The sequence below is a fragment of the Marmota monax genome, unplaced genomic scaffold, assembly GCF_021218885.2.
Source record: "Marmota monax isolate L192 unplaced genomic scaffold, Marmota_monax_Labrador192_F-V1.1 WCK01_AAM20220418_F8-fsc00017, whole genome shotgun sequence".
NCBI classification, from domain to species: Eukaryota; Metazoa; Chordata; class Mammalia; order Rodentia; family Sciuridae; genus Marmota; species Marmota monax.
The window spans coordinates 1,803,725-1,875,293 of NW_026695241.1; the positions used below are offsets into that span (position 1 = coordinate 1,803,725).

Sequence of the window (71,569 nt, forward strand, 5' to 3'; positions counted from 1 at the left end):
TGTAGGGAGGCACAAGAACATGAATGGGAAGATTCTCATTCCAGAAGAGGTGGTCTCGAGCCCAAAGGACAAGTGAGTGGACAGGTGTGGCGATGGCGTTCCTGGCAGGAGCACAGAGCACAGACACAGAGAGGCCTGGAAATGCATGTTCATCTCGCAGAGCTGGGTGCAGTCCTAGTGAAGAGGCTTCATGCAGGGGCTAGGCAACCAAGGCCTGTGTGCCAAGAGACAGGTGCCACTTTATCCTGATGCAAGAAGGAGCTTTGGAAGGATTTTCCAGCCGAGGTATAACAAGGTCAGACTGAGTTGGAAGAGAGCACTCTGCAGACCACACAGAACATGGGTGAGGGCGGAGGGTAAGGCTGCACTGGGAGACCTCTCTGAGCTTCAGTTTTCTCACCTGAAGTGTCTGAGAGTGGAAGAAGGTGGCCTTTGGTCCCTTTGGGCTCCAAACCCTATTTTCATACACATAGACTTTAGTCCTTCAGAGTAAATAGAGGTCATCAGAAATACAACAGTACAAAGGTACCAGCAAGCTGGAATCTAAAAATACAGGATGTAACTGGATGCCTGTCATCCTCTTCCTCAGGGTGTCTGATGGGGTGTCAGGAAGCTGGTGTTTGTGACAGTTATCAGCTCCAGTTCAAAAGCAGCTGCTGGAGGTAGTCAAGAAAGGAGAGTGTCATTATCCTGCTTGATGGGTGTCCTACTAGGACAACTCTACTCTTACAAGGTGTCTGGAGATGGGACAACTTGGAGTCAGACACCTTCCAAGGGCTGGCGTCGATTCTCCTGGGAGGCAGTGGCCTTGGCTCTTTGGTGACCCTGCCTTGTGCTTGTGGTATTGAGGAGAGGACTCCAGCAGAATGCTCTATGCTCCTGGGTCCTGCTCTTGGAGACCTGGCACCTGAGCTCTGCACCAGGAATGCCTTGGACTATGGCAGATGCAAACCAGTGGGCCACAGGCTGAATCAGCCTGCATGTGCTCATTTGTTTGCATGCAGTTAGGAAGTGTCTTGGTCAGCTAGTGCTGCCATAGCGAGCTATCACAGACTGGGTGTCTTAAACAACAGAGATCTATTCCTTCTCTGTTCTGAGATCAGGATACAAGAATGGTGGTTTTCTGGTGAGGCTGTCTGTCTGGTTGCAGACATTCACCCTCTTGCTTTTTCTCTGTGTGCATTGGGAGATGGGGGAGCAGAATCAGAGAGAGAGAGAATGAAATGTCTAGTGTCTCTTCTTATAAAGGCACTAATCCTATTGGATCTGGGCCCCACCCCTACAACCTCATCTAACCTTAACTTCCACAGAGGTTCCATATCCAAATATAGACACCCTGGAGGGTAAAACTTCAAACAGTTCATTTCAGTGCATGGTGGAACGCAAGTACATTACACACACCTCTCCTTTGCTACAGGCCTCACTCTGCCTGTTTCTCTCTCCCTTTCTGCTGTGGTCTCTTGCTCGCCTACCCTTCTGAATGATCTCACCCTTCTCTAGCTCACCGCCCAGTCCAGCAACATCCTGAGCCAGGTTGACACTCTGAACCCTTGAGCCCCTGAAGCCAGTCCACACTTTTCTGTTCACAGCCTCTTAACTTCCTGTCTTGCTGAACTGGGTGGATCAAAGCTCAAAATTATACTTCTGAGTCCCAGCTTTGGGGAAACCTTCCTCATTAGAGCCCCCACCATATGAGAGACCAACAAATCCAGCTTGCAGCACTGAAGAGAGCACTGGCATTGGAGTAGGAAACCAACCGGTGCTGCCAGCAGCAAATATGCTAGCTTGCCTGAACCCCAATATCCCCATCTGAAAATGTGGGGTGCCAGTTGCCCCTTTCTGGTTTATGGGGAGGGATCAAACTAGATGCCCAGAGGAGCACTTTAGAAAGAACAAGCACTGAGCAAAGAGCCGATTGTCTCCTGGGAAGCACGTGTTCCCCTGATGAATACTGAGAGACACCACCTTTATATGCAGATGCATTAGTCCTGTGTGTATGTTATAAGAATGTGGCCAGGCACAGTGGCACATGCCTGTCATCCCAGTGGTTCAGAAGGCTAGGGCAGAAGGATTGCAAGTTTAAAGCCAGCCTTAGTAACTGAGCAAGTCCCTAAGTAACTTAGCAAAACCCTTCCTCAAAATAAAATAAAATGAAAAGGGCTGAGATGTGGCTCAGTGATTAAGCACCCAGGGTTCAGTCTCTGGTCCCCACTCCCCAGTCTCACGTGATTACGGAAGCTGAGAGGTCCCAAGGTCTGCAGTTGGCAAGCAGATGGTGAGACCAAGAAGAGCTCATGTCTCAGGTCAAGTCAGAAGACCAGATAAGACCAACGTCCCAGTGCAGTGTCAGGCAGGAGGGGGCTCCCTCTTACTCAGCCTTTCTGTTCTATTCAGGTCTGCAGTTATTTTGGACAAAGCCCAACAACATTAGGGAGGGCCATCTGGTAAACTCCGTATCCTGATTCAAAAGCTAATCTCATCCAGAAACACCTCACAGGTGCACTCAAGATAATGTTTGACCAAATGTCTGGGAACCCTGTGGCCTAATCCAGTCGATACAAAATTGACTATCACAACAGAGGACATGGAATTTTCAAGGTCAGTAATTCCTTTTGTACATACAGATGAGAATTCTGATGATTTAAACAGCCCTGCAGGAGTTTTTGTCAATAGCCTTGAACTTCATCTATGCTCAAAAATGACAGAATTAATGGAGCCAAGACAGTGAAGTGACAGCATCTGAGAAGTGGAAATTTCCATAGATGTGTTTACTGGTGTTGGTGTTGTGGTCCAGACTGACTCATATCAAGCATTATTTTTAGGGAATCAACTATAGTCAAGATCATGACCTGTCCCACTAGAAGCCTAGCTGGAGCAAGACGAAGGTCTCAGGAACCCTGGCGCAGTCCAATTCCGTATGCAATATGAGACAGACACAGAGCATGGGACAATGTGACCTTGGGCCTTTTCCTGGACCTCAGTGTCCTCCTCTGAACAAGAAGTCCCCACGTAAGGTCAGGATGCACTGAATCGTTGTAAAGTGAAGCTCTAAGAAACTGAGTTCCCTGAGCCTCAGTTTCCAGGAGGGTCAATGGAGTGATAGTCATCAACCCCTTAATCGGCGTTGTGATCATTTATGAAACAGGGTCAGGTGCTCAGCACACATGACAGGTGCCCAATGGGACTTTACAGGTGCCACTTATTCAATAATTTTTTTCATTCATTAAATATGCACCAGCAGCACCCCAAGTAGCTAATAATGTGGCAGGTAAGTCAGGGGCCATGCGCCTGGAGGAGAGGGTGCTGATCCCAGGCTGCAGCTGGGTGACCAAAAGACCTCCAAGAGAAATGGCTCTGGATTCGTGAGTGGGCAGAGTTTAGGACCTTGTGTTCAGGGCACTGTGTTAACAACTCCTCGTCTCATTTCTTCTTCCTCTTGTACTGACGTCATGAAGACTTCCTTTTCTGGGATCTAATGTTAGACAACATTACTGAAGACTCCCAGGACCCTGTGCAGTGTTTGCCTGTTCTGGGAGGGTCTCTCGGTCACAGGGAGGATGAGGAGGTCTGGAGCCAAGATCAGAGCTGCTCACTCCACACAACCAACACATCCCAAATGGATCACGGTGGGGAAAGTAAGTGCCAGGTTATCAATACACACAACACTGGGAGAGCTAGACATGAAGATTGATCATACGTGGGGGGATTACTAAGTATAGCAATAACAGGAGAAAGCTCAAGGGAGAACAGTGGACAGGGAGATACCAGCCATATTTAAAGTTTCCACACCTGGGATGGGGCCGCGGGGGGGTTGGTCGTCGTGGGGGGGTCACGGGGGGGGGAACAAATACAAAAAATACTTGCAGCTGGTGCTGTGGTGCACATCTGTAATCCCAACACTCTGGAGCCTGAGGCAGGAGGATGGCTGGAGCCCAGGAGTCTGAGGCCAGCCTGGATAATAGAGCAAGATCCCATTCAAAAACAACATGATAGAAGATAAAGCAAAAAGACTTGCAGCAAAGAGGAAATATCTTTATTCTGTGAAGAATTCACACAGATAAGAAAAGCATGGAGCTTTCTGTAGCTAAATGAGGAAAGACAATTTCCAAAACAGTGGTGGGCAGGGCAGCTGGGTGGGGGGCATCTGTGGAATTGACCCCCTCCTCTAGAGGAACAGGAAGTGGAGGCTGAAATAAAGAGTGATGACCATTTATACCTAGCAAACCTGTTACAGTAGGACGGTCTGGGGCTGGCCTGGGATGAAGCAAAACACTCTACAAATTTTCCTGTGTGAGTGGGGGGGGGGGCATCGTCTTTATTTAAAGGCTTTTGATAAACACATAACATCTTGAGGGTTTACATTATAGGCACGAAGCACAACTAATTGTCTGGAGATCTAAGGGTGGGGCGTTAGTAAGACCTTGTCAGGGTTACTTGTGGATTCTTTCGCCATTCCAGTTATGTGTTGAGTGCCTACTGCATGCAAGATTCAGGACCACTGATGGAGCGTGAAAAACAGGAGTGGTGTCCCAGCCAGCTGGCCCTCTCTTCAACTAGAATGTTCTACAGAACATCAGTTGCTTGGTAGGGTATTAGTGTCTTCCCACCAACATCTCACAGAGGCAGAGGCTTCTGATCTCACAGAGATTGCAGCCTCTGGTGAGTAGAGTGGAATCTCTCAATAATTTGGGGGTCTCACAAACACCTTGGAGATGGTCACTTGAATAGGACACAGGCACCCTGGCAGCCCTGGGAGGTCCATGAGTTGAATCCTAGGCTTCATTTGACTGCCTTCTGGCCAGGACCTTTTAAGCATGTCACCGAACCTGTGGCTCTGACCCTGAGGCCTACCCACAGGGGTGAGCATCAGAGGGTTAAGGTGCCTGGTGTGGACACACTTGGCAAATAGTGACACGTCAGACATCTAAGAGGGGCACGTGTTTCTCAGGATACTGGGTTCCTGAGGAAGTGAGTTGTTTTGGTTGGCGTCCAGTGTGGGCCAGGCCAGAGCTGGGTGGCTCTCCCTGTCTCATGCTTAGAAGCAGACCATTCCACGTGGCCCCGACTGCACTCCCTCCAGCAGTCACAGATCCCTAAGGACTCAATGGCTGAGTTTGTTCTGATTGACATATTGCCTCATTAGGAATTTTACCCCTAAACAGATGGCTGTCTTCATTAAACCATGATCCATTCACTGTGACTGGAAGCAGCTGGTTTGGGGGGTAGATGGCAATTTATTTCATGGGTGTCGAAATAAGCCACGAGGAAAGGAAGTCAGATGGAAATAATGTAATTTGTTCCATTTAGTTTTATCTGTAAAATTAGGGCTTTGGGGGATATGGTTTGGGTTTCCTCGAGGTTTAGTGGTCCACTCGGATTCTCACAAACCTTAACAATTGGGCTGAGGGGCTCAGGGTCAGCTCCTGGGAACCCAGGCAGGGCCAGGGATGCAGCTTCTGCCAGGGCTTCTAGCGGCTGGGCCTGCGGCTGTGGCAGACAGACCTCGTGAGTGGACCGGCTGTTTCATGTTAAGACGCAAAGCCATTGGTCCTGGAGAGGAAATGGCTCATGTTTCAACTTCTCATTTCTCTGTTTTGCTTTGTTTTGCAAATGGGAGGGAGGGTCACTGGCCCCCAGCCCATGAGGTAGTTTTGGTCAGGGTCAACTCCACAGCCCAGATCCCCATGCCTCATCCTGCAGACCTGTACAGCAGCCTCCCTGTCACCTGGGCACTTGGGAGAGATGGAAAGTCCACCTCTGATCCCCAGCCTGGGAACCTGACTGACTTAGATGAAGATCCTCAGTGTTGTGATCGGCAAAGTTGCGACTTACGCAGTCGAGGGGGAGAAATAAAGAATGTCTATGCGCTTCTGCCTTTTCAATGTTTATTCACTCAAATCACTCAATACAATTTCCCTCTATAGGTTCTGAATCAAGAAAATGACCATCCTTATGCTAGGCACTGCAATAGACATAATCAACTGACAGCAAACAATTCTAGGTTAATTCTAAGCACTGCAAACGCTCTTAATCATGACAGGCTAATGACAGACATTCCCTCCGCATGCTAGGCTCAAATGACAGATCTAAAGTCTCAGCCTCAGGCCTTAAGTCCAGCAGATGCACACTCACTCAGACCGCGGTGACCAGGTCAGGGACTGAGGCAGGCTTCTCCTGGAGTGGAGCTGATGGCTGGCTGAGGAGAGGGTCTTAAGGAGAAGTTGCTGTTCTCATCAGGGTCAAGATGTGGCTGTAAAGTTTTGAGAGCGGTGAGGAAGATGCAGAGGATCAGGTAAACGATGAGGAGAGATGGGATGTCAGTCTAGGTCCTCATCAGGCTCTCCGGCATGTGGGCATCGGTGTCAGCTGGCTGAATGTCTGTTCATTTGCTCCATCATTTATACTAAATTTGGGGGCTTCCAACCGCCCTTTGAATCCCTATCAGCGGTTGCTGGGTTTCTCAGTGACCTCATCTGTCCTGAGGTTAAGGCATCTGGTCTGGTGGTTTCCGCCCTGATCTCTCGCCTCTTGCCTTCATCAGGGTGAGGGCAAGATGGCAGAGACTTCACTCTGAGTTCTATCAGGGTTGTGAAAGTGACTTGCTTTTATCAGGCTGTGCCTGATGACCATACTGGAGTGCCTGGTGGGGACTGCAGTTTTGTTTCAAAATGGAGTTACTTGGGCTAAGGCCTCTCTTTAAGGCCATCCTTACACTCAGGTGACCTATGCACTTCTGAAGGCTTAAGTAGCCAGGACAACTCCAATCATAGCCAAGCAGATGGTGGGGGTGGCTTGAACGCGCCTTGCTTGTCGTCACTTGTGATGTTCGTGTCAGGGTCCAGGAGCTTCTCAATATCTGCAAAGTGCTTTCTGTGTTTTACCCCATTTCCTTCTCACAAAAGTCTTAAGTGTGAGGCAGACACTTGGCTCCCATTTTTCCAAGGGAGAAATCAAGGTCCTGAGGGTTGGCTGTGTCATTGTACAAAGCTGCACAGCTGGTAGGTGAACTTTGAACCCAGGTCTGTCTATCAGCCCAGCCTGACTTTCAATACTATAGTCAAAAGCCTGGCTTGAATGTTGGTGTCACGTGGCTCCAGAATTCATGCTGGAACTTAACTCCCAGAGCAGTGTTGTCCAGGCAGGGCCTCTAGGAGATGATTAGGTCATGAGGGCTCTTCCCCTGTGAATGGGATTGGTGCCTTTGCAAAAGGAACCCCTCCCCCCCATGGGCTCCAGGAAATAAATACCTTTCCACCCCTCCTGCCAGGTGAGGGTGCAGCAAGGGGTGCTATTGGTCCACTTCCCATTGCTATAACAAAATACCGGACACCCAGCTACTTATCACGTAAAGAGAAGTCTGTTGTGGCTCATGGTCATGGAGGTTCAGGTCCAAGATTGGGCAGCTCCATTGGTTTGGGCCTGCGGCAAGGTAAGCGCATCATGGCAGGAGGAGTATAACTCACATCTCAAACCAGGAAGCAGAGAGAGGGTATGTGTGGGGTCTAGCATCCCTTTTGATGGCATGCCTTCAGTGACCTAAGGATCTCCCAAAGGGCCCCACTTCCTACAGTTTTATCACCTCCCAATCCTGCCACACTGGGGACCAAGACTTTTAAGTATGGGCCTTTAAGGGACACTTGTCCAAACCACAGCAGGCTCCATCTGGGAGGTCTCACCAAACACAAATCACCAATGCCCTGATCTTGAACTTCCAGCCTCCAGAACTGTGCAAGGTGAATTTCCGTTCCATATCAATTACCTAGCCTAAGGTGTTTTGTTATAGCAGCAGGAACTGACTGAGACACCAACATTAGCTCTAAGTGTCAATAAATTTTAACCAATGTGAGATCTAAAGATGACTCCAGTATCTTTCTAAATGTGCCACGTTCATCCCTATCCTCTGAAAGTAGCTAAAAAAATAATGTCACTTTTTCAAAATTAGATACTTCATAATGACTATTACTTTTGGAAACAAGGAAATCTATATTCTAAAAAGCATGCAGAGCTATTATTTTCCTCCACTGAATGAACTCAGTCAGCTGAACTTTTTAAATAAACTTTTAATTTTAGAATAGCTTTATAGTTACAGAAAACAAATGAAGATACTATGGGATCCCTCCCCACCCGCCCCCATTCCATGTCCCCTCTTATCAGTGTCTTACATAGTAGTCTGGGACCTTTGTCACAAATAATGAGCCTACAGTGAACACTTATTATTTATCAAAGTCCACACTTCATTCAGGTTCCCGTAGTTCTTAACATGACTTTCCTTTCCAGTCCCAGGATCCCATCTGAGACGTCACGTTACATTTAGTTGTTAGGTCTTCTGGGGCTCTTGTCTGTGATGGTTTCTCAGACTTTCTTTGCTCTGAGTGACCTTGACAGTGTTGAGGAGACTGGCCAGGTGTTTCGTAGAATGTTCCTCATTGTCTGATGTTTTTCTCAGGGTCGGATGGAGATTGTGGGTCTGGGGAGGGGGACCACAGGGCTGGCCACAGCCTAGCAGGGGAGGTACATCCTGCCATCAGGACTCCCCACTGTGCGTCTGGACCTTGATCATCTGGCAGGGGAAGGGCTCAAGGGCTTCCCACCCCTTTCCATGCCATCCTCTCTGGAGAGAAGTCACAGCACTGTCCACCCTTGTGGGGGGATTTACATTCCGCTCTCACCTCCTTGAGGGCAGAAGACATACTTATTTGGAATTCTGCATGTGAGCTTTGTCTGTTCTATCCCACTTATTTATTTATTCAGCCTTTCATTCCTATCAATATGCATGCATGGAGATTTACTTTACAATTTGGGTTACGCTATGATATCACTGTATTTACCACGGTGCCCAGGTTGCTGCAGCTCTGACTACCGGCCACTCTTTCAGTTACCCCTGTGTCCCCCTGACGTGACCCCCTAGTCATGGGGTTTCTTTTGGGCACCTGCTGACTTCCTGATGCTTCAAGATGCTTTGGGCTTGTCTCCTGCACACCTTCCCAGCCTAGAACCAGCCTCCCCACCAGTCTGCTTTCGGCTTTGTGTTTGTGGCGCCTGATTTGGTTCATCAGTTTTTACCCCTGAGGTCCGCCTGAGCCCCGCTACTGCCTGCTGTTGGGCCGATTCTACTTCTCTTCTCTCCCAGTTGGGTGCTTCTAGTCAGTTTCTGCTGGACACCTGAGGCCCATCCTCCTGAAACCACCCCTTGGTGCCTGCCTCTCTGCCTTGGCGCCCACCCCTCCGCACTCACCGCACTCCGGGCAGCCCTGGGCTGGCTCTTCCCACTGGCCAGACCTCCTGCAAGGCACCCCTCTCCTTCCTCAGGTTTCCCCACCCCCAGAATTCCCTCCCCACCCAGTCTTTCCTTGCCTATTGTATCCAAAATAGTTCCTGTCTCCCTCACAGCTGTCAATGATTTTATGGGCTCATTAATTTTTCGTCTTTCTCCACTGCTGGCCTGTGAGTTCAGGTAGAACCTCATCTCCTTCATCAAGGCTAATCACTGCAGGGGTCACCACAGTGGACTCTGCAACCAGATGCCCGGGTTCGAAGCCCAACTCTGACACTCACTGGCAGTGGCATTAGAGGCAACACAATCTCTCCAAGCCACAGTTTCCTCATCTGTAAAATGGATGTGATAATAGAAAAAAACATATCGAGCACTCAGAACAATGCCTGAACCTTGGAAGATAACTCTGAATGTCACCTATTATCATTTACTTTCTTAGAAGCATTCCGGATAGGTGATTTCCTGAGCTCTGGTGTCTTCCAGACTGAGATTCCTTGGTGCAAGATAAACCTGACAGTGAACAAGAAGCACTTGCTACAACGATGCCAAATGGCATCTTCCACCCAACTGCTGAATGCTGGGCCCTTGTAGTGCCCCTGAAGTAGTGCACACATGGGAGAGTCTGCCTCTTAACATGATAAGATACCTTGGGAACTTGGGACATCCAGATTCCTCCAGGCTATGGAGCTCCCAGGTCCCTAAAACATGGACCGAGTGTTCCTGCCTGCACCCCTCAACCATGCTGAGATGGTGCTGTGCCCATCCCTCCCTCCCTCTCTCCCTCCCTCACTCACAATCTGCCTGGGAAGCCCCTGTGCCTGGGCTGCAGGAACGCACACTAGCTGGACCTCGAAAGGCGTGGCCACCATGAGTCCTGCTGGTGCCTGTCCCTCCCTGTCTCTCTGGCCTCTCCTGCCCCAGTTACCATTTGATAGAGCTGGCTTTGCACATCAGCAAGTAATGAATTTACCAGCAGTGACAGCAGCCTTGCTAGGAACTCCTGGAATCCCACCAGGTGCCCCCCAGACCCCAGGACCCCAGCACCGCTTGTCAACCCTTGAGACACGGGGAGCTGGGGTCCCATGTTCTCTTTACTTAACCTTTGGGGTTGCTCAGGACCACCCCAGCCCCAGCCAGTGCTCCACAAACACCCACACAGGGAACACTGGCAGGGGCTTCCTTCCCACCGCTGGTGAGTGTGGGTCTGGGGCGCAACTCCCGGGCTTCTCGCCCTGCGCCTGTTCTTGGCAGGGAGACAGGGAGGAATCACTTCCAAGAGACACAGTCAAGGTACATTTCTAATGCTGCTCCTGGCAGCTCCTAAGGACCAGAATGGGGGAGGTTGGGGACAGTGTCAGTGTCTCTGATTCCCTGGCTACTAAAATGCTAGTATTATTTAATAGTAGCTGTCATTCATTATACATCATCCAATTTCACCCTTCCAACAGCTCTGGGGCATAGGTTGCCTTATCTCTCTTGCAGACACAGATCAGAAAAGAAAACTACACTGGGAAGGTGAGGGCCGGGGCTGGTATTGGAATCAATGTCTCATACGACCCACTGCAGCAATCCCTTGGGGGCTTCAATTTGAAGGCCCCAAGAGGGTCCTAGGGGAGGAAGCCCAAGGTGGGGGGAGTGATGGAGAGAGGCATGGAGACCTTGGTGGGGGCGCTGGTTTGCTGAGATTCCCATGACTTCAGAGCACTTACAGAGAGCCCCTCCTCCTCGGCACTCAAGTTACTGGAGCTGCTCTCCCATATCTCCTCCTCTTAGCAGCCCTCCCACACAGTCCTACAATGTCATTTCTAGAGACAGTCATAAATCAACAACTGGCCTCCTTTTACAAGTGATATCATTGAAGATCAGAGAAGGCAATAGGCTTATTCAAGAGCAAACAGCAACTTGATGCCACAGTTACCACAGGATCTAGGTTCTACGATTGCTAAGCCATCGCCCCAAGTGGCTTTGATAGAGCGTGGTAATGTAGTTTCACAGGGTAATGGGTTCACCCCCTGAAGAGAGGGGAGGAGGTCGCCCCCCACCCTTTACTCACCTGAGGACTCTCCCCCTACTCCACAATTAGGCTTTAGAAAAAGAAAGCAAAGACCTTCTTGGGATGCATTCTGGATTCTTCTGCCACATCACTTCTTCACACTCTGCCAGTCCCAGGCAGAGCAGCAGGCACGCGGCCGCGGAGCCCAGAATTCCAAGTTACTGTTGGACCCGACTCTGCAGTTCACCCTGTGCCCAGCGCAGGAGGCGCTATCCACAAACATGATGGATAGTCACTGAGTAATCTCCAGGCCGATGGCAGAGGAGCTGTCCTCCGTGGCCCGTGCTTGGCGAGGGAGAGGCCGGCAGGGAGGAACAGCTTTATGATCCAACTGTACACAAATTCACTGGGGGGCCTGCTCAGCCCCAGGCCAGCAGGGAGGGACTAAGCAAGCTAACGGATGCGCAGCACTTTCTAAGCTGTAAAATGCTCGAGAAAGCACTTTCTAACTAAAGTGCTGCGTCAATGGGAGCTCGGTGGGTGTGTGAGCCACCGGAGCGTGGCTCTGGTGTTTCCGGCTACTTTAGGAATCTGAGTTTATGCTTTTGCTATCTGGTGACGGGTTTTCCTCTCCCTTGAGGATTCTCCTTGGTCGAAGGGCGATTCTCAAGCACACCTTTCCTTAATCAAAAGTATGATTCCACAAGCAATCAGTTACATGCAGTAAGGCCTAGAAAGACAATATTCTGGAAGTTTTATTGAAGTCCTGCCTTGCCTGGCGTTCCTCCTCCGTGGTCCTGCTGGTGCTCTGAGGTCATGCCTGGTGTTCCTCCTCTGAGGTCCAGGGTCCCAGACCTCTGATCCTCCTCTAACATTCTGCAGGTATTTGCTGGCAGGTGTGTGGAGGGGAGGGTAAGGCATAAGCAGCTATATGAAGATTTGGATATTTTTCTAACCAATAGTTCTTACTGGTGAGTTCATGACTACATACATTTGTCAAAAGTCAAAACTACATGCTTAAAAATAGTAAATTTTAAGGGCTGAGGTTGTAGCTCAGCGGTAGAGCACTCGCCTAGCACGGGTGAGGCCCTGGGTTCGATCCTCAGCACCACATAAAAATAAAGAAATAAAATAAAGGTATTGTGTCCGACCACAACTAAAAAATAAATAAATAAAATTTAAAAAATTTCAAAAAATAGTAAATTTTATTGTATGTAAACTATATTTCAGCAAATCTGATTTTCTAAAAAAGGCATAAATGCCTTCCCTGGTATTTTGATGTTTTCCAAATAATAATTATCATTTTAATTGAACTTAATTTATTCCTGGGTATTGCAAGGTGGGAAAAATATCTTTTACTCACTCATCACTAAGATCATAACTGAGGTCACTCTAACAAAAGGCAGATTAACAAGAGAGAAGCATATAAACTCACTTGCTGTAAGTTTAGTGTGACATGGGAACCTTCAAAAGGAAAATAAAGACCTAAGGAAACAGGTGAGCTTGTGTGTTTTTCTGCTAAGTGTGATAAAGAGTGTGTAGTTGTGAAGAGATACAACACGTCAAAGAGGGTATGGTCAAGAGGCGATCCGCTGGGGACTTAGCAAGTCTAGATCTTTCTCTGTGACCCTGGGTCTTCAGGGATAGGATGCTTCTTTCCTTGGTGCACAAGGAGGACAACTCTCACACGAGAGTCTGGTGACCTGCTTTAGAGCAGAAGTAGAGGAAGCTGACAGTGACATTCCTGTTTCTGGCACTTTCCCAGATGCCAAAGGGCCAGGTCCTATCAGCATAGCCTATGTGACAATTCCTACATTACTTCAAATTGAGTTTTCAGGACATGCACCTCAGCTCAAAATAGATTTCTGAGCCATCAGGCAAACTTTACATTACAAAACCTTTTTCAGAATGATCTCCTATTTTGTGGCTTGGCATCTCTCATTAAGAAGCCATTCTTTTCCATGATAGCTTCCTGCTCAGTAAAGGAAAGCCCTTGTCTTAACTTTCTAACACACTTAATCAACTAGAAAATTCTGCCTGACTCTCCTCTGCCAAAGTCTGCCCAGAAAGGAAAAGGAATTCATTTCCCACAGGCCTGAAGGGAACATATTGGCCATGTTCCAGCTGAAGTTCCTGTGGATGCAGAATTGTGGTTAGGAATTTTCAGGACTTCTTATAGTTATGTGGGAACTCTTGTTCCCAACTCTTGATATTTCCCCCTAAAGGAAGGAATGTGATCAATGTAACTCTGATATCACCTCTTTCCTTCCTGTGGAGGCAATTTCATTACTGGCCTCCCTCTGTCACCTTTACTCGGTGTCTCTGGGGGCTGACGTGACTTATCTGATTGTCCAATATGGAAAAATACATCAGGAAGGCTCAGATGAGCTCCTGTGGTCTCCATCTGAAGAGGGAGACTGCCTGCTCTGTTCCTCCCTGTCCTGAGGCTAACCTGGGCACACCCTCCACACGGGGACCCAGTGTCCTGTCCCACTCCAGCTGCTGCGACTGCATGGTTAAATGAGTCCAATTCTAGAGTTTAATTTTAATAAGCCCATTCACCCAAAGATGTAAGTCAAGTCCTCCAACCTGGCCTTCGTGACCCTTAGATGTTCCAACCATCTCTTCTGCACAGGGAAGGGGGTTGTCAGTATTGAACTTAGCTCAGACCTCCCAGCACTGGTAAGACAAGGAAATGGACATGCATTGGATTCTTAGTCCTACCACTTAACCAGAGAGTGACAATAAAGTGACCTGAGCTCATCCATAAATAATGATACCAGCATCGTTAGGCAGGTGTGAGCATCAAACAGGACAGTGAATGGAAAAGAGCTTGGTACGCTGACAAGTTCTGCGCACAGCAACCATGCCTAAAACGTGGTGACAAGGTCTTTATTAAACCTATACCCAACACACACGCCTGCAGAGATCTGAGCTCTTTACCAGGCACCTGTTCATTTCATGCCTTGCAGGTCCCTTTCCACTTTATAGTCTTGGCTCTGGGACTAGCCTCAGCAAGACTCTGGCAGATGAAGCCATCATTCTGTTGAATGTCATGTGAATAGAGCGAGATACCTGAGGGATAGAGTGCAGCACCAAACAGCTGGGTTTCCTCCCTGCTCCTCCACGCCATAGCTGGTGTCTATGAGTGAACTGCCTCTCTTAATCTTAGAGTCCTTGTCTGCAAAATAAGGATAATAATACATGAAGGTGATGACGGAAGTTACTTTTTTACAGGAATATCATGTGGACCAGGTGAACCCAATACGAGTTTGGCACATAACAGGCATTCATTACATGTTAACAGGCGTGATAATTTCTACCTGCCATCTCCACCATGGCACCCATGATATTCATGGTCCCAGGCTGGCCAGGATTCCCACTAAAGCTCCCTGTCAAACCCAGCCTCCTCCCCAGGCTTCATAGCCCATTCATCTCAGCGCCCCACATGCTCCCCAGTCAACCACCCACACCACACGTACTTCAGCCCCAGCTCCCAGAGGTGAGCAGAGAGCTGGGCTCAGTTGATCAGCCAACCATCAAGGGCATCCAGAGCGTCTCCTCCACACCAAGTCCAGGGCTAGGAGTTGGGGTCTCAGAGGCCTGTCAGTCTCACCCTCCCACCCTCCAGGACCACACTTGTGATGGTAGCAGACAGGGATGGTAACAGACCAGCTCCAGTGCTTTGGGAACCCAGAACCTGATTCCTTCCGAGGAGGTCATGCTTAGCTAGAACCAAAGACTGTCGCTGCTGAGGAAGAACTTTCCAGAAAAGGGAAGGGCAAGAAAAAACTCAGTAAAGTAAGGCATGGAGGGGAAACCACTAGGGTCATAGGAGGAAAGGGAAGCGAGACCCGGAGCCCAAGGAGTGGAGAGGAACCTCCAGAAGGAACTCGGTGATCAGAGGTAGGGCCGGAGAGGTGTCCACGTCTGCTTCTACTCCAAGGACCTCTGTGGGCTCTGGAGTCCACTCCAGGGATCCGAACCAGGGCATGCAGAAATGAGAGCGGCTCCGACACAGTGACAACAGCAGTTGGGAGGACAGACTGTGGCAGGCTGGGAAGGTCTAGATGCTTCTGAAGACCAGAGCGAGTGAGCTTCCGTCCCTGTTCACTCATTCATCCTAGAAATGGGTCCTGAATTCCCCAGCTCAGGCAGCAGCTGTATCTTTGAATGAGATGTGTGGGGAGCCATCCATGAAAACACACGAGGATCTTCTCTCGGCTTGAAGCCGGTGATTAAGTTTAACCTTGGGAACTATCTGTGGCTCTCCGTGCAATAGATTGCCCAAGGCACGTGAGCTTTGCCTTAGCTCTGCTAGGAAGAGCTCTCGTGGTCGCTCCAGAAATGAGCATAACCCGTTGGGAACTGGGCAGTCCACCTTTAACCTTTCTTGGAGAAGAACATTCTATGGAAGGCCTTTGATGTCATCCAATATAAATGAAGCAGGTGTGGGCTCCATTTTGCCATTAGTATAGAAGCTCGGCTAGCCCACCCCACCCCCACTTTTGAAATATGTTTTGTGTTCTCTGATTTTTTTCATCGTTCTTTTTTTTTCCTAGATTTTATTTCTCAGCCAGCCCTTTCCACGGAAGGGAATCCCAGTTCAGGGAGACAGATGCTCCCTGAACTCCCTGGGCCTCTCTTTTCTCACCTGTGAAAGAAGGGTGTCAATACTCAGGGGCCAAGGCTGAGTCAGGTCTTGGGCAGGGGATGCTCCTGCTGCTTTCTGGAGTGTTCTGCAGCCTTTGGCAAGTGCTCCCTAGGACCCTGCTCTGCCTCAACAATCCTCCTGGACTGAAGGATTTTAAATATCCCCTCAGCCTTTTTCAAGATCCACGAGACTATCCTCTCTGGGGAACAGGGGCACACATTTCCGTGTCATCTGGCCATGCCTAGTAGGTACTTGCTCAGAAATTAGATGCCACATGGGTGTCGGTTGGATGTCAGCATCCTCTAACAAGCATACTCCCCAGACCTGTGAGGAACACGGTGAAAAGGCAGGGGGCGGGGGGCCCTCGTGAACCTTTACTGCATGCGCAGATTCAGAGGCTAGGGGCTTTAATGACTTCAGTTAACCTTGCAGAACACCGGGAAATAGGAGTTGCATTCCTGTACTCCCGAGAACCAAGCTGGGTGCCAGAAAGACAAAGCAAGGCATTCCCCACAGTCACAAAGCAAGGACACAGCAGAGCCAGGACCAGAGGGGAAAGCACCTGGCCTTCCTTCTTCTGCACCTGCCCTGGTTCGGCATCCCTCAACCTCTAGGGACCTGGAGTGGCCTCTGCATTTCCCAGGTCCTTGGCCTGAGGCTCCCCACCTCAGGGAGAGCAGAGCTGCTACTGTGATGAGACCCGAGGAGACCCTACTTTAATTTGTCCCGCCCATCACCCCCTCCAGCAGAAGAGACAAATGGTTGAACACGGCCTGCGTGCCCTTGCAAACCCTGCTGGAAAACAGCAATTAAAGCTTTTCCTCCAAGGAGTTGTCCTGGAGATGAAAGAAAGGAAATGGGATGTGGAAATGGAGGGGCATTTCTGTGGGGCATCGGGGATCCTCGGGACTATTCAGAGAGAGGACAGCAGGCTTAGTTAGCAGTCTTTGGGTGGAAATGCTCGAGAGTGGTCAGCTCTTCTCAATATGAATGAGTGTGCGTGTGACACACCTAAATGTTCATCGGCACGTGTGTGTATGCACAGTCATTTGCTTATAAAAATGCTTTCTAACTTAAAAAATACAAGATGTTCATTAAAGAAAATCTTCAAAGTAAAAAAAGCTGGGGGCTGGGGTTGTGGCTCAGTGGTAGAGCACTTGCCTAGCCTGTGTGAGGCACTGGGTTTGATCCTCAGCACGACTTATAAATAAGTAAAGCTCCATTGACCACTAAAAATATTATTTTTAAGTTGGGGGGGTGCAGGAAGAGAGAAGAAGTCTCCTTTGGTCCTTGTTTCCCTCCCCTGCCCAGGAAACAGGCACTCCTGGAAACCGTTGTGAGTAGCGTCTGATTCATTCCATTCCGTTTCTCTTTCCACATATTCGAAACTCTGATTTGGAAGGGACAGGAGGTATTCATTTAGGCCCTTCCCTGTGCCAGGTGAGAGCCCACTGCTTGCCTCTGCCACACTCCAAGTGGTGCTGGGAAATCAGTATCGTCGTCCTTCTTTACAGATGAGGAACCTGAAGCTCAGAGTGGTTCAGAAATGAACCCAAGGCACACAGCTTCCAAGTGGTGCAGCCTGGAATCCCACTGGTCCCTAACAGGTTCCAAAGCTCCTCTTCTGCCCAGGTACCTCGGGGGCACGGAGGGAACAGACTAGCACCTGCCTCTTACTCTCAGCTGCTCAGGGTGTAACAGGGGTAATCAGGATGGCATGGCGCTGGTCAGAGCTGAGACAATACTGCAACAGTGTGGGGTTTGCTTAAAGTCCTTCGGGAATTCCCAGGGGGGGCAGCCTGTTTTCTACTGGAGAAAAGCAAATGGAGGCTGGGCCAATGGAAGGGTGCTATCCGAGCTGGTCCTAGAGATGGGGCAGAGTTAAAAGGGCGTCTCTGGGGGGTCTTCCAGGCTGAGGTCACAGCCTCAGGAAAGAGAAAACAGTGGAACTCTCAGGAACAGGAGACTCATGTGGCACTTGGGGACAATAGTGGAAACATAGAAAGGGATGCTGGAGATGAAGTTAGAGATGAGACTAAAGGGCCTGGAGGGCTCGGCTGGGGGGAAAAGCTGTCACTGAGCAGAGGAATGACATGCTCTGAGTGTCAGTCTCAGGCTTCCTGGAGGAGCACCTCAAAGGCTGAAATGAGGGTGGGGGACAGCTTTTCAGGGTAGGAAAGCCAGGGAGGCTGCAGCCATTGTCACAGATCAACAGGCTGAGAGGTGGGGGTGATGCGGAGACAGGAGAGTCCTGGAGTAGGAGTTAGGCCAAGACGAAGCAATGGGACTCAGACTGGAGAGGTTCAGGCACAGTCCCTGCACAGGGGACAGGGACATCCGCTGGGAGAAGCCACCCAGGAAGAGCAGCAGGTGCAGAACACACAGTGGAGTCAGTCTTGTGCAGATGAGTCTGGGGCGACCATCAGGCATCACGTGGGACACGCTGTAGGGGAGTGGAAATGTCGCCAGGCGCCAAAGAGGCCGGCCTAGCACCTTCCAGCACAACCCAGGAGAGACCCAGGAGGCCTCGGAGATCAGCCCCCAGCCCCATCCTCCCAGAGCAACACCCCAGCCTCTGATTAGCCGACCTTCCGACACCACCCCAGGGCGCTCCCTCCCACCAGCCTCTCTCTGAAGACGTCACTTCCAGCCTCCTCCACTCATCCAACCCCGCATCTTCTCACACCTTCCTTCCAGGGAGGGCTCCTGGGCCCTCCTCCCTGCTCAGCCCCCTGCTTTCTGCCAGCCCCCGGGATCCCTTATGCAGTCCCCATCCTGACCCAGCTTTCACCCCGTGACAGACTGGCAAGGCCACCTTTCACAGCACCCTTGATGTCCTTGCCCTCGCCCTGCACTGCACCTGCTGACAAAGCTCCAATCAGCTCCTCTATGAGGTGGACCCAGTGGAAGGCCTTCAGGTCATTGGGGACATGCCCCTGAGGGGTTAGCAGGACCCTAGTCCCTTGTTCCCCTGTCTTTTCTGCTCCTGGCCTTGAGGAGAGGTTTGCTCCCCCTCACATTCCCTTCCATGAGGGGCTGCCTCGCCACAGGCCCCAAAGCAAAGGGCCCCAGTGATCATGGGACTGGAATCTCCGATGCTGTGAGCCAAAATAACCCTTTTCTCTTTATAAGCTGATGGTCTCAGGTATTTGTTATAGTGACAGGAAGCTGACGAACACAGACATCCACCAAACTGAGGAGGCCTCGGAGATCAGCCCCCAGCCCCATCCTCCCACAGCAACACCTGATCTCACACCTCCGGCTCCCTGCCTGCCACAGAGTGGAAATAGCAGGCTCGTTGCCCACTGTTCTTCCAATCCATCTTCACCTGACTGATCCCTTAATAATTGATTCCTAATAATAGATCATATGGCAGCACAGTGGGCACCTCCTCCAGGAAGCCTAGAAATCCCAGACTTCACACAATGGAGGCATCAAGTCCGCAGAGCAAAGGCCTACCTGAGTAGCTAGACAAAGGCTGGGACCAATTCACACACTGTCCGTCAAGAGAGGCTCCGTCCAATGAGTCACCAAGACCAGCCGGACTCCACCTTGCAGCTTCCCCCTGAGGACAGAAACAGGAGGGAAGCACTTTCCCTTAGACCAGCTACGGAAAGGAGAGAGAGAGAGAGAGAGAGAGAGAGAGCGAGAGAGCGCGCGCTGGCCCAGGAGGCCCAGCTCGGTCAAGCTCCCTTCCTCCAGCTCAGTCCTCCTCCCCGTCTCCAAGAGGAGTGAGTTGACAGGGGCAGAGTAAAGGGCGCTTCTTTGCAGCACTCCAGAAGGTCAGAAATCCCTATGTCACGGGCCAAGGTGGGAAACATGATCAGGAAAGGCAGTGACTTCAGCGCGTCTGAAGCAGTGCTCAGCCTTCTGTGTCAAAGAAACAAGCCGTTTCAATTTGTCACAGGGTGAAACAGGAGCTGTGGTCTGCAGGTCTGTTTAAGTCACTCAGAGCCTTTTGAAGTTCTCCTTGTGACCCCGAAAGGAGACATGAAGGAGCCTAGGGACAGAAGGCAAATAGGGAGCCTATTGGTCTCCCTCCCTGGGGCTTCAAAAGCCCATCTCAATGACCCTTATCATGGTTGGAGTTACAGAAGCCCTGGCGCTCCCCATTTCCCCTGAAATCCCTCCAATTATTCTAATTAGAAGGTGCTCAGACCCCTCTTCAGCTTCTCTTTCTCCTCCTGAACAGGCATCCTGCATTCCCTCCATGCCACTCAGCTCACAGGATCCTTGCTCCTTCCTCCCACGGTTTCCTTCCCCATCTCACCTCTACTCACTTCTGTTTCCCACCTTTCCGTCTCCCTAACTTTGGGTCATCCACAACCAAACGCAAAGTGTTATGAAGGTATGTCTTCCTTGAATGCCTCAGCCACCATCTCCCAACACAGTGCTGCTATCTCTGTCCTGACCTGTCAGGGTTTTTAGCCGCCCCCTTCCCTCCGGACCTGTGGGAGAGATTGGGGGAGCACGCCCCGGCCAGGACAGGCCAAGAAAGGTAAAGGTCGACTGGCCACCCACACCCAGCCCTCCCTCCCCAAGGACAATCCGGCAGGCCAGGGAGAACAGTCAAAGCAGGATGTTGTTTAATGAGAAAACACACAGCTAATATAATGTACAGGAGCCAATCAGGGTAAAGGTCAGCAGGGTGGAGAAAATTTACATCTACACCCAACCTACAGGCAGTAATGTCCCTGAGTGCAGAAGGGTTCTGAGCCTATCTTAGAGGTGGTCCGATTCTTCATCACCACCCACCGCAATGCCCTCTGGCTAATCGCTAGGTGCTCTCTCAGCCACTAGTGGCCCCAGGACTGGGAAGCGGGTAGCAGCCAGCAAGTTAAGTTTCCTCTTTTCTGATGCAACATGTCTCACGTTACATCATGCCTTACACTGACCCCAACCCAGTTTCTGGGTGTCCATCTCTTTAGGATCAAGGTTGACGCATGGCATGGTGGCTGCAAGAGGCAGACCTGGGTCTCCATCAACTCTGCCGGTTAACTGCTGCTGTATTTAGATTTAAGACCTATCATTTGCCTGGACCTCCATTTTCCCATGTCGAATGGAGATGATAATACACAAGGCACAGAATTTGGGGCAATCAAATGAAAAGACTTTAAAAACCTGGGCCTTGTCAGGCTCTGCAGGAGAGACTCCTCATTATTATCTTGATGAGAGACTCAAGCAAGGGAGTGAATAGTGGCCACAGCCCAGTCCCAGGCCACTGGGAGCCCCCCAACCCCACTATCCCTGAACTTCCCGGACCATCTGAAGGATGCGGGTGGCCCTTCAGCCTCTGTGAGTTGGAGCCCCACCTGCTACACCCTCCCCCGACTTTGTTTCACTGCCAGTTTCCTGAACTCTGGTTACCTATCCCCTTAAAAGTGGCGCAACTAACAAACACTAATTACTCTGGACAAAGGAGGAGGCTCCCTGGCAGCACAGCATTCAAGGGCAGCCAAGGTAACAGGCCGGGGATGAGCCGCAGAGCGGGAGCTTACCCACTCTCTGGAACTGGCGAACTCTTTCCAGATTTTAATTACATTTCTCAAAAACAAAAACAAGACCTGCTCCCCTGTGAGAGCTTCAGCCCCATGTTACGGAGAGCAGAGCCAGCTGTGTTGGATAGCAGGTGACAAAACACACAGGGACAACAGTGGCTCACATGTCGGGGCATGAGCAGTTGTCAGGAACCCCCTGCTGTCCCCACGTGTAGAGTGACAAGAGTCCCCCAAGCCCCCCAGGCTCCTTCTTCTTCCCCAGGTTACCCTGCCTGAGGGAGGAAGAGAGAGAGACATGTCCCATGAAACCCTATGTCCCCTGGAGCTCCCCAGGACGGACGACTGTGGGATCTAACAGCTTCAAATCTGCACCTGACTTCACGATTTCAACAGCAGCTTTTAAGAGTGGAAAGAACACCTAGGCTCTCTGGACTCAGTGGGTCTCAACATGAACAACTGGAGACTTGAGTCCTCAGGAAAGTCACTCCACCTAATTCAAGTTACAGTTTCCTCGTCTGTAAAAATGGGGCCACTGCCTTCCGATCTATCAGCCTTCCCAGGTCGCTGTTGACCTGAACCTGACATAAAGAGTCATAGCTCTGAAACCCTTTGGCAAACTTGGGAGGTGACATGGCTTTGTCCCTCTGAGTTAGGGTGCTGGGTGACAGAAGCCCAAGGATGCTCCAGCCGCTGTGCAGACCAGGGAGGAACGCCAGCGGTTCTGCCTGTTAGCCTGGTGGGTTCTCTCCATCAATACTCCCTGCTGGCCAAGGCCCACTGGGAGAGACTCTTTTTGAAATTCCTTCAGCATCCAGTGTCATGGAGGCCACCTGCTGTACTAACGATCCTGTTTGGACTTTTAGCCGCCTGAATGGCCCACCCTACCCCTCCAACCTGACCTTTTCCCCCGGGGCTTGCAATGGGGCATTGGTGACAGCAGAGACAGAATTCACAGCCACGATTTCCTTAAACATCACTGGGGTGCATGCAGATGCGTCCTCAGAAACATCAGTGCCTGGCAAGCCAGATACTCCTCATGGAGGGTGTATGTGAGAGAGCGCTGGGGAGTGATCTGCACCTCTAAACTCTTCACCAGGGACTTTCTAGATCAGTTGTTCCCAGCTTGGAGTGGTTTTGCTCCCCAAGGGCATTTGACAATGTCTGGAGAGATTTGAGAGTCACAACTGAGGGTGCTACTGGCATCTAGTGGCATCTAAGGACACAGCTAAACATCCTAAATAGATAGGGAAGCTCTCTACAAGGAGAGATCTGGCCCCAGGTGTCAGTAGTGCTGAGGTCAAGCAGCCTGGTCTAGACGATAATCTGGGGCTTCCTGAAATAGTTGACAGCTGCTGTTACCCCCACTAGCCTTGGCCAGGGGGTTTCCTGACCAACTATCATGCCACAGAGAACCCAGCACCCGCCGTCATTGCCAAAGTAAAGGGCTTTTCTTCTGAATGTTTGCCATCCCTTTTTAGGTCAGGGTTCACGAGGCTCTTGCTGAATAGACACAGAGGTGAGTATAATTCCTCTCTGTCATCCCAGGAAGGACAGCACCTAAGACTTGCTTTGATTATCTGACAGGCACGTTTCCCAAGGATGAAGGTCATTCCCTTTCAAAGGATTTCTTCCTTTCCGAATTAGAACTCCTCATGTACACAGCTAAGCATTACATTTGCAAATCCTGATGCTAGCTCAAAATTATATTAAATTTGAGTAAGAGCCAAGTCAGCTCATCACTATGCACTCGTCAATCTGTCCACAGAAACGTGCTCAGCACCTTTTATGCCCAAGCCCTGCTGCTCCAGCATGGAATTCCAAATGAGCTCCAGGAGTGCACGCTGGTGGTGGCAGACACCTGCAGAGAAGCGGTGGCCAGGAGTGAGATGGATTTGGTGTGGACCAAAGCTGCTCCCGTTCTTGCACACACAGCTGGACTGTCTTTCCCAGCCCCTCTGAAGCCTGAGTCTCTGCATTCTGGATATTGAACAGGGAGCCAAAAGACTCGCCCAGATTCTGGCCAATAATGGCCTCCTGTGGTTGGCTGCTACCCTTTGCTGGTTGCCGCAGTCCGGCTGCAGCAAAATAACCGGGGGTGACGAACAACTTGTGTAGATTGATACAGCAGGAGTGGGAGCCCTTTATTGTAGGACAGGAGTGGTACTTATACATTCCACACAGCTTATCTAATTAACATAAACTAGATACACCCAGTCAACCAATAAGAAATCTCCACACTTAATGGCTCACTGGCGCCACCTCACAAACCACTCCCCCTGGCAAAATGCCAGGCGCCATCCAGACTTGTTTACAGACCCTAACATTTCTCTGGTAAAATGCCAGGCGCCATCCTGACTTGTTTACAGACTCTAAGAGCTGGTCTCTTACTAAGACACAAAGGATCCAGCAAATGATTCTGATGCCCTACAGGGTCACACAGCCACAATATGGACATGGGTACCCAGATGGCCTTGGGGAAGATCATCCCCAACAAGAATACTGAGAGTCAAGGTGGGAACCAGAGTCCATAGGATGGACGGATGTGGCTGGATAAATTAGAGGTTGAGAAGTCCCACGATCTGCTGCCTGAAAGCTGAGATCCAGAGAAATTGATGTGTGATTCAGTCCCAGCCAGGAGCCTTGAGAACCAGGGAGACCAACAGCATAAGTCACAGTCCAGGGGCAAAGGCCCAGAACTAGGGGCTGCTGGTGCAAGTCCTGGTCTGAATCTGAGAGCCTGATGCCAGGGGTGCTGATGTCCCTGGGCAAAAGAAATGGATGCTGCAGCCCAAACCAAGAAAGAAAACTCGCACTTCCTCTACTTGTTTGTGCAATTCTGGCTTTGATAGATTGGAACTGATTTTCTTTGTTTGGTGGACAGATTCAAATGCCGATCTCTCTGGAAACACCCTCACAGACACACCCAGAAATGATGTCTTACAGCTGAGGACCACTTAGCCCAGTCAAGTTAATGCATAAAATTAAACATCACACCTACATCAGAGTGAGAGATCACTTTGTGTTGTTAAGCAACTGAAATGTGCGTTTTTTGGTTTGGGGGTTTTTGTAGCATGAGCTATACCTGGCCCAGGCCATCTCTCAGGTAGAGCTGATTCTCCTTCATGTCCCCAGTAGACCTTACAAAGGCCTTGATCACAGCACACAGCAAGGTTTGCTGCACTAGAACATCATCTGTTCGCAGGCCACAGTGGTGGCTGACTTTCTAGACAGGCCAAGATTTGGACTGACAATCTGTGTGGAGGGGACCTAAGAGGCTTGTCCTGGTGCTAACACTGACCAGCAGAAGTGCTGTGGTCTCCCAACCTCAAAATAAAAGAGTCAGGTTCAGGCACAGTTATAAGGATAAGAAAATAGCTATTGCTTCATTTCAAGGAACACATAAGGAGTTCCCCTGCCAGACTATCGAATAAACAACTGGGGTTGAATCTAGGCTCTGCCACATAATATTTGTGATACTAAACAAGTTACTTAATCATGTTCAGACTGCTTCTTCATTTATGGAATGGGGATAACAAGAGTCTCGACTTATTAGAATTAGGATGATAATAAGATGATACATGAAGAATGCTTATCCTAGGTCCTGGGACTTAATATCAGGCATCATGATTATTATTATTTCCAAATACACAGAAAAGCATAGTATTTGTTGAGCAAATGAATAATTAATTTAAAAATTAATCCAAGTCTGAGAAACACCAGGAGAAAGCTATTGCTCAGCCAATGCTAGTTCAGCTATCATAATTAATTTTGGAGCTATATTCTGCCGACTTCTTTTCAGTAAGGATCCTCCTCTAGATTTAATTAGGAAGGCAAAGTCAACATCCTATCAGGTATAAGAGTGGGGATGTTAAAATATTTTGTTAAAGTCCACAATGCTATTTTTGCCTAGCTCAGCAAAAGACACTACCCTGAGTCCTTGCTGTGGCAATTCAGGTTGCAGTGAAGAATCGGGCGGAGGTGAGGTCACAGACTACTATCTGTTTTGACAAGAGACCAGACACAGCTATAAAGAGCTGAGAGCCAGTGAAGACCTGTGCTAAAGACAACCGTAGGCCTCAGAGGCAACCTTAGGAATCATCTCAAACTTGAAATGGGAAGTTAGAGGGGGAAACTGAGGCCCTGCAAGGGCTCAAATTGCCCAAGGTCACCAGCTAGGAAGCAAAGGTGTGACTCCAAAGGCTTCACTCTCAGCAGCCCCTGAGTGTTCATCCAGCTAAATAGATGCACCTGGGCTCTTCCTGAGCACCCATCCATCTTTCTCCCCAGGATCAAGTGCAAACAGAATAATTCATTCTAGCTCCTCCAGAGCTGGGTATTGGTGTCAGAAGACCTTGGCCGCAGTCCACATGTCACACAAAAGATGACTGAACCCACCAGTGGAGTAAGACTCACAGCAAACGCTCCCCGCTTCCTTGGTCACCTCCAATCGCAGAGTGTGGCAAATCAACACTACTCTTTGGGGTCAGATGTTTGGAATCACAGTATCCTTTGGGATCAAATTATTGGCAAAATAACTGAGGGGTGGTATGGGGACAAAATCCTACTTCATGACCTACAGCTGGGCACCTTGTCCAGTGCAATCCAACTCCAAACCAAGGTCCAGCCCCATCTGCATTCATCCCCGGGGGCCACATGGGCTAGAGGGGAAAGGCTCAACTCCGCAGTTGGACGGCCTGGGCTGGAATCCCTGCTCTGCTGCCCACCTGTGAGACTGACCTCTGTGTATCATTTAACCTATGCAGGCTCAGGTTCCTCCCCTTTGAAGGGGGCATTCACAGTACCTATTCCTAAGGCTTTGGAGAGGAGGGGCCCACGAGCAGCCTGCTGTGAATCGTTACTCCTAGGCCAGCTCTGCTGGCTGTGGCACTGACCTCAGGCCTGGGCAGCACAATAATGAATGGCGCTCTGTCTTGGCTCTCGGGGAGCTCCCACTGAGTTAAGAGCCTAGGAGAGCCATCAAAGGACTCTGATGTAAGGCCCCAGGGGACTCGCGCTGTGCATTTTGGTCAGAGGAGGTGGTTTCTCGGGTGTGAGCACCAGGACAAAAGCTCATAGTGGTGGGTTCTGTGCACAGCTGGCCTGGGCAGAGGGCACTCAGGAGAAGAGTGGGTGGTGGTTAGTGTGGGGGTCACGGGAAGGGATCTAAGATCCTGACTGCAAGGGGTGTGGCTTCCAAGAGTGGTTCCTGAGCTTCAGTGGTGGGCGTGTGTTTTGGAGGGGAGGGTGAGTGTGGGTCCCCGTGCAGCACAGCACAGCACAGCCTTGCCTGCCTGCAGTTTACAGAGCGTCCACCTGACCTCACAACAGCTTCAGGTGACCACCTCCTAGTTCAGTCATGGCTACCGCATGCCAGTGCACTCCTTTGGACTTGGCCTTCAGTGACTCATCCAAATGTCCCGACCATCATTCTTAAAATCTCCTATTTACAAATGGGGAAACCAAGCAAGGAGAGGTTAGGCGACTTGTCCCTGGTCATATCGGGGTCCAGAACACAGACCCACACAGCTGGTCACACAGCCCACAGCCTTAGCCATTAAGCCAGCAAGAGAACTGGGGCTCAGACCTGGGAAGTGAGTCCTCCAGGACCCCGTGACTAAGTGAAAAACACAGAGTACAAACCCAGGTCCTCAGAGGCCTGGCCAGTGGCCTCCCCGCACACAGCCTTGTCCACCCACCCAGGCTCTCTTGATAATACAGTGGGCTTGTCCATTTCATGCCCAGGCCTGGCCCCTGCTCTGAGAAGCCAGGTTCTCCATTTATCAGGAGCCCCCCACCCCATCCCATTTTGGATGCAAACATCTTCGGATAGTTTCTGCTCTGTAGTGTGGCTGCTGTCACCAGCTTGGTGTCCCATGGCCCCACAATGGCCTAGCTGAGAGAAAGGCCCAGGAGAATGAATACTTCCCTTCATATCCTGAGTCAGGGTGAAGGTGACTGAGGGCATTGTTAGAAGTTAAGCTTTGAGAAACCCCTCCTCCCTCCCTCCCTCCCTCCCACGGTACTTACTTACTACTTTTCTTTTTCATTTTTTTAATCTTCTTTTTCTTTCCTTAATCTTCAGCCTAAATAAATGTTTGCAGAGAGGAAATCACTGCTGATAAAGCTGAGTGTGTCCCGCGGTGCCAGCTCAGGAGATGTGCTGGATGGCACTGGTCCCAGGGCCTGCTGCTCTTCCCTCCCCCAGAGCTGGCCACCACTGATGGTGCAGAGGTGGGGAGATACGCAGCCCTGACCATCAGCTTGCCTGGGTGCTGTGACAGCTCTGCCACTAGCCCTGGGTGACCTGGAGAAAGATGCTTCACTTTTCTGTGCTGTTTGCAGTAAAATGAAGGTGGGGACCATCCCTCCCGTCTGTGTTAGCATCATGTATGAAACCGTGTTTGTAAACCTCTGGCCAGATGGTCCTGGACACACGCAGAGTTATCAGAACCAACTCGTGGCTGCCCTGCCCCTCCACCCGTCACATCCACATCCTGTGCAAATCGGCAATGTTGCCACTAACCAGCTTAGCACTTTGGACTTTGAGATACCTTTTCTTCCTCCTTGGAAGGAGGGGGATAATATGTCCTCACATTACTTTTGTGAGCGTTAAGCTACTGATTTCCCAGTAAAGTTGGTCAGAAAGTTAACAGACACTCCAGCGGGCCCAGCACACTCCTCACCTTGATGTGTAATTTGTCTGATTATTTGCCCTCCCATGAGGACTGCAGGCTCCTCTTGGGTAGAGTTTGTGTTTTGGGGTTTTTCCTTTTTGGTGCTGAACGGGGCCTCTTGCATTCTAGGCAACCCCTCTACCACCGAGCTAAATCCCCACCCCAAATCAAGTCTTTCCTGTTTTAACACATTCTTCTTTGAAATGCATACGGGGTGCCTCTTGCACATCTCTCCAAAACAGAGTGCCAGGTCTCACCCTCAGCCTCACCTCTCCTCATCCAGCCACCACTGTGATGGCCATTCCCCAAGCTTCCACGGGTTTTACCCAGATGTCGTTTGGCAGGGCCCTGACTCAGAGCGAGGATATGCATCTCCTGGGCCCTATCCCATGGTGCCACACCCCTGGGCACTGAGGGGAATGGTCCTGAGATGCATTTCATAAAGTGACTCGGAAGTCCACAGGGTCCAGCAACAGGTCACGCTCAGTGGTAATCAGCTTACCAACGCTTCCTTGGGCTGGCTTCTCTCCTTCCAACGTCACTTCCCTGAGTTCTTATTCCTCACTTCCGGCATTGTATCTTCAAAATCAGAAACTTCATTGTGAGCCTTCCTCTCAGGTTCTGTTGCTGGGGGGCCCAGGAAGAGAAAACCCGCTCTCTTCCTATACTCCCCACTGAGTGGATGGCACCCCGTCCACACCAATTCCAGGAAAGCATTTGGGGAAACGCTGTGCTCCTACCTTGCCATTCTCCACCTAGTCAGATGGTTACCTTCCTGCAGATTCTACTATTTCTTGAGGTTTTACTTTACTTCCCGTGGATTCTACTTTCTTACAGCTTTTTCAGTAGTTCATTTCCCACCATCTCAGCTCCCTTGCTCTGTGGGCCACCATCATCCTCCCTGTGGGCAGAATCATCTCAACGACTCCCTGTTTCAGGCCTTTGCAAGGCCAGATCTCTGAGAATCCCACATGGCTGCTGTCAAGATTGCAATTTATCCGGAGGGCAGTGACCTGCTCAGATTCACAGACTAGAACAACTCTTTGTGGTATCAGGGGTGAAAAGCAGAATCTAGAGCCAGGAGGATAATTTACCCTAAATAATTCAGTGGAGCCCAGTTTTAGGCTACTGTAGAAGACGAAGCAAGAAGTGGAAAATCCCAAGCAGCAGCAGATTTGGCAATCAGGTTTGACTTCACCTTTCATCCCTTGTTTCCTGGGAATCCTGCAACTCATGCCATTGCACCTCCAGGGTTTCAGTGGGAGGGAGCAACCTTGCAGAGTCTGACAAACCAAGCACTTTTAGCATCGGGGGACCCATGATCCCACTGTGAGCTGGCTTGTCCTCAAATAAAAGTGCTGCTTCATCTCTAGACAGAGTTTGGAGCAACCAGAGGGAATTAAATTAATAAGCTGCACAAGGAGCGCAGACCCGCTCGGGACCTCTCTGAATCATCCCGGCACTGAAACCTCAGCCTTTGTGCTGAAGTACAGCAGTTCCATCCTGGGGACAGGAAGCCCAGAGTCTGCTGTTTACGCATTTATCATTGTCCCCCCACAGGCATTTGGGGAGGAGGTCCAAAACAGGCTTGTTTATAGCTAAGCCTAAATTATAATACGACATTTACTTGGGGACTAATAAAACCCATCTGGGGCACCTTTTAAATAAACTAACATCAACGCCAACCATCGTATTTAGTTCTCAGAAGGGGAATTGTTTTATTTAACAGACAGAGACACTGAGGCTCAGAAAATAAGTACGTCTACTGGAATCAAACAGGAAGTTCTCCGTCTCTCCACGACTGTGACACCTTCTTGAGATTCCTTTTTAAACTTTTCCTTCAGGAATTATACCAAGGTCCGATTTCTCTAGGTGGAAAGAATCTGTTACATCATTGGCCTATTTTTCAAAGGGTATCTTTTATTTAGAGCCCTGTCATCCAAAGCCCAGACGCTCTGGGCAGAGCTGTTCAAGTGCCTCTCCACTCAGGAAGCCCCTGGACCACCCCAGGGCCTGCGGACTACTCCAGCCTCCAATCTGCATAGCATCCAAGCCCCGCCAGACCTACAGCTCTTCATTGTTGGCATCCCATAAACCTTCTCTTTTCCTTACTGAATGTTTAATGGCCATTTAATTTCAACAACCAAACCTTTCAACTGTAGCATAATAGAGAGCAAAGGGTAAGTTTTGTAAGTATGTTCCTGTTGTTTTTCCACACACTGGATTTGGTTGGCATCAGGAACAATGTTCCATGAATGTTTGCATACTAACCTTTACCTAAATACCTATTTTCAGATCTCTTGGGTAAATACCTATAAGACGTGTGTAGTGGTATCTCCTTATGGTTTTAATTTACATTTTCCCAATTATTGCTGGACTATTTTTTTTCAGGTGATTATTAGCCAATCACATTTTACGCTGCACAACATCTATTCAAAGTGAGTGCTCATTTAAAAAAAAAATTGATTATGTCCAGGCATGGTGGCATATGCTGTTCCAGAGGCTGAGGCAGGAGGATGGCAAGTTCAAAGCCAGCTTCAGCAAAAGCAAGGAGCTAAGCAACTTAGTGAGACCCTGTCTCTAAATAAAATACAAAATAGGGCTGGGGATGTGACTCAGTGGTCGAGTGCTCCCGAGTTCAATCCCCAATTCCTCAAACAAAAAACAAAAACAAAATAACAAAACTGGATTGTTTATATTCTAACATTGAATCCATCAGCTCTTCGCCTACTTAGGATGCAAGCCCTTCGCCAGTTAGCTATTTGCTCCAGTCTGTGGCTTGCCTTTTAATTTTCTTTAAAAGAGAAACGTTTTAAATTCTGATGACATCCTAGGAATATGGAGATGAGGGAGACACAGCCCTGCTTCAAAGACCCCCCTCAGTGCTACAGGGAAACAAGCAAATCGAGGGTCCTAGCACAGCAGGGTTACACGAAGGTCAAAGAAAAGGGTGGGAGGTGTGGAAACTGGGAGGGACACCTAAGACCCCCAGGGTGCTGGCTCCCTACAGGAAGCAAATTGTACTTTAAAGCACCAATAGGGACCGGGAGGAGAAAGACAATCTGGGTGGAAGACAGCGCATGCGGAGCAGGCACACAATCAAGTGGCCTGTGTGTGCCTTTTGGCCCTCTAAGCAGATCTCGCTATGGTTGTAACCAAGAGTGTGGGTGGGGGTGGAGGGAGGGAGACCAGGAGAAGCCCAGCGCCAGACCACAACAGGCCATGCCGGTTCAGTGGAGAATAAGGTTTTCCTCTTGCCTCCCAGGAAGGCAACAGGAATCACACATAAGGCGAAATGGAAAGGGACTTTTTATATCAAGCTTAATCATAAATCTGTACTAATTAAAATGCTGTGTTATTGATGTAGAAATAGACGAATAGGAAAACGGAACATAATAGACAGTCCAGAAATGTATCCATATGTACAATAGCCTGACATATAATCAAGTGGTATCATAGGGCCACTGTGAAGAATGTGCTATTGAATCAGTGAGTTAGGGAAATCTGCATTGAAAAAAAAAAGATTTTTACTTTACATAACCTACAAAAATAGATTCCAGACATAGTAAGACATAAAAAACTTCAACATTCTGACTCAAGTAGAGTCAAATATCTTTATGATACCAAGGTAGGGAAACAAAATTCTTGAGCAAAAGCAGTGGGAGAGAGGAGTGGGTCATGTTTTCCATTTGGCCATTCTCCTGGGTGGCGTTTCATTGTGGCTTAATTTACGTTTCCTGATAAATAATGACATTCGTCGTCTCTTCATGTTTTTATTTCCCACTTGGACATAATCTTATGAAATGTAAGAATTAGGTCTTCTTCCCCTTCTTTTATTGTTTTCTTAGAATTCTTCATGCAGTCTGGATATGAGCCCTTGGTCAGTTCTATGGGTTGCACATAGCTTCTCCACACTGTGGGTTTTTACTCTCTGGTGAAAAGAAGCTCTTTCTTAACTTCAGGAAATTCAATTTACCAATCTTTTCACAGAAGACTTTAGGTGGAGCTCTGTGTAGCTCTTTGCTACTCCCACCTCTGCTCTGGGCAGCCCCTTGGACTTGGCCTGTTCCCCAGTGTAAGTTTCTTCAGGAAGCTGGTGTGCTCATTCAGGTATTTCCTCTGTGCCTCCCTTGTGCCAGGATGTCTCCTGGCTGCTCTTGGAGGACGCAAGACAGAAACAAAGCCTCTTCCCTTATGGAGCTTACATTCCAAGGAGTTAGAAAAGTCTGAAACCATCAATGTGATTAATAAAATAAATCAGCAGACTGCCAAAGGGGCTGAGCTGGGATTAGACATGATAAATGTATAAAATCAGGAAGATGCTATGACCTTCTCTGGCAGCACTCAGAGACCTGGGAAGAGAGAAGGCTGGCAGTAGAGGGTTATAAATTAGACTGAAAGAAAAAAAAAAAAAAAAACAGCAATTCTTTGGTTTCATTTTCCAAAAATATACTCCCATCTCCAAAGGTTATTGCCACAACTGGTTTGCTCAGTTTTAACTCTAGCAATGCCCACACAAATCCAGGAGTCCGATTTTTGGCACAGACACAAACCAAGGTCTTAGTGAGGCTCCAGCTTCAAGAATGGCCGTTACTCAGGCTTCTCTGTCTTTAGTTCCTCAACCAGATAGTGTCGTGTAAAATTAGACAAGAGGAGGACAATGAAGATACCCAGAGGCCATTGAAGCATGGTGGACAGCAGGGGAAGAAGAAAAGGCACAAATGTTTTCTGAAGTACCTAAAACTAAAACCGACAGGAGTTTCGATGGGGCGGGTCACCATCTCACTCTTCAGCGATGGCAAGCCTGATGGGCATGTTTGGACTCCCTGTGGACATGCCAGATCCCACCATGATGCGCTTACCTTGCCTGAGACAGTCGGTAAAAGAAGCTTTGTTTATTGGTACCTATTGGAGATACATAGAGGGAGATTCCCCACCCTGAAATGATATTTTCAAGTTCTTTTAAAGGAGAGGGAAAACTTGAGTTATCGGGAAAATAAACCAACTGAATTGGCTTTCTTCACTTGCAGAATATTGGACCCTCTCTCTAGAAAAAGTCCTATATTTACATATAAACTAAATTTTGCATTCAACTCCCTTGAACGCAATTCAGTTTCACATCAGCCCCTGAAACCTGTGTTGAAAGTCAGGTTGCGATATCTGCCTTGTGACGAATTGCCCTCCCTTCCCAGTGACGCAAATAAATAGTGTTGCTATTTTCGTTCTACTTTGCCTGTTAGTGAATCTTCCATGATTCAGCCTCTGCAATTACACTCCTTAATAGTAACGTGCTTGAAACCCATGTTTACAAGTGTGTGATCTTGGTTAATCTTCCTCAGCTCTGCTTCCTAAAGGAGGAGTTTGCACAAGGCTGGCATCTATTGATCAATTCAGCACTACCTGGTGGCTCTACCTGCCTAGACACCTGGCCTGGTCTCAGCATCTCAGCTGTCTTCCAGGCTCTGTGTTGTGTGCCTGGGTCCCAAATGCCCCCTTCCCAGGCACACCTGAGTGTTGGCTTCTGCATCCCAAGTTCCCTGATGGTTATTCTGATCCCCAATCCTTATTAAATATAAAAACATGTCTCTTTTCTGGAGCTACTGTGACATCATCCTTGCCCAGAGCACACTTGCATAGCAGCCTCAGTTTTCCAGAAGAATTCCCAGAGCTTGATAGTCTCTGAAAAGCTCTGTGCACCATTTTTAGATAAGTTAAAGGCTACCTTTGCCACACGGGTCTCTGCTCTTGAGGGAGACTCTCAGGTGCTGCTCAGAGCCCACTGGTTGGCATATCACACAGAGTCTTGAGAAATTGATAACTTTTTGTTAAAAAAGATTAAAAGCCAAAATTTATAAGTTCAATGAGGAAAGTTGGCATATTTGTAGGTAAGAATAACACCAACCTTTGTGTGTGTGTCTGTGTATACATGTGTCAAGTCTCTAAAATCTAGTAGGCACTTTAGACTCACAGCACATCTCAGTATAGATGGGTCACATTTCAAGTGCTCAATAGCCACGTGTTGACACTGGAGACACTTGGGGGACAGTATATCTTCAGAAGTCTACCACAACATGGGCTTTCAAAAAGTGCTCTTAGAGAAATCACTGTAGCAAGAAGTGAATCCAGGAAGAAGAAATAGGCATAAAAAAAGACTGTGCAGTGTAAGAGACTAATCTTCACCCCCTCCCCCAACAAAAATGATATTTAATAAAACAAATATCGATGGCAATCCACAAACCAACATAGCCCTGGGAGGGCTCAAGGACCTGTTAAAGAATCTACAGCTACCCAGTAGAGTACAAGATCCCAGAATATCCAATAGGAAGGATGGCTGGAGAGGTCGGCACACCTGGGGCTCCAGGGACTCCTAGGAACAGAGAAGAAAGGCGGAGGCTATTTGTATCGCCAGATGGTAGGGAACTTCGTGGAGTCCAGTGACCTGTGCCTCAGAGGAAACCGGCCTCTTCAGTCACTGAGGTAACCAACATCCTTTGTCAACAGGGAACCCTAGAGAGGACCAACCCTTGGGCGGCCCAAGAAGAAGCCACTTTTGTGACACTTCAGGACCATAACCACCACCTGTTCTCTCAAGAGTGTCCCTGACGACCAAGTATGGCCGCCCCATGAGTGTCCGACCCCTTGACACTGGCTCAGGGGCTACACTGCACTTACTCGTGCCATGGACACCGGAACCGCTGCCATGTCAAGCTAGTGTACACTCTGGGTACAGAGCCAAGGTGTCAATGTCCCCCTAAAGCTCACGTGTTAGGTGATGAATGCAGCCATCTTCAGAGATGAAATGATCGGTTCTGGGGGCTCTGAATTCTTCGGTGGACACACGCACTGGATGGATTAGTAATTTAAATGAGTTGGTAAAAATGAAAGGCAGAAGAAAGGAATTTTACAAATATATTTTAGCTTTATGCCCACTTAATCCTCTCCTGTCACATTGTTAACACGGTGGTGGAATACGTGGTACCAGCAACGAAAAGAGAAACTTTGGATTACTACAAATGATCGATCAAAAGTACATTTATGCTATTAAACATGCTGTATGATCTCAAGTTTATGAAGGGGATTCCATGATTCTAAAAGCACCAATCCAGATCTATAAACCCAAGTAATCATGTCCATTAGTTAAAATAGTCTAGAATATTTTTTATACAGGTCAGAATCAAATACTTCTAGAGTCAGAGGTGATTTTACTGGAAACTTGGTACAACGACTTCATGTACAGTAGCAAATACAGGGGTCACTTGTGTCAGAGAGGACACCAAATTCTATCTTCTGGTCAAATCTGTTCCACTTCAGAGAAACAAGAAAAGTTGATGAAAAGTGTGAAAAACCAAACCAAACAACCAACAAATTAAAGTCTCTGAAGAGCTTTCTCCTCTGAATGCATGTCTTACCTTCCCTGTAAACCTCTGTCTGTGCCTTTGCCTGGCTCAGGCGGGAATTCTTTTCCATCTGCTATGCCAAGAACCCTGCTGGTCCTAAGTTGAGTTCTCCCTCTCCTCTGGAAACTCCTCGGACCCTTCTCCAGAGACATCTCTTCTGTGATAGAAGCAAAACTGCAACAGACAGGTGTGATGGATCAGGCCTATAATCCCAGTGACTCTGGAGGTTGAGGCAGAAGGATTGCAAATTCAAGGGACAGCAAAGCAGGATGTCTAAAAAGCTCAACCCCCAGCTACAACACAATATCAGAGAAGATGCCTATTGTGAGACACACCTGGAACCACCACAGCTGTTCTGTGACAATGACCAAGTCACACTTTGCGGCAAGTGCTTCCAGTCCCAGGAGCACAAGAATCACGTAGTATATGGGATACAAGAAGCTGCTGAGAATTACAGGAAATTATTCCAGGAAATATTGAACACATTGAGAATGAAACTTGACGTAGCTAAGAGCATATTGACTGATGAGCAAGAAAGAATGAGGGTGATTCAGGAAGAGGAGCAGAATTTTAAAACGATGATTGAGTCTGAATATAGCATGCAGTTCCGGTTGTTGAGTGAAGAGAATGATCTGAACTTCCTGAGATTGCACAGATACCAATGTGACTCAAACATAAGAGGAGTCAGTCTGAATCATTTGAACAGATTTGCCACAGAGCTGGAGGAGAAGTCCCAGGAGATGCTACAAAGACTGCACTATTTGGGAAGAGAGAACATGAATAAACTGAAGGAGAGTGAAGTCAAGATTTCTGAACAGCTCTGCAGCCTCCAAAGGATCACCTCAGAGCTGAAGAACAAGTGTGCGGAGTCTGCCTTAACACTGCTCCAGAATGCAAGGTATTATTTGGAAAGGACATATAACTTTGGATCCTGAAACAGCTCATCCCTGCCTAGTCTTATCTGAGGACCTGAGAAGAGTGAGAGTTGGAAATCTCCAGCAGGGTGTACCGTGCCACCCAGGGAGACTGGACTTCAGTGCTACAGTGATGGGTTTGGAAAGCTTCACCTCAGGGAGGCACTACTGGGAGGTCGATGTGGAAAAGGCAACCAGGTGGCAGTTGGGCATATCGGAGGACTCCGCAGACAGAAAGGGCAACATGCCTGAAGCTTCCAAAGTCTTACTCACAGGATCCTTGATGGGGACCAATTACACCTTCTGGGTCTTTCCCCCTTTAAAAAAGGTCTGCTTGAGAAAGCAAATGCTTAAAGTGGGAGTCTTCCTAGATTATGAGTATGGGCAGATATCATTCTACAATGTGACAGAGCGATCCCTTGTTTATAATTTCTCTTCTCTCACCTTCCAAGGAGCTCTCAGACCCATATTTTCTCTTTGTATTCCAAATGGAGACATGAATTCCGATTCGCTCACTATCTCTTTGCCTCGTGTTCCTTCCTGAAATGTCACCGTTTGCTCTTAATCTTCTCTTGTGTGAAATCCAAGATCGTAAGAGACCAGCAATGTAAGAGCAAGACTGTGTGAAAGAACTTATACAGAGCGATCCAATAGAAGACTTTGATGAGCTGGGATCCAATATAATGCCCCAGAGCCTTTTCATTAATGAGACTTTCAACACCTGTTAAGTGGAAAAGGTTGCATTTAAGCTGAATTATGAATAATAGATATTAACTAAAAAAAATCAGAACAAAAAAATGCATATGCATCATAAAATTGAGAAATTATAGGACGAACATAGTCTGTGTCTTTAGTAATATGATTGGGACTCTAAGCATATTCTGAAAATATTTATGAAATTCAGTATGATCAGAAATGAAGACTGGAAGATTTGAGGGTGTCTAGTATTGGCATATGAAGACTGGAAGATTTGAGAATGACATCCTCTTACTTATTCCTACTAACATTGAGACATCTATTATTGACAATAAGTACCAAGACATCCTAATGTTTGTCATTCCAAAAAAAATAATTTGCTTGGATATTTTATCTGGGTGGCAAGTTTCAGGAAAAAAAAGTGAATATTTTTTCAACTATTCTTTTCTACCTCTGAGAATTAAATTTCTTAAAAGAACTCTGAAAGTATGGTGCTTTGAAATTCATGAGTATAATAATGATGTATTTGTTCTCATCTTTCTTTATTTGGTGATTCACTGAAAAATGCTTTATCCTACCTTCATTCTTGCTCAGAGGGGTTATGTAATGGCAAAAATAATAAAAAATATTTACAGAGGAAAAAAAAAAAAAAAAAAAAATAAAGTCTCTGAAGAAAACCTATGGGCATACAGCAAAGAAGGAAGCATTTATTCAATAACATATACTCAAATTCAAAAAGGTAAGAATTGGGGGAAGGTGAGCCCCACCCACTGCCGTCCTCTCACCCATGGGAGCTCGGCTTGACAGACTCTTCACGCAGCACCAACAGCCAAGTGGATGGGGCTGCTCCTTCCCTCAGCCCCAATGTTGACCTTACTGCATGGTGGGGAAGGCAAGCGGCATTTCTCATTTCCTCCAACCATAAGTGACTGGTGAGTATGACCGGGGGACCTAGGGCTCTGTCTTCATCAAGGCCTTATCCATGGGATGGTGACTCTGTGTGGTGCAGGGAAAGCTGAGAATACTTGGTCCAGCATTGCCCTAATTCTGGGCAGAGGTTCCCTGATGGGAGAAGCAAACTGGGAGGCGCAGGGATTACTGCAACATTCAGTGCCTCAATAGAGGCTCAGAGAGTTTGCCCAGGAGGAGAGGCAATGGCAGGAAAAAGAACTCTGAAGCTCTCCCCAAAGGCACCGATTTTATTTTAAACCACGCGGGGAGGTTCAAGTTTAAGGGAGAACCTGAAAATAACAGCTTTACTTAACTAAGGGTAGCACTCTAAACCGTAGGCCAACTAGTTCAGCAGAGAGAATGCCCGAGAAGAGCCCTACCAGGGTGGGAAAAGTCCTCCAAGATTTGCCACAAAAATAATTTCTGCAAAGGAGCCCAAATTTAATCAGGTCAGACAGCTAAGCAATTTGTATACCAGGGCATTATAAAAAACCATAGAGATGGTAATTCAGGAAGTTTCATGGGTAGGTCCTAATGAAAGCTCACCACAGAGACTATGGAGAGAGTTCAAGTCCTGCTAAATTCACAGTTATCCTGGGATGATACAGGAAGAAAGTGGCCATCTGTAGGCCAAGAGGTTCTCAGAAGAAACAAAACCCACTAACACCTTGATCTTGGATTCCAGAACTCCAGAATTATGAGAAAATAAGTTCCAGTTGTTTAAGTTAAAAAAAAAAAAAAGATAGGCAGATGGGACACGTCCACAGGAAGTGGGCACTGAGGGCACGGCCTTTGGGATTATTTCTGCCCCTGACCCTTTCCTCTCTTCTTCTCTTCTCTGGTTCTCATCTCTCCTCTTGGCCCCTCCCCTCCCCTCCTCTCCTCTTCGCACCTCTCCTCTCTCCACCCCCTCCTCATTCCCGGCTGCCATGATCTGGGAAGTTTCCCACCATCGTGCCCTTGTGCTTCGAGGTTTTGCTTTGGAGCCAGCTGACCGTGGACTGAATCCTCTGAAACCATGAGCCAAAATAAGTCAATGCTCCTGATTCCTGTCAGGAATTTCGGTCACAGTGATGAAAAGATGACTGACACATTCTGCATGTGCCCATGCTTTGGGAACCAGCTCAGCTGACACAGAAAACTGGCTTTGCCCGGACCCTGGCCCCACTGTAATTCTGACTACAGCTATGCTCCCATTCTTGGCTCCCCCAATACTTCATAAGCACTCCTGCCTTGCATAGAGTTAGTTACTAATGCAACAGCAGGGTTACCTATACACTAAGCGTCAGTTCCATTAAGGGTTCAGAACCCTGAACAGTATTCCCTCCATTTATGCCCAGTGTCATAGACACTACACAGGTGCCATTCCTGAAACACTGATGCTACCACTAACACAGTGCTTTCACAGGCTGGACCTAATGCCAAGAGGGATCACAACTTCCTTAGTTAGAGAAAAAGAAATTTGAAGGACTTTAACAACTATTAGCATTGAAAATCCAACAACCTTTGCCCCAGACATTTAATATTGGCTGCTGAGGGTCCTACCAGTCATTACAATGCCAACCTGAGCTGACAGAGATGCACAGAAACTACCCTCCTATCCCTTACTGGTGACACACCAACTGCATCCTATCCAGCAAGCACTCCACACAAACCCATAGAGGTCTCTCCACGGAGACACTAGGCCCTAAGGCATACACTTAGACAATGCTTAGCCATCAAGGGGAGGCAGCAAGAAACATGCCAAATCAAGAAGACATATGACCTCTTAAAGAACATGATAATCCCCCAGTAGCTGACTCCAGAGAAATTGAGAAGTACAAAGCCTGAGAAGACATTCAAAAATAATTGTCTTAAGTCAGCTCAACAAACTTCAAGAAAAATAGAGAAATAATTAAATGAGAGCAGGGAAACAATAAAGGGACAAAACTAAAAACGTAACAGAGACATTAAAATGACTAAAAAATAGAAATTCTGGAGTTGAAGAATTCGATGAATGAAATAAAAAATGCAATAGAGAACATCAACAGCAGAACTAATGAAGAAGAAAAAACCATGAACTTGACAACAGGTTAATCAAAAATATATAATAAGAGGAGGAAAGAAAAAAAAAGGAAACAAAGAAATGAAAAAAAAATCTTGTGAGATTTATGGGACAAATCAAGAGATCAAATATTCAAATTGTGAGAATTCATGAAAAAGAGAAAGAGAAAGGAATGGAAAACTTACGTAAGTAAATAATAGCTGAAGCCAGGCATGGTGTCACACACCTGTGAGGATCCAAGTTCAATGCCAGTCTTAGCAACATAGTGAGGCCCTGTCTCAAAATAAAAATTAAAAAGGTCTGGAGATGTGGCTCAGTTTTTAAGTGCCTCTGGGTTCAATCCCCAGTACAAAAAAAAAAAAAAAAGAAAGAAAGAAAAGAAAAGAAAAAGAAAGAAAGATATCCAGGCACAGAAGGATCAAATGTCTCTAATCAGATTCTATACAAATAAGTCTGCACCAAAACATATTACAAAAATAATATCTCTCAAAAATAAAAGAAAAAGAAATGACCATAAAACAAACAAGAGAAAAAGAAGCAAATCACATATAGAAGAGTTCTCATAAACCTAGTAGCTGATTGCTCAGCAGGTGACCTATAAGCGGGAGAGAGTAGGATGGCAAATTCAAAGTACTAAAAGGAGGAAGAAACCTGTCAAACCAAGAGCACTTTACCCTACAAAGCTGTCCCTCATGAAAGTATAAAACTCACCAGTAAAATCACATCATACATAATTCAGAATCCTCTACAATTATAATAATGGTATATAAAACACTTGTATCTTTAACATGAAGTTTAAAAGGCCAACCACTAAAATAATAATAACAATAATACTTTGTGGAGGGATAAATAATATACAAAGAGGTGAATTGGGACATCAAAAATATAAAATATGGGGAGGGGGAATGAAGTAAAAGTATAGAGTTTTTTCAAGCAATTAAACTTGTTATTAATTTAACATAGTCTGTTATAATTATAACAAGTTTTATATATGCCTTTATATATGCCTATGGTAAATTCACACAAATAAAAAGGAAGGAATCAAAACTCACTACTAGAGACAAATCATCTGATCTCCAGGAAAACAGCAAGTGAGCAAGAAAGGAACAAAGGATCTGAAAACAACCAGGAAACAATGAACAAAAGGGCAATATAGTAAGTTCTTACTTATCAAAAATCACCTTGAATGCAAACAGATTGAATTCTCCAGGCAAAAAATAAGGAATAACTGAATAGATTAAAAGAAAAAAGGTAAGACCCAACTATGCACTGCTTCTGTGAGATTCACTCCACCTTTAAAGACACGCACAAACTGAAAATGGAAGGATGGAGAAAGACATTCCATGCATGCAGGAAGCAAAAGAGAGCAGGATAGCTTCTTTTTTTTTTTCCCATCAAAGTAGGCTTTAAGCCAAACAATGTTAAAAAGAGACAAAGAAGGTCATCGCTATGGCTGGCTATGGGTTGAGCTCATTCCTCAAGTGTTTGTGATCCAGGAGTGTGATGACTAGTGGGGTGGTGAGGGAGTGAGACCTTTAAGAGGCGGAGCCTAATGGAAGGTGGTTATGTCACTGGGGTACTACCCTCTGGATGTCATTCTTGCAGGCTGTGGCTTAGTTCTTGTGAGAATGGGCTATCATAGCAGAGCAAATCTGTCCCCTGAATCCCTCTGGCTTCTTCATGAGATCTCAACCCTCCCCTGCACTGCCTTGATGACATGATGACATCCATCATGCTGTGATGTAGATAGTCCTCCTGGTGCCATGCTCTTGAATGCCCACAACTGGAAAATTAATAAATCCTTTTTCCTCATAAAGTATTTCTCAGGTATTTTGTAATAGCAATTGAAAATAGACTAATACAGGCACAATATAATGACTAAGGGATCAATTCATCAATAAGATAGGACAATTGTAAATAAATATGCGCCAAATATCAGAACAACTAAATATAAAAAGCCAATATCAATAGATCTGAACAGAGAGATAGATGGCCTGCAATACAATATTAGTAAAGGATTTTAATACCTCACTTTCAATGGACAGTTCACCTGGACAGAAAAATCAATAAGGAAACATTGTTCTTGAATTACACGTTAGACTAAAGGCAGGTAGGATACATACAGAACATTCCATCCCAAAGAAGCAGAATATACATTTTTTTCTCAAAAACCACAGAACATTCTCTAACATTTTCCAAGATAGGTCATGTATAAGGCTAAAAAAATCTTAATAAATTTAAGAAAATTGAAATCATATTAATTACCTTTTCAACCAAAATGATATGAAACTAAAAATCAATAATAAGAGGATTTTTTTAAAATTCACAATTGTGTGAAAATTGAATGACATTCACACAAAACAATCAATGGATTGAAGAAGAAATTTTAAAATATTTTTAAACCAATGGAAATGAAATACAACAAACCAAAAACTTAGGGAGGGGCTGCAGCAAAAGCAATTCTAAGAGGGACGTTTTAAAAAAAACAATAAGCACCTACACCCAAGAAGAAGGATCTCAGGTGAACAACCTGGAGGTACAGCTTAAGGAACTAGAAAAGAAGAACAAATGAAGCCCAATTAGCCAAAAGAAGAACTAAAGATTAGAGCAGAAATAAATTGAAACGGAGACCCCAGAAACACTGGATCAAAGGAACTGAGAGCTATTTTTAAAAAAAAAAAAAAAGATAAACTAATTAGATGGATCCTTAGCCAGACTAAGAAAAAAGAAAGCAGACATAAATGAATAAAATCAGAAATAATATATGAAATACAACTGATACCACAGAAATAGGAAGATCGTAAGAGACTACTATGAACAATTAATTCTATGTCAATGATTGGGGTAGCCTAGAAGAAACAGGTGTATTTCTAGACCCTCCAACCTACCAAGACTGAATGATGAAGAAATGGCAATTGGAATTGACCAATGATGAATAAAGGAGAAAATTAGTAACAAAGATTTTTGTCAAAGAAAAGCCTAGGACCTGAGGGCTTCATTTCTAAATTCTATCAAACATTCAGAGAAGAACTAAGAACCATTTTTCTCAAACTTCTTCCAAAAGTTAAAGAGGAAAGAGTACTGAGCTCATTTTATGAGGCCAACATTCCCTGATACCAAAGCCAGGCAAGGCTACTACAAAAAGGGAAAATTACAGGTCAGAATCCCCGAAGAATATAATGTCACAATCCTAGCAAACTGAATTCAACAACACATTAAAAGGACATTCACCATGTCCAAGCGGGATTTGTCCCAGGGTTCCAAGGATAGTTCAGCTTATGCTAATTAATAACTGTGATGTGCCACAATAGCAGAATGAAGGACAAAAACAGTATGGTTTCCTCAATAAATTCAGAAAAGGCATTTGATGAAATCCAACATTCTTTCATGGTAAAAACTATCCACAATGAAGTACAGAAATGGTGTCACACATTTCAACACAGTAAACGTCATATTCGACAAACTCACAGTTAACATCATCCTTCATGATGAAAAGCTGAAACATTTTCCTCTAAGATCAGAAACAAGACAAGGATGTCTGCTCTCATACAGTGTTGGAAGATCTAGCCAGAGCAATTAGGCAAGGGAAAGAAATAATAGACATCCTAGGGGAGAGGAAAGAGTTACATTGTCTTTGTTTGCCAACAACATGATCTTATATATAGAAAACCCTTAAGATTCCAGCAAAAAGCTGCTGCTGATAAATGAATTCAGTAAAGTTGCAAGACACAAAATCAAAACACAAAAACCAACAACATTTTTATATACTAATAATGAATATCTGAAAAACAAATCAAGGAACAACTTTGTTTACAATAGCTACAAAAAAAAAATTCTTAGGAATAGATTTAACCAAGGAGGTGAAAGACCTACACACTGAAAACTACAAAACATTAATGCAAGAAATTGCAGAAAATACAAATAAATGGAAAGTTATCCTATGTTCCTGGATTAGAAGAATTGATATTGTTAAAAATGCCCACTCTATCCAAAATGCTCTACAAATTCAATGTAATCCCTGTCAAAATTCAAATGACATTTACCATAGAAACAGAGAAAGTCTAAAATTCATGTAGAACTACATAAGACCTGAATAACCAAACTGATCTCTAGCAAAAGAAATCACAATGACCTGACTTCAAAACTTCACCACCTCACTACAGTAATCAAAACAGCATGGTACTGGCATCAAACAGACATATAGATCAGCAAACACAATAGAGAACCCAGAAACATGCCACGTTTACTGTAAATTGATTATTAACCAAGATGCCCAGCAACACACACAGTAGCAAAGACACTCTCTTCAATAAACGTACTGGTAGAACTGGATAAACACAGGCAAAGGAATGAAGTCAGACCCTGATCTCCTATCATATACAAAAATCAGCCCCAAATGCATTAAATACTTAAACATAAGACTGGAAAATGAAACTACTGGAAGGAAAGAGGAGAGAAGCTCCACGATATTGGTCTGGGCAGTGATTTGGGGGATACGACTCCCAAAACACAGGCGAGGAAAGCAAAACGCGACGAATGGGAAAACATTCAACTAAAAAGCTTCTGCACAATCAAGGAAGCAATATGACAGAATGAAAAGACAGCCTGCAGGGTGGGAGAACATATTTGCAAACCACACATCTGATAAGGAATTAATATCCAGAATACATAAGAAACAACGTGATAGCAAGAAAAACAAATAACCCGATTAGAATAGGCAAAGGAGCCAATGGGCTCATCTCAAAAGGAGCCATACAGACGGTGAGCAGGCAGATGAAAAAATGCTCAACTTCATAAATCACTGGGGAAATGCAAATTAAAACCAAATGAGACCCCACCTCACACTCTCTAGAAAGGTTATTTTCAAAAAGCCAAAAGATAACACATGTTGGCGAGGAGGTAGAAAAAATGGAACCCTTGTGCACTGTTGGCGGGAATGTAAATTAGTATAGTCATTATGGAAAACAGTATGACTGTTTCTCAAAAAAATTACAGTTGGAACTCGCATACGATCCAGAAATCCCAATCCTGGGTGTACGTGCACAGGAAATAAAATCCTATGTTAAAGAGATGTTGCCCCTCCCTTGTTCACTGACCAAGACACGGAATCCACGGAGGGACCATGGGTGGATGAATGGATACAGAAAATGTGGACACACAGCAGATTACTATTCAACCTTAGAAGGAACTCCTGTTGCCGTGACAACATGGGTGAGCACGAGGGACAGTACGCTAAGGGAAGTAAGCCAGCACAGATCTAAGTTATGGGTAGAATCTGAAGAAGTTCATAGAAACAGAAAAATGATGGCTACTGGAGGCTAGAGATTAGGGGATAAAGAGATGTTGGTCAAAAGATTTAAAATTTCAGTTACCCAGAAGGAATATGTTCAAAAGATCTATTGTACATCATGGTGACTCTAGTTGATTATAACATATTGTATACTTGAAAACTGCTGAGGTTAGATTTTAAGTGTTCTTACCACACACCAAAGAAAGGATATATGAGGACATATGTTAATTAACTTGATTTCACCATTCCACAACATAGACATATTTCAAAACACCACATTTTTCTAGGATAAACAAATACAATTTTTGTCAGTTAAAAATAAATTAAAGAGGCTGGGGTTGTGGCTCAGGGGTAGAGCGCTGGTCTAGCATGGGTGAGGCACTGGGTTGGATCCTCAGCACAACATAAAAAAATAAATAAATAAACACCAAAATAAAGGTATTGTGTCCATCTACGACTAAAAAAGTATTTAAAAAAAAAACAAATTAGAATAAAAGAAGAGTATGTGAACATTTGTGAAGGATTTTGTTAAGAGAGCATCCAATAGGGAAGACTGGAAGCTCAGAGTCTGCAGGGTTTAGCCTTTGCCCTAGGGCTGAAAACTTCAGGGTCACCCATGACACGTTGGGTTCCTGCGCTCCCTTGGTGTCTTTGGTCCCTTGGTCCCTTGGTTTTTTGGTGCTTTGGTCTCTATTACTTACTTGTCAAGTTAGAGATGTGTTTTAAAGGTTTGTAAGATATTTTCTTTCCTGGAATTTTCACTTAAAAGATTATTCAGACTTTAACTCCTCCTATCCTGCCAAAAAAGTCAAAAACATGTACTGTCTTTAACCTTCTAATGATTTTCTTATATTTACCCAGACATTGAAAGGTATTTTTTCATACTAAAATCAGTTTGTTTATTCTTCCCATATAAAAGAACTTTTGGATTTACTTACATTTGTTCATTCTTTTGATCTCACTTTTTCCCCACATTCACATTATCTTGATTTTTTTCCATATTTTTTAAAAAATTAGCAACCTTTATCCTTTTTGGACAATATAATAGTGTTTGACCTCCATTGTTGCTTATATCTCATTCATTTTTTCTGTAGTTTCTTTTCTTCCTGCTAAGGAGCTGACTATGTCCCACATAGGGTCTAGGGAATGAGAGTTGCTCACACTTCATCCACACATGTGAATTATAGTTTAGCTGGATGTAAAATTCTAGTTCAGGGCTGGGGATTTAGCTCAGTTGGTAGAGTGCTTCCCTCACAAGCACAAGGCCCTTGGTTGAATCCCCAGCACCACGAAAAAAAAAAATTCTATTCAAACCCATTACAGATACTATTTTTGTACTTCAGCCAGTGTTGTCAATGAGAAAATTATGTCTGTTGAATTGAATTCTCTGATGCTTTTTAAAAAGCATCTATTCCTGATAGTTTATGATGTGTTTCTAGATAGCTTTTTCCTAATTTACTCTATTCTCATGACATAGACATTATTTAATTTTGGTAACTTGTCAACTGTCTCTTCAAATTTTGCTTTCCCTTGATTTTTATTCTGTTTCTAGAATCCTTATTAAATGGGTCATGGTATTTGTATATTTATCCTCCATGACTCTTAATTTCATATTTTCTAACTTTTTATCTCTGAGGTACTCATAGAGAGTTCCAGATCATCTTCTAGGCTTCACTTTTGTCCCTTCTACTGTTCCACAATCTGGTGAGTCTTTTCAACAATTGTATTTTTTTATATTTCTAAAATAATAAGAACAAACATTAATTGAGTACTTATATGTGAGACACTGTTCTGAACACTCCACAAATATTTGCTATTTTAATCTTCATAAAAACCTTATGAAGTAGCTGCAATATTCCTATCCCTATGTTACAAACAACAAACGAGAGGCACAGAGGAGGGAGGTGAATTGCCCAATGTTATGAACTTGGTAAGTTGCTGATGTGTTTTAGTCAGCTTTTTTTTTTTTTTGCTGCTATGACTAAAAGGACTCACCAGAACAACTGTAGAGGAGGAAAAGTTTATTTGGGGGCTCATGGTTTCAGAGGTCTCAATCTACAGACAGCAGACTCCATTCCTTGGGGATCAGGGTGAGGCAAAACATCATGGTGGGAGAGTGTGGTGGAGGGAAGCAGCTTACATGGCGATCAGAAAGCAGAGAGAGATGCCAGATACAAATATGTACCCCATAGCCTTGCACCCCACCTGCCTCCAGTTACCACTCAGGTTAAGACTACACCCAATCATTTCTCCTCCAAACCTTCTTGCATTGTCTCACACAGGAGTTTTGGGGGGACACCACAACATGATGGGATATGAACATAGGCAACATGATTCCAAACCCATGCCTGTACCCCCAAAACACTGCATATCTGGGATATAATTTTTAAATGAGGATTGCTATCATAAAACACTTGCTTTCCATTACATGAAACACTTGCTTAAGAGACAGATTGACATAGGGGTATATAAGTACTGGAAAAGAAAAGCGGGGGAGGGGCTGAGGATGCGGCTCAAGCGGTAGTGCGCGTGCGGCCTGGGTTTGATCCTCAGCACCACATACAAATAAAGATGTTGTGTCCGCCGAAAATTAAACAGTAAATGTTAAAAAAAAAAAAAAAAAAAAAAAAGAAAAGCAGGGGAAAGCTATAATTTGCTGCTAAACCAATCATTGAAACTAATACAAGAGGGGCTGTGGCTCAACGGTAAAGCGCTTGCTTCTTACTTGTGAGGCACTGGGTTCAACCCTCAGCACCAAATAAAAATAAATAAACAAAATAAAGATATTGTGTCCATGTATAACTAAAAAATATTAAAAAAAACATAAACTAATATAAGAGTTTAGCCAGGCATGGTGGTGCACACCTGTAATCCTAGCAATTCAGGAGGCTGAGGTAGAAGCAAAGCAAAGTGGAGGCCAGCCTTGGCTAATTGGTAAGACCCTGTCTCAAAATAGAAAAGGTTGGGGATGTCGTTCTGTAGTAGCCCCTCGGTTCAATCCCCAGTACCTGAAAATTTGATGAATTTTTAATTCATGAAAACAACAATTGTAAAATATGAAAACAACAAAATCGTTAAACAGGAAGAAACACACTAAACAAAAATATGCAGCACTTCCATGGAGGATATTATAAAGTTCAATTAAAGAAAAAAATTTCCCCAATGTATAAATTCAGTGAAATGCAAAAAAAAAAAAAAGTCTTGAGAAGACATACAGAAATGTAAAAGTTCACCAATAGCTAAACGATTTTTTAAAAGACTGAAAAGGCGGTAGGAACCACCCCACGAGGTATTCCAAATTCATAATGATTTCTCTGGAAGTGTGTTGTTTTTTTTTTTTTTTTGAGAGAGAGAGTGAGCCCAGAAACAGCCCCGTTTCAACACAGGAACTATGTATCGAATAATGGTGGAACCTACTTAAGATTAATTTCTCTGTCTGTGTAGAATAATCTTTGAAATCTTGTGTAGAAGGACAGATTGTTCAGAAATCTTATATAAAAGGATACATTATTCAGCAGTGTTTGGGAGACTGGCTAAACAGTTGGAAAAATAAACAAGCTTGTTCCTATCCAACCCAGACCTATGGAGCATATGCCTATACTGCCCACATAAAAACAAGCCCCACACATGTTAATCAACTAGAATTCCATATAAAAATCCCTAATATTAAAAGTTAGGTCATAAGATACTTTGCGAATACAAAGGACATTTTCAAATACAAAGGACATTTTCAGTGTAAATCTGAATGAAATCCATAGTCAAGATATTATATCAGTTTATCTAGAAACATGAAGATTGTGAGCCAGTTTTTGAGGAGGAATAAAAAGATGCAGTATATGAAATATGTTTCTGAGGGGAAATTACTATAACCAAGTTAAATTTAAAGAAAGATTAAGAGTGGAACTAGAAGAAAAAAATAAGTTGATATGAAACACCAAAAATACTGTAGGAAATTTCCAAAATGTGCAATAATCTCAGGGTCAAGAAATGAATGACACAAATTCAGTGCTCACTCTACAGCTTCTCAGCGTCCACTACTGGGCATGCGTGAGCAGGGGTGATGGGTTGTGTTGCCAGTTTGCATTTGTTTTGTGCATGGGGACAGGGTGGAGTTAGGGCCTTGCCACACAGTGGTGGTTCATAGCACATCAGAATTAGCCTCACCTAGAAACGTTTGAAAAATGCAGAATATCAGGGACTGCCCCAACCCTACCAACTCAGACTCTGCATTTCAACAAGATCCTCGTGTGCACCTGAAAGTTGGAGAAGCACTTAGAACTTAAAGAAAACTCTTGCTAAGTTTAAAGAGAGAGATGGTAGCTAAGCGGTGGTAGTACTAGGACCAGTCCCCAAGTTCTACTTTAAATATCCTTGTCCCAGATTCTCCATTAGTCTAGAGGTACAATTTCATCCCTTATGTGTAAAGGTAATAGCATTGTTTTACCCTCACTTCATCTACAGTTTTAATTAACTGGAATATGGCCCAGATCTAGGAATAACCAAAAATCCCACTCCAGGCTGGAGCATGGAAGCTTGACATGGACCCTTCAGGGCTTCTAAGACGTGCCCAGTGGCAAGGCCTCAGGTGCTCACAATGCCAATAAAGTCAGTGTTCTGGTTCCTTGCCCACAAAAGATTGGAAGCAGCAGATTTAAAGTAGGTCAAAGGGGAAAAAGTAAAATATGGGGTTGGGATGAGGGATACAAATGAGAACTGGTGGTAGAAAGAAGAGCTTTGAAATTTTCATGGTTAGTTTTATAAATCTGTTCATACCTCAAAACCAGCAACTCAAATCTAAGTGGTACTCACCCCTGGCTGCATGTGAAATCACTCAAAGTGTCATTAAAAAAATAAGAAGAATACACAAGCCTGTTTCAGAGATTCTGAACTACCTGGATCGGGCTGGTTCCAGGTTTAGGCATTTTATGCAAGCTTCCCAGGTGATTCTTAGTGGTATAGGTCCAGTCAGAGCAGGAGCCAGAGGCCTGGGCACTGAAGGCCTTCTAAGCACGGTCTTCACAATTTGTTGCAATCACTGACAATAATTAGCTGGGTTGACTTTGGTTACTAGGATTTTCTTCTAAGAGGAAAAGCTGTACATTAGATGTGATTTTAACAGAAAACGAATAGCCTAGAGCTAAATGATACAGAAACACATATCTTCATCTTGTGTCCTCGAGAGAGCAAGCCAGCATTAGAGGATGAGCCATCTCCTCCCCCTGCCCCCACCCTTGTATGCCCACAGATCACCTGGTAGTCTTGTTATGATGCAGATTCTAATTCAGGAGGCCTGGGGAGGCTGGGATTCTGCAGTCCTCATGAGCTCCAGGTGATGCTGTGGAAGCTCCAGGGTCCACACTTGGTATACCAAGGCTGTAGATCATCCTGCTGACGGTGACTCATACTTAATCCCCTTCTTGGGAACCCAAACAAGAAGGATGGCTTTCTCACTCCAGAAGAGTGAATTTTGCAGGGGTCCTTGATAGCCAGAGCCCTCAGTCCTGTAGTCTTTCCTGAACTAACTTCACAAGCTTCCACGTTTTATCAGATCCCTCCTCCCTGAGCCACTCTGTTGAAAGATCAGAGACTATTGAGACAGAAATGGACACACAGAACCTGGCCCATTCATTTCAAAAGTGGGGCACTGAGGCCGAGCTGGCAAAGGATCTTCCAAGCTGACAGGCGATAGTGGTCAAGTCAAAACTAGGCCTAAGGCAGGACTGAGAGCTTTAGCTAGGGAAAATAATTCGTCAAGCATCTACTTCCATATTCTCAGGGAACCCTCAGACTAATAAGGAAAGAGTCAGAAGGGAACAGAAAGTTCAAAAGACTGACATTGGAGCTCTAAGACAGGCAGAAACCATGCTGGGAGGCTCCCTGTCTACTAGGCCACACCAAAGCAGTTGTTTCCTCTGGTAGAATTTCCATGAAGAAGGGCCAAGGCCCCCACAGCAGCTGCCCAAAAGGCCTCAATCATCCTTATTTCATTTCATTTTTTGGAACCCTTTCTCAAGTAAGTTTCTAAATCCCACACAAGAATGGTACATACTCTTGCTCCATATTAAGAAGCCCTTGTGCAAAATTAAAGAAATACTCTTTTTCAAAGTGGGGGGAAAAAAGGAGTCATTTTCCCAGAACATTCAGAAACTCACCCAACCAAGTGGATCTGATTCTTGGCCCATTATTTATTTCTTTATGGCCTCTTAGAAAAGCAGAGTGGGTATGAACAAAATGGACAAATTCAGTAGCATTCTGAGTCCTGGGGCCATGGCTGTGGCTGGATCAGTGGCTACACTGGTTCCTGGAGGACCCCTTTCCCATGCCACAAAAGGCCATCCCGAGGCCTTTAAACTGGATTTAACATTTCTGACTTCAAAGCTTTGGACTTGGCTCAGACTTCCCTGACAAGAGCTTATTCCTGAGGTTTTCATCTCGTTGTGTGGCTATGTGGGACTGGAGTCAAAAAGCCATCCACAGGGAAATCGGCCTGAAAACCTCAAGTCTGAACATTATATACTCACATCACTTAGAGCTGCACGAGCAAAGATGGTTGCTGGGCTCACAGCTGCTCGGCCTCCAAACTTGGCTTTGCTGTTGTCTTCTACTTGTGTTCCTGGTTAATCTAAGTATACCTCTCTGACCTTGAGCTACCTCAGCTTCTGCCAACCTGGGAACTGGGCTGTCTGGATAAGCGCAGAAGCAGAAACTCACCTGCCAGGTGGAGCACATGCCCCTTCCTGATCTCTTATTTTCACTTGAGTGGCATTTCAAAGATCACTAATGGTTTTCTCAGTACTTCTTCAGAGAGGAAAGAGCTAGAAGATGAGGCACCAAACTGCTACCAGCAGTGATGTTTGAGCAACCAGCCTGGAGCCGATCTTACATGTTTTTCATTATGCTTTACTTACTTAATTGTCTTAATGGGCATGTGTTACTGCAAAATAAAGTGAAATTGTTTTCCTTATTTGTTGTAATTTACAAAGAGATGGTTTGAATCATATAACCTAGGGACTTTTCAAATCCATTGATCTTGGGGTGGAGAAAGGGGTTTCTTTTTTTAAGTATTCATATTAAATGATGCGTTCACTAATGAACTCAAAGCATAAAGGGAAAAACCCACGTGTCCGCAACACCAAGTTTTGCAATAGCTAATAGATGACCACAGCATCCTCAAAGCCATGGAAAAGGCATGTCTTAGGGTGGGGGGTGCTTCCGGAGTTGCAGTTTGCCAAGGAAATTGATTGTGCCACACAAAAGCTCAGGCTGAAGGTGATTTAGTGAACCTGGGAAAACCTAGGCCTGGTTCAGGCTCCTGTGGGTTTCTTCTAAACCCCCAAATGTGGAGGGGGGCCCCAGGCTCTGGGTTGCTTTCTCAGTGCACAGATGAGTTCTGAGCCAAAGCCCCAGGGCCCCAGCAGTGGGTAGTGCCCAGAGGGCAAGGCCGGGTGGGAGCCTTGGGGAAGCCCCGGGGCCTGATGGGACCGGGTCTGCACTCCTAGATGCTACCAGGGTTGCAGAGAGCAAGGCTTCGCGCCCCGCCCCTATCCCCGCCCACGCGTCTCGAGCCCCGCCTCCTCCCGCCCCGCAGCCAGGGGGCGCCGGCGCTGGAGACTATAAAGCCCAGCAGTCCTGCAGCCCAGCGTTAGCGGGCAGCGGTACCTGGTTCCGCTCCCGTCTCTTTTGCAGGGCCACAAAAGGTGTCATGGAAGGGTTCCCATTCGAACCGGATTACCCCCCGGACCCCGACCACCTGTGGAGGTGGAACATGCTCTTGTTTGTGGACGAGACCTATCGAACCTGGTTGCCCATCATCATCAAGGTACACCTCGTGAGCCCTGGGCGGGCCCTGCCTGCAAGTGAGCCTCGGCCCAGCCCCTCGAGTTCCTCGGGCCCAGAGGAGCCTCTCCTGTCCCGCATGGTGAAGGCACCGCCCGAAGACTTAGAAGGCTGGTCCGTCCAGGGCGGCCCCAGCTGAAACTTTTTAGAACTGGGCTCTGTAGGATGAAAAAGAGTTCTTCCAGGAGGCTGGGAAAACTGCTAGGGCATGTTGGCCAAGGATAGGGACCTATTGTCTCTGAGCATGCATGATGCTGAGCAAAAGAGGACTCTTCAGGGCTTCAAGGTCCTAGTTTATATAAAATGGGAATATCTTTAAAGGAAGTGATTAGTGCATGGGTCACTTACCAGAGTCTGCTTAGGTGGGCCCCAGAAATCTGTATTTTAAAAAGCACATTCAGTAGATAGCTATAAGCTAGTGTGAGAAGCTGTGCCCTGGACGGCAGGGTTTTTGTATCCCCTGGAAGCTTTGGAACAGATAAACTTAGCAGGCAACAGCAATATCAAACTTTGACTTCATTTTATGTATGAGCCCTTAAGATTACTCTTTAGTGTTAACAGGTCTTTGTAAGAAATATAACTCTTTTATTTTTTTTAAAAAAGGTACTATCCATCAGAGGTTGGATTTTCTCAAATAGAAGCAAAAATTGTTGCAACTCCATACATAAACCTTAGAACATGCATGTAATATAGTATACAGGAAAAGGCTATTAAGGGTTGACTATGTCTCTAATTTGCTAATGAGAAACTGAGGCTTAAACATGTAAACCTGTCCAAGGTAGTGCTGCTAGCAGGTAAGATAAGGTTGCAACAGGCTCTTTACTACCACCTAAATTTGCAATTTTATTGTTCTTTAAAATTTCTAAGTATAGCAGGGCCCAGTTGCTCCAGAGGCTGAGGCAGGAGCATCAAGAGTTCAAAGCCAGCCTCAGCAAAACCAAGGCGCTAAGCAACTCAGTGAGACCCTGTCTTTAAATAAAATACAAAATAGGGCTGGGGATGTGGCTCAATGGTCGAGTGCCCCTGAATTCAATCCTGGTACCACCCCCCCAACCCCCCCCAAATTTCTAAATATACATATAGACCTTTTCCAAAATCAAGTTAAATATTTTCTTTGTTTTAAGTCAAGAATCTGAAAAAAAAATTAGGCAAATATCTTTTTTTAATCTCTAGTTGGGGAACATCTTCTCACCAAAACCACAAGCCAGACAGTTTTTCACAATCACGATAAATGCTACCTGAAAAATAACACATCCTCCCACAGTGGGGCAGGATCTGACTCGCGTAAATCCAAGAACCAGTATCTCTAATATGGAAGGATTTTCTTAAATTAATAAAAAGGAGGAATAATACAAAATGAAAATAGTTAAAGGATATAAAAGACTATAAACACAAGAATGGTGATTTCCAGGGCACCGACACCTTGCACTGTGATCCAAATATTTTTTTTTTTTTGACAGTGATTTGTAACAATTTTATAGAACTATTTTCACTTGTGGAGAAATACTGGCTGAACAAATGTGAGTGCCTAGTTTATATGCCAAGTACAGTTCTGGGCTTGAGGATTTGCAGTAAAGGTGACAGAAACCCACTGTATCAAAATAATGAAGCTGGTACTAAGTTGTGCAGGAGAAAAATGGGGCTGAGAGGCTGAGAGTCCCTAGGGTTGGGCTTTGTGGATATTTTTGTCCTTGAGTTGGTGAATGAAGCTGATGTGCAGTTATTGATAAAACCAGTGGGTTTCGTCTCCACTCTGTCACATTGCTTTGTTATATTTTAACAGACATGCATTTGAGTAGAGACCCCTAAAAGAAGGGTGCGAGTCCCGTGTAGCTTTGGGGAGAATGTTCCAAGCAAGGAAAGCAGCAGATGCAGAGGGTTTCTAGAAGCAGGCAGAATGGTACAGGTCCCAGAAAAGCCAGGAGCCTGTGTGGCCAGAGTGAGGTGGAAGGTGGCTAACAGGGCAGGGCAGCAGAGGCCTGGCTGCGTGGGCCTTTGGGACTTTCAGAATTGTTCTGCCTGTGCTGGGAGGTGCTGGGCAGAGAGCAGGCACAGGCCCCGGCAAGTCAGGAGGTTGTCACCACAGTCCAGGCAGGAGACAGTGGTAGGTAGAGAGTGAGGTTGGTCTGTCACCAGACTGGGGAGCTGAGATACTGGGTTTAGAAGAGGAGCTTGGACAAAATGTTTAAAATGAAAGGAAAAAAAAATCCCATGATGGCTGAAAGGGCTCCAGGCAGAAGGGCCCCCGGGTCTAGCCTAGCCACTGGCAGCTTGGCAGGAAAAAGTGTGCTTTTACGGCCTGCCTGGCTGGCTAGACTACTGGCCACCAGAGTCCCTGAGAAGAGCATATGTGGCTGGAGCTGAGTGTTGGGGGCAGTGACCGCCAGCCTCTCGTGCTTGGCCCCTGTAAGTCCAGGCCAGGGCTGCTGGGTGGCCTGGAGGAGCTGGTGAGCGGGACCTGAAAGTGTTCCCTACTTTTTCCTCTGCAGATGGAGGGTAGCCTCCAGGTGCTCATGCGCCAGGAAGACTACCCCTTGGATAACCCTCTGAGTCCCACTGAGATGACTCCGAGCCTCCTGCCTTTGTTGTATCAGCTGTACCCTGAAAGAAGATACCGAGGCTCAGACTCCAGCCTCTGGCGCATAGTGTACCACATCGAGGCAAGCACAGGTCTCCCCCGGGGACAGAGTGGGGGACCTTGGGCAGCCCTGCTCCCACCCCATGTTGGCCTCTGTGTTCTGTGTTCCCTGTCCAAGCACCAAAGTTAAAATAATGGAGGGGATTAACAACGTGGGTGGCAACGGGCTGGATCAGAAAGTAGTTACAACTGGAAGACTGGTTGTCCTCTCAGGTCCCCAGGGAGACCCTCTTTGGCCAACAGTCACAGGCCAAGCCTGAAGGGGAAGACCTGTGCCACCCAGGTCCCGCCTGCTGCCCAGGCCACTAGAACGCCTAGGCAGGGATGGAGGGAGAGTTGGCAGGGCGCTGGTCTGATCACTCCTTGTTTCTCTCCCTTCCTGCGTCCCCACCCTCAGTACAACAGGGTAGAGGACATGCTCCTGGAAATGCTGCCGACCCCTGAATGACACGGTGAGCATCCTTGAGGGCTTAGTGGACCCCTCCCCACCTATTGCCCAGAGGGTCCCGGGATTGGGCCAGGCTTCTGGAGGCCCACCCCCCCACCCCAGGCTTTCCTTTGCCACCTAGAGAGTCAGAGCCCTCTGATAAATTTTTGCTTCACACCCATCTGAGCAGGGCTGCACAGGTCACAGCTGACACTTTTATAGACATCACTGTATTAAATAGCCGTGTGACTTGATGGTCCCATCAGCCTAGCTGGGCCTTTTAGACGTCAGAGGTTACAAGACCAGTTTGAAGCACTACAGTGACTTCTGGTGGCAGAGCCAGGTTTCAAATCTAGGTCTTCCGACCCAGCCACCCCCACCCCCCTTCATGCTTTGCCTGGTGCCGATGCCAGGCCTGAGCCTCTGGGGGCCACAGCAGCCCACGCAGTCCCGGCCACGCCCCCAGCAACCCCCCCCCCAAACCTCCGTCCTGCGGTCTGCCCTCCTGGCGCTGAGCACGTCTTCTCTCCCTTCCCAGGTCCTGCGGTTCCTGCCTCCACTGGACCCAGGCCTCCAGTGGGGGCTCTTTGTGTTGTGTTCACCTCGTTTGCTAGTCTGTGTGTTCGTTGCCACGCGCTGTGGTCCAGGAGGAAGCAGATGGCTGAGGACGAGCCCACCCAGGCTGCTGGACCTGCCTGCAGCCCCCTTGGCTCCCTCAGCCCTCAGGACTCCGGGATCCCTGTGGGTGGTGCCAGGGAACCCTGGGTCCCTGTTGCCTCCTCCAGGTGTCCATCTGCACCTGTGTCTCTGGTTTTCTCAGCTGACAGATAATTTTTAGCCTCTCTCCCCCTGTGTCCCTCAAAGCAATTAGCGTCTTGTGCGGACACTCAGGGGTGTTTTTCTTCTGTTCCACTGGCTTCCTGTGCCTCTTGAGAACAAGATCTACTTGCCTGAGCAGTGGCCTTGGAGACCTGGGCCAGCCATGGGGTGTTGTAGCTGCAAAACCCCACCCACATGCGAGGTTCAGGTGCAGTTCAAGGGAAAGCCTGAGGGAAGCCATGTCTATGTCCAGGACTTGGAATCCTGCTGGCCAGTGACTGCCGCCCACCAGGTAGCAGGAGGCCAGGTGAGTGGACACTGCCTTGGCTCTCAGGTTGCCCACCTCCAGAAGAGAGAGAGATTGTGTTTACCCCCTGACAGGTGCCCTCACACTTGGTATCATGAGGTTTCATGTGGCATGAACACGTTGTAACATTGCCTGATTAAATGTAAGAAAGTTCATCAAACTTGTGCTGTATCAGCTTCTGTCCTTGACCTGGGGCTAGTGGGGAGAAGGGGGAACAGGCAGTTACCCAAGAAGAATACCCACTCTTTCTTTTCCTTGCCCATGGACCAAGTTCTGTCCTTTTCTCCTTCCCAGCAGGAGTCCCCCCTGCCTGAAACTGTCCCCTAGCACCCATGCCCAACTGGACTCCCTTCCCCACCTCCATGACAGCAGTCACAGCCTATCCCACCCTGATTCCCAAGATCCGCTGCCCTCCTGCTCTTTCTAAGAGGATGTCTTCTAGAGAAAGGATCTGTGAGGGAACTGTGGAGTCCTGGGTCCTTGTCACACAGATGGGGTGGAGGAGATGACACCTAGAGGCTGCTCTGAGGGCTCAGCAAGGTGCTGTAAGGAAAATGCTCCCAGCATCTACTAAGAGAACCGTGTAGGAAACATGCGTGGTCTCCCAGCTTGGTCTTGTACCAGGTCCTGACTGGTACTAGGCAGATAAGCACTGCCATCGCACACTACAGCTTGTATTGCTTGTCATTGTAACCCAGTGCCTTGCACAGGGCCTGGCAAGCAGGTTCCGTCTGTGGGAACAGTGACTGATAGACACCTCTCTGTGGAGATAGTGTAATGCCAGACTCGAGGGATGCCAATAGACCTTCAGGAGCCAAATCTGATGCAATCACACAGAGTCTTTATTGCAAGCTCGAGCCTGGACTCACAACCTGGACTCACAAACGTTCCGACGCAGCTGTCCCAGGGAGTGAACCCTGGTCCGTTGTTCAGTGAGGATTTTTATAGGTTTTCGGAGATACTCTACGTGTCACAACATCACACAGCAAATCATTTCATACTGTGGGAAAGCCAAACAACAACTCTTAACATTGATTAAGCACATTCACTGGTGGAACAAGTTGGGTAGGGGTGATTGGTTAGTACAAGAGGGGGATTCCTTTGAACTGATTGGTTTAGGCCACGAGGGGTGTATGTGCTAAACTACATGGTTTCCCAACATGTTATCAACCACCATAAACTACTGTGGGGTGGGGGGTGGGGGGTCGTTTGGCATCCCAGGTATTTTCCCTGTCTCATGCTGATTGGTGGTTGCTAGGCGGTTGCTATGGGTCCTTGTTGGGAAAAGTATAAACGGCAGCCATACCCCAGAGAAAAAACCCCAACATGGCGCCTAAGCACCTCTTCTTCCTACCTTCTTCTTTTCTGCAGTGGCGCGAAAAGTTCCCGCCCGTGTGAACTCTCCCGCCGGCGCCAATTTCAAATCTCGCTGGCGGGGAACCTTAGCCCCAATGAGAACTAATTCCTGGGCTCCGGAGCTGATATCTGAAAGAACTTGCCAGTAAACGGGTTGCCTGCCATTTATCTAAGCCCTACCATCTCCCCCTTAGTTCTATATAAGCACACTGCTTTTTGCAATAAAATTGGAATTCTCCCGGCGAAGTGTCTTTGCGTGGGGAATTCTTTCAGTCCTCACTTAGCCTAACTGAGTCAAAGACACCTGGAGCTGCAGATCTTTCCTGTTATTTGCAAACAACTCAGCAGGGTGGGTATGTGCCTAGGAGTGCTCTGTGGGTCTTTCCAAGGACAAGGGTCACGCCCCCTTCCTTGGACAGGCTTTGCTCTGAGGTAGAGGCTGGTTTCTCAAAAATGGAGTCACATCAGTTTCTCAATAGAGCAGGAGGAGAGACCAGCTGGATGCCTCCTTTTAGTTAGAAGTCTTTAGTTAGGAGCAGTCCTTGCAAGATTGTTGACCAGATAGATATTCACCACCTCCAGGAGCTGTGCTGGGCACTGGGGACACAGCAGTGAGCAGAGCAGAGGCCCTGTCGACATGCCCATGTTATTCTGGGAGAAGATAAAGGAGAAGCTTAGAACCTGCAGAATCCCAGAAGAAAACAGAACTGGTGGCTTGGGGCTGGGCTGGGCTGACTGGCTGAGAACTGCTTGCCTGGGCAGGTGGCCTTTAAGATGAGCCTTGAAAATGAGGGCAGATTCATGAATCCAGAAGAGAGATTGGCAAGGCCTAGGCCGGTATAATGTGTCATTTAGAAAACGGAAATACAGCAGAAGGATTTCTTTTCACTGGAAGCAGTGCTGTTTTGCAAGGAGGATAAGTGGCCCTAAGAAGTGAACTGTCCATGAACTTGGAAGCTGTTTTCCACAGTAAGAATGACCTTAGGGCTTTGGTTGGATCTGCTGGGTGAGCCATGGGGAAGGGTCAGTTTGGGCAGGGAGAAATCAGGAGTTCTCAGGCTGCATTGAGATTCCCAGAACCCCTCCATTTGGAAGTGTCAATCGGCCTTTGGTTGAATATGATGCTTCTAGAACTCAGGTCAGGACCAAAACAATTACATTCAGGAGTCTAAAATATAAATAAATAAGGGGCCTGACTGAGGTCTAATGTGGAGATGGTGACTTCAAGCAAGAGAAGTTGCAGCTGTGTGCACATGTGCAAGAAGGGTCTGCAGAAAGGGGTCATCTGATGAGAGCGCAGATAGCTGGGTCCCAGGCAGACCCTCCTGGAGGGACCCTGAGCCACAGTGGGTATGTGGGCATCTGCCTGGCAATCCTCTGTTCTGCCACTCTTGTTCTTCCCTCAAAGTCGAGGTTTACTGTTTGGTTGAAATCCTTTAAGTACTTCATAATTTCAAGTACTGTACATGAACATTTATTTACATTTTCTTTAATTTCTTTCAAGCAGGTGTTGCAGGTTTGGGGGCTTAGGGCTTGCAGTTCTTTTATTAACATGATTCCTAAGTATTTTATCCTTTTTTATTGTGATTTTTTTAAAAAAAAAAGATTTTGAGAACTTTTTAAAATTGCATGGCTAAAACTCTAGGCCTTTGGAAGGGAATACCCTATTTCCCCACCCTTGCCCCAGGCAACCACCACTTCATTTTCTGCTTCCCTGAGTTGGAGGACTTTAGCTACCTCATCTGAATAGAATCCTGCAAGTATTTGCCCTATGATCAAGGCTTATTTCACTGAGCTTGTTGCCTTCCAGCTTCCTCCATGTTGAGTGGCACAGGATTACCCTATTTTCTAAGGCAAATAATATCCCACTCTTCATTCATTCAGTGGACATTTGGGTAGTTTCCTTATCATTGATCATTATAGGTAATGAATGCTTCAGTGGACGTGGGAGAGCCAATGTCTCTGCAAGTTTGGGCTTTCAGTTCTTTTGGATAAATGCCCAGAAGGGAGATTCTGGTACTTCTGTTGTTAATTTTTTGAGAGAAGAACCTCTATCCTGTTTTCCATAACAGTTGTACTGTGACGGCCTAGGGGTGCTGGGTTTGTTGTCTCCCTTCAGCAAAGAATTGAAGAGCAGGACACACAGAGAGAGCAAGCAAGCAGCAGGTTTATTGCCAAAGCCACACAGACAGACTTCTCTACAGAGAAAAGGCCCCAGAGCTGGGAGTCCAGAGCAGAGTTTGGCCTGTTCTTTTTATGATCTCTGGAATTCCCTCCTTTTCTTGTCACACCCCCACCCTCCACGCTCTCGTCACTATTACTGACAGGTGCCCCCTCTGTCCACACGCTTATGTTAGTTTTTCTGTTGGATCCCCCACTTAGGAGCACAGGTAGGGAAGTGTCTGTCTGAGTGGGTCCCCTGCTGTGTCCAGGAGGGCTTTCATCAAGCAGGAAGTTGACCTCATTGGAAGGCCCTCTCCAGGCTCCTTTGTTCTGGCCCTGCCCCGACATCCTCACTGCCATCTCGCCCCCACATGCCTGCACCCTCCTCTCTCTGCCTTGAGAAACCAGCCTCTACCTCAGAGCAAAGCCTGTCCAAGGAAGGGGGCATGACCCTTGTCCTTGGAAAAAACCCACAGAACACTCCTAGGCACATACCCACCCTGCTGAGTTGTTTATCTATAAATAACAGGAGAGATCTGCAGCACCAGGTGTCCCTGACTCAGGCTAGGTGAGGACCCATAGCAACCCCCTAGCAACCACCAATCATCATGAGGCAGGGAAAATACCTGAGATGTCAGGTGACCCCCCAGTAGTTTATGGTGGTTGATAACATGTTGGGAAACCATGTAGTTCAGCACATACACCCCTCGAGGCTTAAACCAATCAATTCAAATGAATCCCCCTCTGTACTAACCAATCACCCCTACCCAACTTGTTCCCAACAGTGAATGTACTAATCATGTTTTAGAGTTGTTTTATGATTTTCCTGCGGTGTGTGATGATTTGCTAAGAGATGCTATGATGTATGTGGAGTCCCTGCCTTCCCCAAAGAGTGTTTAAAACTGCTGCAAACCCTGGGCTCAGGGCCTCTCAATGTTACCAGTTGCTGTGTGCACACGGAGGACCGAGCTAGCTCTCAATAAACACCTCTTTGCTGCTTGTAAGGGTCCAGCGAACGACGGAGGAAGAGACCACCAAGAGACCGACTCATGCAACAGCAAAAGGGGGTTTATTGCAGATCCAGCACGCTGGGGCTCCAGGCTCACTCAAGAAGGGAGAGCGGCCAAGAGCCCCGAGCAGGGGTTGAGCAGTGCTTAAGTACACTTTTTTAGGGAGGGCAGGGACTTTACATACATCACAGTCCCCTTTAACAAATCACCATACACCGTGGGAAAATCAAACAACAATTCTCAAACATGATTAGTACATTCATTAGCGGAAACAGGTCGGTCTAGAGTGATAGGTCAGTCCTAAGGAGGGGGATACATTCAAACTGATTGGTTTGGGCCCTGAGGTGCCTATGTGCCAAGCTGCACAGGGTCCAGGTTGTTAAACAACTAAGTGGTCAGGGGGAATTATCTAATGGGCAGTCCCGGGAATTGTCCTAACAGCTACAGGAATTTCAGGCTTTGAGTGTAGCTTAGAAACTTAACAATACCTGTTCCTTTACATTTTAACTCAGGCTTTGCAGCTTAGAAACTTTACCCTTCACTGCTTACATCGATCTTAGTCTTTGGTGGCCTTTTGGGGGTCCCGAATTCAAGCATAACAGCCTCAGTGACATTTTACATTCCCACCTACAGTGCACCAGGCTTCCATTTTCTCCTTGTCCTGCCTCACCCGTATTTGTTACTCTCTGGGTTTCATTTTTTTGTTTGCTCTTTTATTTGTTTTGTTTTGATTTTACCGTAGTCATGCTAATGGGCAGGAGGTGATATTTAATTTTATCTTTTCTTTTCCAGTCTGGATGTGAGAAACTGATGTGACTCCATTTTTTAAAACAGCTTCAATCTCAAGGCCTGTCCAGAGGGAGGGGGCATGACCCTTGTCCTTGGAAAAATCCACAGAGCACTCCTAGGCAAAAACCCACCCTGCTGAGTTGTTTGTCTGTAAGTAATAGGAGAGATCTGCAGCACCAGGTGTCCCTGACTCCCTTAGGCTAGGTGAGGACCCATAGCAACTCTCTAGCAGCCACCAATCAGCATGAGACAGGGAAAATACCTGGGATGCCAGATGACCCCCCCCCTCCCCAGTAGTTGATAACATGTTAGGAAACCATGTAGTTTAGCATGTACACCCCTCAAGGATTAAATCAATCAGTTCAAACCAATCCTCCTCTTGAACTAACCAATCACCCCTAGCCAACTTGTTCCCTCCAGTGAATGTGCTAATCAATGTTAAGAGTTGTTTGACTTTCCTGTGGTGTGAAATGATTTGCTGTGTGATGTTGTGACTCATAGAGTATCCCAAAAAACCTATAAAATCTCACTGGACAAAGGACCAGGACTCACTCCCTGGGACCACTGTGTCAGAAACGGTTGTGAGTCCAGGCTCCAGCTTGCAATAAAGACTCTTGTGTGATTGCATCAGATTCGGCTCCTGGAGGTCTGTTGGGGTCCCACGAATATGGCATTACAGAAGGCTTTTCTTTTGTTTTCTTGCCTGGGTTCTTCCCTGGCTAGAGCCTCAGTACCATATTGAAGAGGAATGGCAAGAACAGTCATTCTTTCCTTGCTCCTGATCTTGAGGGAGGAAAGCTCAGCCTTTCCCCATTCCGCAGGATATTAGAGAGGTCTTTCATCACTATTGTGGGTGGGGGGAGGAAATTCCCTTCTGTGCCCAGTTAGTTTAGTGTCTTATCATGAAGGGATGTTGGATTTTGCCAAATGATTTCCTGCTTCTATCGAGATGATCATATGGGGCTTTTGCCCTTTATTCTGTAAATATGTCACAGCACAGTGGTTGGGTTCTGTATATTTGACCGCCTTGCTTTCCTGGAGTGAATCTGATGAACCTGTTATGCGGGATTTGGGGAACCCCAAAAAAACACCAGGAGCCGAATCCGATGCAAGCACACAAGAGTCTTTATTGCAAGCTCGAGCCTGGACTCAACTGTTTCTGATGCAGAGGTTCCGAGGAGTGAGTCCTGGTCCTTTGTTCAGTGAGGATTTATAGGTTTTGGGGGGATATTCTATGCGACACAACATCACACAGCAAATCATTTCATACCCCGGGAAAAATCAAACAACAACTCTTAACATTGATTAGCACATTCACTGGTGGGAACAAGTTGGCTAGGGGTGATTGGTGAGTTCAAGAGGTGGGGGCACGAGGGGTTGCAAGGGTGTACGTGCCCACGGTTTCCTAGTATGTTATCAATCTCTGAGACTCCTGGGAGGGTCACCTGGCATTCCAGGTATTTTCCCTGCCTCATACTGATTGGTGGTTGCTAGGGGGTTGTTATGGGTCTTTCCAGGAACTAGCATAACTGAGTCAGGGGCACCTGGCACCACAGATCTCTCCTGTTATTTACAGACAAACAACTCAGCGGGTGGCTAAGTACCTAGGAACTGCTCTGTGGGTTTTCTAAGGACAAGGGTCACCCCCACCCTCTTGGACAGGCTTTGCTCTGAGGTAGAGGCTGTTTTCTCAAAAATGGAGTCACATCAGTTTCTCAAACCCAGCCTAATTCCATCTTGAAATTGGGAGCCATCTCATCACAAAGTCACAAAAAGTTCATTTCTGTTTTACTGTAAAATAGTAAGATTTCCTTTTGGTCTGACCATAAACTTGTTTGGAATTTCTGCCTGTGCTCTGAACTCACCTATGCCTGGCTCTCCTTGACCAGATAACAACCCTCCCTAAAACCTTAGCGGCTCCTCGTAAATTCCGATGTTAGAACCTCAGTTTACTCTCTACTTTTGATAGACCCAACCTGATCTTTTCTTAAAATTGGGAGCAATCTCGCCACAAAGCCATGAAAAAGATAATTTCGGCTTTACTATAAATTACTGCAAATTCTGAATCTGCTTGGAATGCTTGCCCGTGCCTTGAACTCACCCATGCCTGGCTCTCTGACCAGATAGCAGCCCTCTCTGAAACTTAGTGACACCTCATAAATATTGGCCTTCCCTGGCCAGACAACGACCCTCTCTGAGACTCTAATGGTCCTCATAAATTCTGATGTTGGGGCCAGCAAAAATGTAAACTACCATTAGTGTGATGCTTGTCAGAGTTCTGTTATCGGTAACCCCCCCTTTGTGTAACTTTCTGGGCTATAAAGCTGGGCTGAAGGAAAGCTGGGGTGCTGTCTTGTTCCCGCCGTTTTGGGAGGGAAAGGCAGCCCGGCCAGTCGAAATAATAAGCTTGCTTTAATTTGATTTTAATTGGAGTCAGTGGTCATTTCTTGCGTCCTGGTCTAACACTTTGAAATGTTAAGCCACATAGATCAGTGACCTGCTATTTGCCCTTGTATTATGCTTGCCAGGAATACATAATATTATTAGCATATTAATAATAATAATAATAATAATACCTGTTAGCTCTAAGTTTCCTAAGACACTTGCCTTTGGAAATTTTTGTTATAAAAGCCTTCTACCCTTAGATTGGGGCTGTTCTCAGCCTGGCTTTTGGGTGAGACAGTCGCTGGCCAGCTCTCTTGTGTACACAATATAAACTAACTTTAATTTGGTTTAAAATTGGAGTCTTGTCTTTGCGTCACGGGTTCAACAAATCCCACTTGATTACAGTGTATTAGTCTTTTCGTGTCGTTGGATTTTTTGATGGTATTTTTCAAAGGAGTTTTATATCTATGTTCCTAAGGAGTAAGTGTTCTGTAGTTTTCTCTCCTTGGATGTGTTGGGGAAAAGTATAACGCAGCCGCACCCCAGGAAAAAACCCCAACATGGCGCCTGAGGAGCTTCCCTTCCTGCTTTTCCCTTTCCCGCCGGCACGAAAAGATCCTGCGGGCGCCAACTCTCCTGCAGGCACCAATATTTCAAATCTCGCTGGCGGGGAACCTTAGCCCCAATAAGAACTAATTCCGTGGGCTCCGGAACTGATATCTGGAAGAACTTGCCAATAAACGGGTGGCCCACCATTTATCTAAGCCCTGCCATTTCTCCTTAGATCTATACAAGCCCACAGCCTTTTGCAATAAAGTGGAACTTTCTCCAGTGAATTGTCAGCGTGGCTGCTTCTTTCAGGATGTTTTTGTCTGACTTTGGTAGTATGTAGATTTTTCAGATTGCAAATTTTCTTCTATTCACTCTATGCCATACCTCTGTCATTTTTATTATTTTCTTTCCATCTCCCCCAGATCTATGAGGTGTTTAAGAGAGTGTTTTAAATTTTTTAGGGAGGGGTAGAGCTCAGTGTTGGGGTAGCTGGTGCAAATAGCCACGAGAGACACAGATCTGAGTTCAAGCAAAGGGTAATTGACAGAGAATATCTGCCAGGCTACCCTTCTGCAAGGCGCAGAGCCTGCTGGGAAAAACTTCTTAACTATATAGTCATGTACAATGGAGTAGTTTAAAAATAATCCATCTGGTCCTGTGATTGTTATTTGGAGCCTTTGCTATAATTTTGGTAGTTAGGGAGCTTGTGGGGGTGGGCCTAACAGGAAGGTCATGCCTGATGGACAGGTGCTAATTTTCAAAATGGAGTTACATTGGCCTAAGGACCTAACACTCAGTGTGCTCAGCATTGCAAGCCTGTCTTGAGTAGCACTATTAATAATTATTCAGAAGTGGATTGTCTTTAAATGCAAGTGTATATTCAATCACATCAATCATCAAATATAAACAATTAATGCTAAAAGTGTTGTGTGTGCAGGAGCACCCCAACTAGCATTCAGTGCATACCAATTAAACAGTATAAGCAAATCACATAATCCTAGGGCAACCATGAGCCCCAAAATACCTCCGAGGCCACAGGACTTCTCCTAGCCAAAGAGCAGACGTTGTCCTTGTCTGGTGGTTCTCTCCAGCTGGACGTCTGGGAATGGTGGAGTCAGTCTCACCCAGATCCTTGGAGCAAAAACTCTTCAATGTGGCAGGAGCAGCAATTTAAATACAATTCCAAGTTGGTGGTATATGTTGGTGATTGGTTATATCAAGTGAAAGTCAGTGTCCTTTGGCTATGTCCAGTGAGGTGATGTAATTGCAGCTGGGCATGTTCTTTGCACATGTCCATGGAGCTGTGCTCCCTATCAATTGTAACCAGTCATTGCTAAGCATGCCTGTGGCTAGTGCCCCTTACAGCTCCTTATCAATTACAAGCAGACATGACTAAGCAGTCCAGTGGCTGCTGTTCCTCATGTCTGTGCATGTCTATGGCAGCTGTTCCTTACACAGCCTTTGGGTTAATCCCTAGTACTGTTATGGGGAACCGCTTCAGAAAACATTCTAAGGCCGAATTCAAATCAAAGAGAACTTTATTTACCTGGCCAGGGACTGTCACCCACCCGTAGAGTCTGAAGCTCTGTGGGAGAACAGCAATTTTCTGGCCTGTGTCTTGGTAATTTAAGGATGAAAACCACAGCTCAGGGGCTTTTCTCAGCATCATGCAAGCAAGCCAATAGTAAGCAGGACCTAAGCAAGACTGGAATGTTCCAGTTAGCAAGCAAGCAAGTTACAGAAGCTGAAGAAAGCCGTTAGCTTAACTGCATCTTGGGTCCGAACAAGTGTTAGACAACTGTATCCTGAGTTTCAGCTGAGCGGGGGGCAATGATCTATTTTAAAGTCATGTAGACCCATAAATGTACTCAAACCCAGGATGTAGCCACTGCAACCACCACCGTATCCTGAGTTGGGTACATTCTGTGGGGTACAAAGTACAGAAAAACAATTTTTTTTTAAAAGAAGACAGCTTTCGTTTGTGTTTTTCAGAAATGGGCCCTCCCACAGTCCTCTCTTCACAGAAGCAGTAACAGGAAAACTAAGACGGAGTCTGGAACAGCTAAGATGGAGTCCCTATGGCCACACTTCTTGTTCACAGAGCCACAGTGACTCCTGCTGTCCCATGAGAGTAACTTATGTGATGCTGGCAGTTACCTCATTTACTCATCGCTTTACTCCTGATATCTATAAGCCTCATGTCTACAAGATCAAGCTAATACAATTGTTCACAACTATATTGATTTAACCTTGTCCATATCTGTATTAACCTGCCAGCCTACGTTGATCTATCACTATAGTGGCTACGGACTCGTCACCTTTCACTGTTCCATATCTGTTTCCTGTGGCTTAAATCCTAAGTCTTACAGTTACATGATTTTATTACCATTACTTAGCCTTACTCCTGATGAACTTAACTGTGTCTTACCGTTGCTTATCTATGTTATCTAACCTTATTCCTATGATCTGTAACCTATATCTATGACTTATTGATTACACTGATCAGTTCACACCACAACAATGGCCGTAAAGGTGGTGGAGGCCAGGCAGGGCCAGGCAGCTCTCGCAAGGGCCTTCCACAAGCTTCTTTGTATTCAGGTAGCCATTCGGGGCAGTGTGGACCTCCTCAGTGTTAACCTCCTCCCTCCGACGGAGAGTCCCCAAGGACAAAAGGTGGGGTTTGAGAGCACACAGATGCCTCCCTGGCCTTCTAATAAGAAAGCTAGGGCACCCCGATTTTTATCACGACACTGACCAAGAGGCCAGTCATATAGCAGCTATGCTGTTGGGTTTTTTTCCCCTCTTTCTACTTTTTAAACAGTTTTTCTTAAAGCTTTAATTTTACTTTATGGGAAGCAAAGCTGGCCCAAGGAGCAAGAGATGCAAGGACTGCCCCCCGCCCCGCCACCCAGAGAAGAATGTGAGGGAGACAGAGAGAAAAGATACACTGTTCAAAAGAGAAGCCCCAGGGAACTGTGGGGACTCAAGAAACCCCCAGGAACAGTCGGAAAGTAAAACAAAGTCCTGAGCCACCAGCCTGACCCCTGCGCCCTTGTCTTCACCCATAGAAAGTAGCATGATGTGAGGGCACCTGGTCTAAAATTGCCTCACGTTGCCCTGACTCCACCCCAGTGCAGTCCCTAGCCGCTGACCCTCACTACTATCAGAACCCCAGTCCAAGATGTTGCTTCTCACTCTCGAGAAAGCCCCCACTCACTGTCCTAAAGAAACGTCCGTGCCTATCTGATGCATCCTTGAATTCATTTCTGGGACATTTGTCAAGAACCCTACTCATCCTGAGTTGAGGCCCCTCTTTGCAGCAACTCCTCTACCTCCTCCAGTGACACCCCCATGATTCCCACAAGAATCATTCCCACAGCACGTTTACACAGGTGTGTGTGCTGGTTGCCTGGATTTGTTCTAGCTTTTTACCTGTGTAAGAACAGCATCTCCCAAGATCAATTTAGAGGCCTCATCAACCAATAGAGCCAAATAGCCTGGCTAACCTTAGGCCACAGAGTGTAGCAATTTGAAGAAACAGGCTACTAGTCTTGGAATAGGGTCCAGTTTGCAGGTAAAGACCTTCTAAAGTCAAATCTAGCCATTTATTTATGGCTTTTACCCAGCAATAGCTTGTTTGCTTTTGGTTATATTTCCCTGCTGGGTGTGTAAGACTAAGTGGACAATTGTCCCTGTGATGACCCCAAATCAGCACCTTTCCTTCCTACTGTTAAGGTTTTTTGAGGCTTCTCAGGGATTGAGTTTTAGGGTGTTGGGAGGAATCCCTTGGCTCCTTTAGCTCTTTCCTCTATCCGTGTGCCATCTGCTAGGATGGGAAAGGTATTGGTGACCATGTGGCTCTTTCTTGGTCCCTCTCCAATTACCCTCCTCTTTGCAGAATGCACACTGGGTGGCTTCCTGTTCTCTAGGGTCTTTTCAGTCCCCTGATTAGCAGGGTGGATTCATCAGAGTTGCGGGGCCCTTATAGAGAGGTCCTGTTGAAAGGTTAAAGAAATTGAAATGTAAAGGATAAGATTTGTTTCAAGTTCTGTAAAGTTTTTAAGTTCTGTTAAGTTGCATTTGGAACCTGAAATTCATGTGGAAGTTAAAAACAACTCCCGGAAAAGCCGCTGAAATGTATGTTGAAATCTCCCCTGACCATCTGGTTGCTCTGTAAAAACAACCCCCCCACACCCAGAAACTGTGCAGTCCGGCACGTACACACCTCAGGGCTTAAGCCAATCAGTTCGAATGTATACCCTTCTTTGTGCTGACCAATCACCCCTACCCGACTTGTTCCCGCCAGTGAATGTACTAATCATGGTTAAGAGTTGTTGTTTGATTTTCCCGCGGCGTGTGATGATTTGCTGTATGTGAAGTCCCTGCCCTTTCCAAAGAATGTATATAAGCTCTGCTCAAGCTGTTCTTGGGGCTCTTTGCTCTCTGCTCCTCTGAAGTGAGCTCTGAGCCCCAGCATGCTGGTCCTCCAATAAACCCTTTGCTGTTGCATGAGATGGTCTCTTGGTGGTCTCTTCCTCCGACGCTCGCCGACCTTTACACTGTGATGACCTGGGTCCTGGCTGACCTCAGAGTGCAAGGACCATAACTTTGCCTGTCCTCTCAGCACTTTTCTCTTCCTTGGTTTTGGCTTCCATGTTTCAGTCACTGGACCCCCCAAAAGCTAGTTTCTTCAGTCTTGAAGCAGGAGCAGTGGGTTTTAATCATAACCTTTCTAATTTTCTAGTCCCCTTCCATCGGCTCAGAGGCAGTGTGCGCACTGGGGGGCAGTGTCGTGTCCTACCTGTCCTGTGGGTGATGGCTGACTCAAAACCTGCCCAGGGTTGTTCCGTTAGAAGTTGTACTTCTGCAAAATGTTAGCAGGCCACATTACAAAGCTTTACAAGGAAAATACAGAACAAAATAATGAGAGCAAAACAAATCCAGTTTCACATAGTAATTCTAAGCCAAGAAACATAATCTTTACAGCAGGATCAATTTCTACCAGAGAGTTAAAGGAAAAAAAAAATGTAAAAGCAAGTCTGGTTTTGTCATAAAGCTGTATTTAAGAGTACCTGAGAATCCTTTTTTGAACCTGATTGTAAATGCTTTAGAGAAGAATGAAAACTGGGGACAGAAGCTGAGAAGAGCCCTGGACGAAAGCTTAGGAGAGCTCAGCCCCTGACAGAGCCACGCGACTGTTCCACGCGGCCCAGCGCTCTGCGGTGGCCATTCTGCCGCAGCATGAACCACAGCCACCAGGCTCCTCCTAGCGTTCCACTTAGGTTTCCATTTGTGTCAAAATAACCATTCTCTCTAGGTATGACTTATAGGTTACTCTTATCTAGTTACAAACTAGTAAGTGAAATAAGTCCCCATCTAATTAGTCTTTTAAGAAAAAGTGAGGGGGCATGGGGGCAGGAAAGAGGTAGAATGAGATGGAAATCATTACTCTAGGTACATGGATGACTGACTGCACGTAGTGTGTGACTCTACATCGTGTACAACTACTGAAATGAAAAGTTGTGCTGCAATTGTGTACAATGATCAAAATGCATTCTGCTGGCATATATACCTAATGAAAATAAATAAATGAATTTTAAAAAAAAGAAGTGAAATGTTTTAAAAATAAAGGAAGACTGTCCTTGCCTTCAAAAGAATTCCCTGAGTGACCAGTAGCCAATCTTCTTAATTATCAAAATGGCATAGTTTGGAATGCCAAATGTTTGCGCACATCTAATTATCTTTGTCCAAAGATTATAATTGTAAACATGGCACAAACATAAACCAGGAAAAAAGCTGTTCCTACAAACAATTTTAGTTTGGAGGACACTAGCCTGGTGAAGGGGTCTAGGCTTTGCACTGTAGAAGACTTGTACACTGGGGGAACATATAAAGTCGCCAA

At 46.4% G+C, this 71,569-nt stretch overlaps 2 protein-coding genes and 1 long non-coding RNA gene across 3 annotated transcripts; 2 read left to right on the forward strand and 1 right to left on the reverse strand.

Annotated features, from left to right (window-relative positions):
- Window positions 1–10,141: 10,141 nt before the first annotated feature.
- On the reverse strand, window positions 10,142–20,379 carry LOC124090384 (uncharacterized). The gene is made up of 3 exons (XR_006851080.2): window positions 20,202–20,379; window positions 19,381–19,486; window positions 10,142–14,448 (listed from the first exon to the last, which is right to left on the reverse strand). It is a non-coding gene; the product is annotated as an uncharacterized LOC124090384 (long non-coding RNA).
- A 15,380-nt stretch (window positions 20,380–35,759) lies between these two features.
- Window positions 35,760–36,948, forward strand: LOC124090416 (probable E3 ubiquitin-protein ligase TRIML2). The gene is given in 2 exon segments (XM_046441109.1): window positions 35,760–36,403; window positions 36,405–36,948. Coding segments are annotated over 2 exon segments (1,188 nt in total).
- A 16,139-nt stretch (window positions 36,949–53,087) lies between these two features.
- Window positions 53,088–56,307, forward strand: Tcl1a (TCL1 family AKT coactivator A). Its single transcript, XM_046441110.1, has 3 exons — window positions 53,088–53,303; window positions 55,711–55,881; window positions 56,257–56,307. Exons 1-3 carry the CDS (start codon window positions 53,088–53,090, stop codon window positions 56,305–56,307), a joined length of 438 nt encoding a protein of 145 aa, XP_046297066.1.
- Window positions 56,308–71,569: the final 15,262 nt, after the last annotated feature.

Bases quoted from the DNA above. Each gene is read 5' to 3' on its own strand.
- Tcl1a (XM_046441110.1), top strand. From the start codon at position 53,088: ATGGAAGGGTTCCCATTCGAACCGGATTACCCCCCGGACCCCGACCAC. The intron at 53,304-55,710 runs GTGAAGGCACCG...TTTCCTCTGCAG, and splicing joins AGCCTCTCCTGTCCCGCATG to ATGGAGGGTAGCCTCCAGGT. The intron at 55,882-56,256 runs GCAAGCACAGGT...CCCCACCCTCAG, and splicing joins GCATAGTGTACCACATCGAG to TACAACAGGGTAGAGGACAT.